Source organism: Haliotis rufescens, unplaced genomic scaffold (genome assembly GCF_023055435.1).
Source record: "Haliotis rufescens isolate VD_foot unplaced genomic scaffold, xgHalRufe1.0.p SCAF_17, whole genome shotgun sequence".
NCBI lineage: Eukaryota > Metazoa > Mollusca > Gastropoda > Lepetellida > Haliotidae > Haliotis > Haliotis rufescens.
Window position 1 is genome coordinate 28,309,488 of NW_025963857.1, and position 72,089 is coordinate 28,381,576.

Here is a 72,089-nt window from a genome sequence, read left to right on the forward strand (position 1 = left end):
CCCATCCCTAACCACTTTCCAAATTCTTTGTGGATGTCACTCAAAATACATGTCCACATGTCCACGAAATAGTAGCGACCTTTGGACGAACATCTGATTGCGTAAAACTTCCCATTACCAATCAAATTTAGTATATTTGTATCACTTACACGTTTTCGACCCGTGAAGATTCCGAGGCAGAATAGGTCTTCAGCAACCCATGCTTGCCGTAAAAGGTGACTATGCTTGTCGTAAAAGGCGACTAACAGGATCGGGTGGTCAGGCTCACTGGCTTGGTTGATTCATGTCACCGTATCCCAATTGCGTGGATCGTTGTTCATGATGTCAGTCACTGGATTGTCTAGTCCAGACTCTATTATTTACAGACCACCGTCATAAAGCTGGAATATTGCTGAGTGCGGTGTTAAACAACAAACAAACCAATTGCGCTCACCTTCTTACTGATCTGTTTCTTTATGCATTTGAATTTCTGCTCAAAACAAAACAAGGTAATTTGGCCAAGAAGTTTAACTTAAGCTTCGGGTATATTGATGATTTGATGTCGTTTGAATAACAATCATGGAAAATACGCTTCCACTTATTTCCCCACCTAAATTAAAGAGAGGAGACCAGTGAGACCGCTTCATCTTTCATATTTTATTTTTCACTATTTGATAGTGATTCATAAACACATGCTCATGCACATGATAAACACATCGCTCGGAATAGGACAATCGACTGTGTTTTGGGCAGATACTTCTCATGAATATGGAAAGGGTTTTGACACTTTGTCAAGAAATGGTTCGACAAGGCTTATTATATCGAATCTCTATATGAATCTAACAAAGTCAAGATCTATGATTTTGGTCATAAAACTTTCACTATTCGAAGTTAAACATTACAGGAAAAACTGTAACACCAATACTTCCATTTCTCTCCGTGTTTGATAAGTTTGTCTCATCAGTGTGGGCGAACTTGGCAATGAGTGGGCATTAATATCCAAAAAAATCAACGTAATAACAAAGGCTGAATTATATTTGCAGTACAGTTTAAATATCAGTATGTTTATTCAGACGATGTAGGCGATCGACCCTGGAACATCAAGTATAAGATGGTCAGTGGACATCAATAGACTGAATGTAAGAAGCGTGGGGCATCAAAAATAGTTTGCAGTTACACAAACTTGTACAGAGAATAACAAGTTATTTTCAACCATAATATAAACATGCATGCCAATCTTATTCATACATATATGTAGTTCGAAACATAAATTCTGCAGGACAAGAATCAATACCAATACAATGGTTCTCGCAATCATGGACAAAACCTATTCAAGATGACCACACCTTTAATCTTGGAGGCCCAGTTAATATTACCATGGGGGCGGTCGGGTAGCTTAGTGGTTAAAGCGTTCGCTCGTCACGCCGAAGACTCGGGTTCGATTCCCGACTTGGGTACAATGTGTGAAGCCGATTTCTGGTGTCCCCCGCCGTGATATTGCTGGAATATTGCTAAAAGCGGCGTTAAACCATACTCACTCACTCACTCACTAATATTACCATGACTCATGCATGTATCTAAAATAACACGTGCCCACAGGTTTTAACGCCGTTAGGGAGTTCACGCCCATGTCATTATTACGAATATGCGACTTCAGAGCACCTTCACAGATAATTCGTATTGACAAGACGAAACATCCGACAGGCGATATACAGAGAAGACATCTGAGACAAACCTGCAACCTGTAAGCCGATAGAACCCCTGCCACACAATCACCTGTCGTCAGGCTTCCTCCTTCGAATTGACCAGTTCAAGAAGCAGAATGTTAGAGAAGAAACTACCTTCATTAACAGAATGTACGACCACCAGCTTATTGACAGAAGACACAATTCAGACATTGTCCGGTTAGATTTTGAGAAAATAACAAATCAATCGGAAATGTTCCCAGACTCAAAATGAAGATGTTTCTTTCACTTTACCAAGTTTATGTGGCGACGTGTCCAGAAGTTAGGTCTCCTGGGTGAATTCTAGGACAGTGAGGGCTTTCATCAACTTGTCAGGCGAGCAGCTGTACTGCTTTTGGTTCCATCTCCATAGGTGGAAGCTGTCTGGGTGAGCTGCACTCCAGATAGTCGTCCTGGGGATTCAGTTATCAGGTTTGTGGACTTTGTCCAAGACAACATTTCCGTAAAGTGCCCGCCTAACATCTTAAGTGAGTGAGTATGGTTTTACGCCGCTTTTAGCAATATTCCAGCGGGGGACACCAGAAATGGGCTTCGGACATTGTACCCATCTCGGGAATCGAACCCGGGACTTCGGCGTGACGAGCGAACGCTTTAACCACTAGGCTACCCGACCACCCCTAACATCTTCGAACATGTGTCAGTTATCAAGAGAGAGCAGTCCGCAGTTGAAGCCAGGGTGGCTGAGGTGTTTGGTCACTGTGGTGTTCCACCGTGGAGGAAGACGTACAGGGGCCTGCATCTCAGGCTCAACGACCTGAAACATCAGTTCAGACAGCAAAACCTGACGACTCTCGACTCTTTCTGATCAATTTAGACTAAAGTGCACTTGCATATGAACTGCGTAGTTAACTGATGATAAACTGTTTAATGTGCTTAAATCATTTGATCTGGTTGCCGGATGTCATCACATGTAAGTGATGTTATTTATTTATACATTTGTTACATTAATTCAATGATTAAATTGGGGCAATATATGTAATGTTCTTGTTTTCTTGGACAGCACCGGACTGTAGAACGTACTTGGTGCAATGATCCAAACTGACACCGAACTGTCAAACATACTTGTATGCGTGAACCCATGACCAGCAGTGAACTGTCTAATTGCAAAATTACCTCTATTATATTTCATGAATTTCGGCGGGCTAACGCCTTTATGTTACCGGTGATCCACGGGCTCGAGGATGGTGCTGACAACCAGAAACATGATGACGTATGTGGGATTCGAACCAACGATTTCTGGTTTCTGGCTAAGAGACGCAACTCTACACATCGAATTACGGCGCCTCAGACGACTGGGTCGACCGCGCCCCAAAAGTGCGTTCAAAGAAAAGAAGTGACTGCCTTGCTTCGAGGACAATGTTAGAAAGATGAAAGCCCAAGTTCGATTCCCCACTTGGAGACAATGTTTGAAGCCCATTTCTTATGTCCTCCGCCATGATATTGCTGGAATATTGTTAAAAGGGGTGTGAAACCATACTCATTCACTGTTCCGCTTGCCTGTGCTTTCTGCCGAACATGCAAATAAGAAATACCAAATACAACGGTGACCTTGTACAAACAGAAAACAATTAATTTTTCTAACAAATAAGTTTATTCAACAGGCATGATTCTTGGTCAATATTTTACAGTTTTGTCATAGTATTTCTTGTCGATTAACACTCTTAGCCACGCGATCGCTCCTCGCTGAGAGACCGTAGTATTACAGTGTAGGGAAGAGATACCATCCGTTCTCATGCGTCTTATCGAAGATCTGTATAAAACAGACCTGAAAATATTCATGAATATCAGTACATGTATTAATATTTGATAGTTGAATCGTAATATTGCTTGTCAATTGCTATGTTTAGCCACGTGACAATCCCATGATGAGATACTGTAGTGTTACAGTGTAGAGACGAAAGCCCTTCGGTTTTCATGCGACTACGAATTGACTTGAATAACAAAGATCTGAAAACAAAATAGTAGACTGAAATTATACATAAACGTTGCAGGTAAAGTTCTTGTATACGATTCAAAACAACAAACCCTAAAGAAATCAGTCTGGAATGTCTGCCGAAACAAACTTGAAACGTCGTAAAAGGCCCATTAGTGCTGAGGTTTATATGAATGAATGAATGAATCACTGCAAATAACTGATGACAGGAACAACGGGAAGCGTGTCCTGCTCTAACAGTATTTTTGGTTTCGTTTTATGCCGCACTCAGCAAAATTCAAGCTGTATGACGGCGGTCTGCAAATAATCGAGTCTGGACTAGACAATCCAGTGATTGATATCATGAGCATCGATCCACGCGTACGCAATTGGGATCGATGACATGCTTCAGCAAAGTCAGCGAGCCTGACCATACCCGTTAGTCGCCTCTTACGACAAGCATTGGTTGCTGAATTAGCCACACGTTGACAGTGAGTGAGAGACTATGGTTTTACGCCGCTTTTAGCAATATTCCAGCAATATCACGGCGGGGGACGCCAGACATAGGCTTCACACATTGTACACATTATTCGAGCGAACGCTTTAACCACTAGGCTACCACGATGCCCCTCCGTGTACAGGTCATAGCATGGGACAGCATCATATTGACAAGCGACGTCTTATTAAGTAAATTCCCCCATGACATTTCTGGAATGACCACCCGTTTGATAATGAAACCGTGATTTAAAAGCTTCTGTTCTTTAAATACTTCCTACACCTTCCAGGGAAGGGAATTTGTAGTAGCACGTTTCGATATATAGAACCTTACATTCAGAATTGTAGACAGCACTGTTACACAGAATGATATTTATGAAACGTTAAATAATCATGGGGCGGTGGGGTAGCAAATTAAGAGGTTAAAGCGTTCGCTCGTCACGTCAAAGACCCGGGTTCGAATCCCTGCATGGGTAACGTGACATATGTAAAATATTAATTTTTGATGGCGGTTTTCTCACTTGACATCATATTCCTCCCTGAATGTCATCTACGTTGTTCCCGAGAGAATTTTATACCAATTGCCGTAATGTGCACCATGTTCAAAAGATCAAACATGAATGATACATTTGTAACTGTAAAATCACCGTTCACGATGCTGGTTTGATCCATATACTTATCCATTAATGATGTCTACAAATTGTCATCCCTGTATCCATGGCGGTTTTGAGAAAAGTGTCCTATTTAGTGGGTACATTAAACAGCATCCAGAGACATGAGGCAAGAATCATGATCTATATTAAATTAACTGCAATGCTGGGTTTTGAATTTGATCTCCATGTAAATTCCTTAACGATGCGTGCACAATTACACACCAGCTTTCTTGTCCCCATTGAAGGTTAGCAGGCGGGCGCAGCACAAACTTGTATCACCCACCCAACTTTATAGTGGGGTATAATCAATGAACATGTAATTATATATAAAGCGGACAGATTAAAAGGAAAACAGATACAAATATTGGATACACACCAGGGTACCGTTGTACAAAGCGATCTTAGCACTAAGGTGATCGTAATTGCCATACCTTAACAAAGACTTACGACAGTCGTAGAGCTAAGGTTGTTTTGTACAACGCCACCCAGGACAAGACGTAAGAACAGTTAGAATTTCCCTACTATATATTTAACCAATGTTTCAAAACTCTTAGGAAGCATCCAATTGATTTCTATGACAATCATAGGTTTCTGAGCGCTGAAGGGACGCAACTCTGAACAGCGAATCGCGGCGCCCTAGACGACTGGGCCACCCATGCCTCCGACTAAGTCATGAATTCATCTACAGCCTACGCGTCTCAGTCAAAGTGCATTTTTGCACGCATATGAAACTAGAAGTCGGTGAAAAGGTACATAAATAATCAAATCCGTGATATTTTCTTGTTTTGTCGATTAAGGCATCATAAATCAAGGTGTAACTACCATCAACCCTTGACACAATTCTTCAAAGGCTAGTTCAAACACTCCACCGCAAACTACACAGAAAGTTAATCAATACTGGATAGTTGTTCTACACTGTTCATCACATAGGAGTAAATGTGAGAGAACATGTGGCCTCTGTCAACCTTATCCTCAAAGTGTTTATTTTTATCAGTGCACGTATGATTCGACACTCGGGCTGATATGGGACATGGTTTGAAAACTTCCATATAAAAACCTTTTCATCTTATACCATAACATCAGATTCCAACATGTATCTATTTACAATTATATGCAATACATTTTCACTTGCTCGGAAGACATTGTGAAGCTGGCCAGGCAGACGACGAACAAACTCCAATTTTTTACCACCCGGGCTGATATCGATTGCCCATTCAAAATGCATTGAAAGGCCATACAAGCCTGTCAAGTGGGTTTAACTCTATCAACGCCGTACACCGGCCAAGAATCCTCGAGTCCCCAGACACCGTTGGCCGGACCGGCCAAGCCGTAGTCACGTCAAAATAGTATATCATTTTATGAACCTACCTGTCATATTATTCATTTATTAAATCTACCACATTGTCAATGTCTGAAATACGTATTCCATTTCAATTTATATGGGGGCACGGGTGGCCCAGTCGTCTAAGGCGCCGCGATTCGCTGTGCAGAGTTGCGTCCCTTGGGCACGCCAGAAACCTATGATTGTGGGTTCGAATCCCGGTTCGCCCCGATTATGTTTCTAGGTTTGTCAGCACCATACCCGTGCTCGTGGGTTTCACCGAAGTGGTAAACGTCTGAGACCTGCATCACTTCGGGCTTTCCTCCCACATTAAGCTGACACGCCGCGATATAACTGGAATACTGTTAAAAGCGGCGTTAAACCCAACTCACTCACTCACTCACTCACTCATTTCAATTTATCATATTTTATCGATAGATTAAAAATGATATTCACTATTTCCCGCAATGTTACTGAAAATATAATTATCGGACACACACTTCGACAACGAGTCCACATCGAACATGTCAAAGAGCAAAATAAAGACATTTCAAGCAAATCTTTAAATATAGTATACAGAGTAATACATAAAATCAACAAAAATATATCTAAAAGTTGTCAAACTTACAGCAAAGTTATCATTTCTATCTTTTCGTGCGATCGTGTGTAATGTAAGTCAAATGACATCTCGGCTTTCGTGGTCTCGATTTCTCGGCTCGGACACGATGTTTTAGTGTATAAATATATGCATGAAAAATCTTTTTCACAGCTCGTAACCTAGCACGATACATCCACGAAGCTCCGTATTTTTTAACATAGATCGCAATTTCCTGCTTCAAACGTGGTGGTTTACTCGCTACTTAACCCTTTAACTACGGGTGTCATGTAAAGACTCAAAGTTACATTACTATCCAGAGATAGCCACCTATAATTGCTCCATGTTGAAAAGGGATATTGGTGTGGAGTTATTATTTTTTAATAAACATACCCTGTGGCTGCACTATGTAACGTAAACGAAATCTACCCTCAGTTGACAATGGTGGCCCTTCATCACAAACGGTTGTTCTTACAGATCACAATCGTTTATCGAGGCTCAATTTGTCAGTAATTACATTCCAGCACTTGTTGCATAAGTCATGGCAACATGTCTATGGGAGCTACACTTTTTCCAAGTGTATGTAACAGGATATACACATACCATAAACCTCTGAAGGCACAGGCACCAGCTGTCCACATTTCTACAACTGTCTTATCATGTACTTACTTTTTTGGGTTTTCAGGATTCAATTTATCCCTTTCATGTTTTATTGCGTAATATCGCCCTTGTCTTTTTGGATTTCTTTTGAGTCTCATGCCAACTGTTTTGACTCTGAAAAAAAATAATCTGTATAAACACACAACTATATCAATCATTGTCTCCGTTTATCTTAATACACAATAACGAGACCAGTGATGTTAACATGCCCGATTTACTATATGAATAACCTGAAAACCTTAAAGCTCTAGTTCAACGAGATGGGGATAATAGTACCTCTGAAACATCCAAAGTTCAAAGCAAGTCTACAATGCTTTGGCAAGTCTATATTACTTCAGTTTCAGTTTCTGAAAAGGAAGAGATTATCTAGACTGTTTTCTGTTGTATATTAACGGACGATTTAACCCAAAACAATATTTAAATGGTTTTTTTCTGAGATTATATTATATGTATGTTTGCAACTTTGCACAACAAACAAAATCTAATAAAGTTGCACATGCACGTCAGTTTTTAAACGATCCTCTGGATGCCTTCTCTAGTGACGATGGAGATGCGAAATGCACAAAATAGAGATGACCTCATGGTATTTACCTAATTTCAAAATCGTCATCCTCTCCACCCCATCCAAAGTACCAGTTAGAAAAGCCATTGATCCTCTTGAACTGGCTTGGGGAGATAGCAATATTACCCCCGGCATACGAAGCGTATGGAAGCCTGCAATGACAAGTACATATATGTTGTTCATAAATACAAATATACACAGAACGTATTAGTCCTGTGTTTCAGTATCATAAATATCATATATCCAAAAGGAACAAATAGCTACAATGCGTAGTCACAAGAGGGTAATGAGCTCATATAATGTCATTCATAACATAATCGATGTTTAAGACGTAATGTCACTCACTTTATCCATGGAATATTGCAGGGTAGGAATGTACTGCTCCAATTATCATAGAATGCCAAATGATTTTAGTCTATGTTCGTGTGAAGAAACACCGACAGAGAAACACCGACAGATTTTCGCCAACAGAGAAATGCCCATATAGTAATACCCTGCCACAGAGACAAACTCACTGAGAAACACCCACAGAGAATCACTCACAGAGTTTGTTTGTTTGTTTGTTTGTTTGTTTAACGCTGCACTCAGCAATATTCCAGCTATATGACGGCGGTCTGGAAATAATCGAGTCTGGACCAGACAATCCAGTGATTGATATCAGGAGCATCGATCCACGCAATTGGAATCGATGACATGCATCAACTAAGTCAGCGATAGGCCTCCGACCACGTTGGCTGAACATGGCGAGGCGCTGCAAGAGGAGTGGAACAGATTCCCTCAAATCGCCACTGGGAGACTCATACGCAGTGTGCTTCGTCGCTGGAATGAATGTTTGGCAAATCGTGACGATATTACGCACTTCTGATACAAAAACGTCACTTTCGAAATGTCCCATCCCTACCGTCCTTGACGATCGTTGGCGGTCATAACACCTGCTAAGTATATGAATACTGTGTAGAAATCCAACCACACCAAATATCACACAATCGATCATTGTGCAAGGCCCATGACAATATGTCTGGCTCAATTGTTGACTTGGACATGGTGTGGTTTGGTCGTTATTTGAGTCAGAACTTCACATGGTGGTAGATATCTCAATAATTACATATGTCATCTCATATGTCGGGATGTACATACTTATATCCGTATTTAGCACTGGCAGTGGACAGATGGAGTGGGTTTTCCTGGCAGCGGTAGTAGTTGTCGCTAGTCTCTGGAATAAGGTCTACATCGTGGATAACAATGCAGGTGAAGTTATCCGCCTTCAGCGCTGCAGCCACTCCTGCGTTGATCATTAGACCACGATTGAATATTCCTCCATGCATCTGAATTATGAATGGGGTAGATTAAATAACATTTTGACTATGTACTTTCATTTCATGTGCCCATATTACATAATCGTAATTCCTTTGGGTTTTTTTCCAACATTTTATCTATTGTTTTATGCCTATAACTCAATTTTCAAACTTAGTTACAGCGTCGAGTCTGGATCAGACAATCCAGTGATTGATGTCATAAGCATAGTTCCACAACGTTTGGGTACACCGACACACAATTTGCAAAGTGACCCAATCCGTTCAATAGGACCTATTAACCCTCATCGGGGAATGGGCCCAGCCGTAAGTACAGATGAAAAGAGGTCCCATAGGGACATTTCTAACCCGGAATCCCCGCTGGTAGACTTCTCGACCAGCAATAGAGTGGTACTTTCACCAAGTGGAACGCAAAAAGGAAAACGTCTTCGAAAGACATACACAAAAAAGTGATATATTTACATTTAGATCATAGCACAGTTGACTGGGCCTTCGCAAAGTGTCCCTTTGGAAATAACAAGGAGCATTATAATAAACAGATCTCTCAAATATACCACCGGGTGGAGACAAGTAGTAGCATTGGGCGCTAGCGACATGTTCTGCACTGGAATCTCCACATGGGAGACAAGCACTGGGTACAATCGCCATGTTCTACACTGGAATCTCCACATGGGAGACAAGCACTGGGTACAAGAGATATGTTCTACACTGGACTCTCCACATGGGAGACAAGCACTGGGTACAATCGCCATGTTCTACATTGGAATCTCCACATGGGAGACAAGCACTGGGTACAAGAGATATGTTCTACACTGGAATCTCCACATGGGAGACAAGCACTGGGTACAATCGCCATGTTCTACACTGGAATCTCCACATGGGAGACAAGCACTGGGTACAATCGACATGTTCTACACTGGAATCTCCATATGGGAGACAAGCACTGGGTACAATCGCCATGTTCTACACTGGAATCTCCACATGGGAGACAAGCACTGGGTACAATCGACATATTCTCAATGGAATCTCCACATAGGAGACAAGCACTGGGTACAATCGCCATGTTCTACACTGGAATCTCCACATGAGAGACAAGCACTGGGTACAATCGCCATGTTCTACACTGGAATCTCCACATGGGAGACAAGCACTGGCTACAATCGCCATGTTCTACACTCAGTTTGGAATCTGCACATGGGAGACAAGCACTGGATACTAGCAACATGTTCTACCTTGGGATCTCAACGGAGGAGGAGATATCAGTACAAAATACTCCGCCATCGAATAACCCATGTTTTCTTTGTTTCATTTTAGCCACCACCAAAGATGGGTGTATATTTTCCTTTGCCCAGCAGTTTATTAAGACCTCGGGTACAAAGACACTCTCAGACATAATTTCCCCCGATTATTCCATGAACATGTTTTATGTTATAAATTATTATTATAAAATTGATTGTTTTGTCGCCGGTGATCACGGTTTTGTTTGGTTGGTTGGTTATTTTACGCCGAACTCAGCAATATTCCAGCAATATGACGGCGGTCTATATATAATCGAGTCTGGACCAGACAATACAGTGATTGATATCATGAGCATCGATCCACGCAATTGGGATCGATGACATGCGGGGCTGCGGGGCGGGGCTAAAAAGTGTTTATTACTTGGACACAGTTAAAATCCCCAAAATATGTTGGTTTGTTTGTTGTTGAACGCCGCACTCAGCAATATTCCAGCTACATGACGGCGGTCTGTAAATAACCGAGTCTGGACCAGACAATCATGTGATTGATATCATGAGTATCGATCCACGCAATTGGGATCGATGACATGCATCAATCAAGTCAGCGAGCCTGACCACCCGATCCCGTTAGTCGCCTTTTGCGACAAGCATAGTCGCCTTTTACGGCAAGCGTGGGTTGCTGAAGACCTATTCTACCCCGGATCTTCACGGGTCTGACGTTTGTGCAGCTGATGGGTAGTTCCGTCTTATTTTACGAGGCTATTACACGCTATTATCTTTATCTCTGCCTTCATATAACCTGACAGGAAAACAATCGAAATCGTAAATTATTCTGTCTTGTATTTTTTATAGCAAAATTCACATTTCATTCAGTCCTTCGACAATGAGAGATTATTTTGAAGAGTGGCCGAGAGGGGACAACGCACTATCGACTTCAATTACGGCCGCGATAACTCGAGACAACAAAGCGATAACACCAGACGAGAAAGAGATAACACGAGACGAGAAAGCTATCTCGCAGCCGTAGTTGAAGTTGATAGAGCGATGTCCCCCCTAGGCCACCATAGTTTTCCAGGATGAATATTGAGAAAGCATTCCAGGGTACTACTGGTCTCAGTCAGGTAAATCTCAACACTATTATGACCATCACGAAAGTTTCCAACCCTTAAAAAGCCATGTAAAAATGGGCTACCAGTTGCAAGGTTACCGTCATGTCATCAAATGTTTCTTAATTTACAAAGTTCGGGTAACCAGAAATTATTTCAGTCTTGCTAGTGGTTTTACCTTATTGACTTGTTCCGGGGCTACTGGATGTCCCCCAAAATAATTAACCCATGAATTCGTCCTCGGAATCGCCTTGGGAATGCTAAGTATTCAGTACAACAGCAGACTCAGGGAATATGAAACATCACTGATGTGATGTGAAATTGGGTTTAACGTCACTTCCAAGATTATTGCACTTATATAGCGACGTGCATGCACTAGATTTATAGTGCTAGCTCACTGAGATACCATGCCGCAGTTTAACATGAATACCCCACTCGGACACAGTAAACTGACTCCGAGCCAACCAGTCCTTGTTTTAACCCCTTAATGCCGAGCGCCAGACAGGGTAACAACAAGTACCATCTTTTAACGTCTTTTGGTATGACGCGGCCGGGGATCGAACTCCGGACCTTCCGCTCTCCTGGGGGACGCTCTGCCACAAGACCACGGAATGATGATGTGGTACATTCACTGAACATACCGCATATACGTATACCTGTTCTGCAACGTAGATCGTAAAGTCTGCCTGTTGTTTGTTGAGGAAGGGGATGATGTTGTTGAGGAGGATCACCAGATGTTGCTCCCGGTCTCTGTATGGTATAACGACAGCCAACCTCACCCTGGACCGACACCCCTCGGGCCTGTATCTTTCCCCGGAATGGGAGGGGTATTTTCTCTGCAACTCATCTAGCGTGATGTTGGTGAGATTCAGCTTCACAGGTTCATCTTGAAAAACGCAAAGTACCATTTAGGAGCTGACGTGAAATCGGGTTTAACGTTGCGTTCATTATAATACAAGAGGCATATAGGCCCTGTATCGCTCACCTGGACATTTACGCATTCATGACAAAATATACATTTGCATTGAAAATGTATAATTATAATACTGCAAATATTTCGTAATTTGGACTCTGTCAGCATTTCAAATGGGTGGATGGCAAATCTGACAGCATGAACGTGTATTTCTCTACATACAAATGTAAAATAAAGATCTGAACCGTTTCCATGTTATGATCCAGGATAAATCATATCAAAGGTATTACTCTCTTCATAACAAACAAATGTATACAATGTATCTGTTTGTTATAGGGTGGGGATATTACCGGTTTGCATGTTATGGCCAAGGTTCTAACTCCTTTGGGAGTGCCGGACAGATGAACAGAAGGGCATATGTGCATTCCTCTCATCATACTCTCAATTGTACATATGGTTATAGACCCATGAAGATCCGGGATAGAATAGGTCTTCAGCAGCCTATGCTTGCCGTAAAAGGGGACTATGCTTGTCAGGCTCGCTGACTTGGTTGATGCTTCTCATCGATCCTGAATTCTCTCCACCGGAGATTGCTTCAAACCAAAGGTTGATATCTATCTCTTAGTTCCAGAGAAGAAGTCGTTAAAAGCAATATAGCCAAATTACCCCTATTTGGCCCCGGCCCCGCCCATCGGCCCCTTGGAGGATCAGACCCTTCATTTTATTATTGAGAAGTAGAAATCGTTTGAATAAATTGTTGACGTACAGACGACGGACGGACGGACGACGGACGCCACGGTATCCCATCAGCTCACCTTGGTCCTTCGGCCGCCAATTTCAAGGTGGCCGACAAGTTTCCTAAATATGTGTTTACACTGTTGAATCTTTTAACTCTAAAACAGTGTGCTGGGACTTATATGCATATAACTTGGCACACTAACTCACTGAAGTATAGTTAACACTTTAAGACAGAAACTGAGTCACCAGAGCCCCCTGGAGGCCCAAATATCAAGATGGCCGCCAAGAGATTGACGGCTAGACATAGAATATCAATACACTGTTGGTCTCTGATGAAATATTTGAGTGATTTGAACTTCTACAATGGGTTAAACAGACCCAAGGCTGCATGTAGAATACTCAATCATTTGCATAATCCAATATGACCACCAAATATCAATATGTGTCTCTTAAATGACATGTTGTGACGAGTTTAGATATCAATGTTGATTGTTATTGTCTGCATCTACTTATTAACATGGCAATAAACGCTATGACAAGTTTCGTTTTCATTCATGTAAATACTTGTTGGAAACAAATATGACCTATATAAGGTCCTCTCAGAATTAACCCAAACCAGTTGTTTCACAAGAAGTCGATGAGTTATCTCCCTTGTAGTTCATTTGCGGAAATTCAATATAACCACCAAATACTAATATTTGAATCTGAAACTGTTTATCCACTGCTCATTCCGTTATACGATTGTGTGATTCATGAACATTATTACGTGATGAACAGTTGAAAAAATGTCACGGTGAACGCTGTAGCTTGATGTCGCAGGGGCGTTATATATACTCACACGCAAAAGAAACGCAAGTGGTTTTAAGCAAATAGGTAACAAACACGGAACCATAAATTTGATACGAGTTTTAACATGTAGTGAAGCCTGATGGTGTTATCCATATTTTTGGTTGCATTTTGGAAGCCCCGAGTAAAAACGCAAAATAAAAAACGAATCGCCAAAACGCACCATTTCAATGAATATGTTGGTATCATGCACCCATTTCTCGCGAAATCGAAAATGCACGAACTGTAGTTGGTATAAAACTGTTGCCGATTCTTGGACCTACAACTCCTTGGTCAACAATGCCAAGCCAAACTAGAATTCAGAGAAACCAGGTTATCGGACGTTTGGAAGCTGGAGAGTCTGTCCAAGATGTTGCCCGTCATTTCAACGTTAACATAACCACAAATTACCGTCTTCTGCATCGATACAATGCTACACAGACCACAGATGACCTTCCTCGGAGCGGTCCTCCTAGGGTCACCACACCTCGACAAGAACGGCAGATAACCCGTCAACACCAGCGACATCCGTTCCTAACTGCAAGTGAAAGTGCTCGACAGACCATAGGAACATATAATCGACAAATTAGCCGGGACACTGTGATCTGATGTCTCCGTTCCAACAACCTCAGATGTCGCCGACAAGCACGTCGACCTGTTCTCCAACCACGGCATCGACAATCACGACTTCAGTGGGCACAGGGTCATCGCAATTGTCGTCATCGTGAGTGGAGGCGTGTCATCTTCTCTGATGAAAGTCGCTTTTATGTCTCCCATGTCAGAATTTGGCGGCGTCGAGGTGATCGTTTCGCTGACAGAAACGTTGTGGAAAGGGATCCTTGGGGTGGACCTAGCGTCATGATATGGGCAGGGATTGGACTTAATGCGAGACTTGGACCCATGTGCTTTCTGAATGTTGGTCAAGGTCGGGGACACGGCGTGACTGCTCAACCGTATATCGACCAAGTGATCAGACCCCACGTTGTTCGATTTTTACAGCAGGACAACGTTCGTCCCCATGTTGCCAGAGCTACCATGGCCTCTCTGCAACAACACAACATCCATGTTCTATCGTGGCCAACCCTCAGCCCTGATCTTGAGCCCCATCGATGAGGTTCAAAGGCGTCTGCACAATGTGCACCCAGTCCCTACAACTGCCGATGAACTACGCACAGCTGCTCTGGATGTGTGCAGGAGGACCCCTAGGGCCTTCACAAATCATCTGATCCACTCAATGTACAGGAGATGTGCGGCAGTGGTCAATGCTTATGGTGGTCACGCCAGGTATTGACTGACATTTTGGGTATTGACCCGAAACTGTGTAAGCCCTTAACATTTGAAAAAACAACAATTATGTCATCTGCCTTTTAATCCATTAAACTGTCTTCAGTCAAGTTTTTGTCAATCTTGCCCTATTAGTATTTCTTGTCTTTACTGTTGAAAATAAATAACATGTATACTGCATACTCAACTTGCGTTTCTTTTGCGTGTGAGTATACATGTACCTTGAAAGTGTCAACAGGTTTGTCATCCCTTGAGAAGTCTGTTAACTGTTTATTGGTCCAGCCTGTACCATGGCATTTCCCGGACGCAGCACTGCAAGCGAAACCATATTTCCGGCAAATGCATCTTTGTGTGTTACAGTCTTTTTTTTTAATTACAGCAGATGATATCAAGGAGTGCTGAGGGTGCTGCAGGCTGATCTGGCTGTATTGGTAAGCAACGTCCATCTATCATGTGCCATCCCCACACTAATGCTCTAATGCATTCACATTGAACCCTTTCAAATCCATTATCTGGTAGCTGACATGGTGGCTGTGGTATCTTGGCTTACCTTATTGTGCCTGGACTAAGAGGTGAAACTTTAACTTTTGTGTTTTGTGTTTTTTAACGTCGCTCTCACCAGAATTCCAGTTAAATGACGGCAAATAATTGAGTCAGGACCAGGGAATGATACGGCAAGCAACGATCCCTGCCGCTGGGGTGATGTTTTACACGATTGTTTGTTACCATAACAATCATCTCACACAAGAACGACTATAAACAGCTACACACACCTTAGCCTTGATACCATGATAAGCACAAACCCTTGGTATATGGGCCCCAGCAACCCATGCTTGTTTGAGGCGACGGTCAGGTTCGGTGACTTTGTTGATTGCATGCCATTGTATCCCATTTGCGTAGATCTCAGCTCACGATGTCAACCATCGTATTGTCTGGTCACGACTCAAGTATTTATTGACCTCCGTCATTCATGGGACACATGGAACAAAATGCTTTTAATTACAGTGTGATGACATTGCTAAAGTCAAGCTAAACTCAACTTAAAACATCACTCACTCATTCATTGAGGGTCGTACTTATCGATACACATAATTACAAAGATGCTGCAAATAAAATCTAAACAGAATCGAACCAGGTATATATCGAGTTTGCCCTAAAAACAGCAAATGTCAGTAAAATTCACGAATTGAAATGTCCACATTCTTGTCATTATAGATAACTAATGCGAATGCTTTGCAAACAAGGTGACTTGTTTATCATATTTTGACAGGTTTAATGATGACGAAGGGGCTACGATGTAACTTTCAATGTTAAAATAATTCAGAATTTAAGTACCTTTTTCAACAACAATTTGCCAGCCAAGAACAGTTAGTTGGGAATAATAGACAAATCCCCAAATACAACCTAAATGCATATCTTCTTGACATGCACCTGGATTTCGGGGAAAGATTACGTGTGATTCACGCCTTGAAACATGAATCTCGGCTGGTGACCTGACCTATGTCACCTGACGACGAAGCGTATTGTTAACTTGTAGTGTCTCGAGGTTTTTAACAGACAATCGTGACAAAACAGAAGCAGCTGAAAATAGAACTGTTTACAAGGGAATTACTATACGTAACGCAAATTATTTCTTCCAAAGTATATTGAATTATTCCCGGTACAGACATTAACACGAGACCGTTATCCAGCAACTGAATTTGCCATTTCATATAATATTCAGCGATACCCTCTGTGCAGATCTACATTACGGTGACAACCTATATGGTTTATATTATTAATAGCGTTTTATATTCAGTCAAGTACAGAGTTAGAAATAACGTTCCTGCATAAACATGCGAGTCTGCAGCTTGTATAACAGAACGTCAAAGGGATTCCGGGGCAGTAGAGGTCAAGGTTGGCCCATGCTCGTCGAAATGTTTGTTGGTTTGCCGCAACCAGGGATATTTCAGCTTCATCACGTTGGTTTGTTGCGCGGTGAGTCAATATTCAAACCAAACAATCCAGCTGTGGATGTAATGATCACTATCCTATGCCGTCGAGGTACGAGATCAGGCACCGATGCGAACAACAGGGTCCATCTTTGTTGTCCCTTACCACAATTAATAGGGTGCTACTGATATGTGTCATAAACTGTGTTTGTTTGTTTGTTGAACGCCGCACTCAGCAACAGTCCTGGTATATGACGACGGTCTGTAAATAATCGAGTCAGTGATTGACATCATGAGCATCGATCTACGCAATAATGATACGATTACATGTATCAACAAAGTCAGTGAGCCTGACCACTCAATCCCGTTACTCGCCTCTTAGGACAAGCATGGGTTACAGAAGACAATTCTTATCCGGATCTTCACTAGGTACTAGTACTAACAAACAAACTAATATAGTAAATACAGTAACTGTCGCTTTATATTAATCCCCGGGGCCTTGCCAAATGAAAAAAGATGCTTGTTCCGGATTCCGGATCGACCTTTATCTGGAGCCCCTGACCCTCAACCTTTAATCTCGTCTCTCTGCAACTGCATCAAGGCCTTTTTTACCATCACCGTATTGTCGGTATTTTCTGGTACACTGTTTTCAAACAAATTGCGCTTGGCTATATATGTGAACCAGTCATTATCCTCATTTGAAAACAGATATCCTGCAAACTGTCGTGATTTTTTTTCAAAGAAAAGTTTTAGAAAAGCGACCTACCACTGCAAATAAGAAAACGTCGTTTTTTTCCGTATATGGTCATTGGACGAAAAAACGACTAAAGATTCATCAAAGTTGATTAATTGGTGAGCGTCCAGAAAGTGTCGAGTTTTTCAAATGAAAACTGGGAGGAAAAACGATGCTTTTTGCTCCGCCTTGTAACTGTTAACAGCCAGTTAGATGGCGCTGGTCCACTGACGCATGTGATGCCCAAGGCTTCCTTTAGGGGGCGTTAGGTTTCGTATCTCTGGCATTACTTGCTATAGTATCTGTCGCGCGGTGTGCAGCGAGATTTGCTGATAAGTCAGTTTGGGGATATGAAACCTGTTAATGGAATTCAGACACGCGCCAAGACGTCAAACCAAACCATGTTACCAAGTTTATTGAGATAGCATATTCCCCGCTATGCACAGCTATCTCTATCGGACAATGGGTTGTCTTTTATTTGGTTATAACAGTAAATATCATTTTAATGTGAAGTTTACACGATATACGGCTTTTCCTTTGGGCGAGAGGTCGGTCACATGACCGCGAAACTGAAGTTCTTAAGTGTATGAACGACACATTTTGACGTTCACACGTTTTTCACGAGACTGCATTCTTGAAATGACTACTTGCACATTCCCTGGGGAAATCCCTGGTAACTCCCTGGCACGAAATACATACTGAAGCGTCGTTTCTCATTATTTAGACCCTTTAATTTTGAACTTGAATACATTGGGATACGTCGGAGTGTTTTGATTGCATGCCCGTTCAAAGATATCCTCGGTACAACCCATCTCAGACAACAAAACGAAGGAAAGCACATCCAAACTTTCGCTGTGACAGTCTACACGCCCTAGCTATATATATAGGTTCATTAACAACTTCGGAAATCTCTCCCGTCACGTGTATCGTGTCTGCCGTTTAGACTGGCACTTGTATTACGACGCTCTGTCGTTGTGACTGACCTACATACCTTTCTCATCTAATGGGGATAGTAATGGAATACATTTCTTGATAAACAATTAAAACCGATGTTCCTGTAACGCAAGTTGAGCATACATATGCTCATGTAACCTCTCTTTTGGAGAAAAATATTATATTTCGCGATAAAGCTTATTGTTGCATGGCTGTCGGTGTAAAGAAGACGTCACAGGTATAGATATAAAAGAGTGACATAAAATTTATAAGCCCGCTGACTGTCATACAGTTTGGCACTCACTCAATGAAGCTTCATACTCCAATGAACTCACACAAAGTGGAAGTGAATTCTCTGCACCCCCCTTGACCACATCCCAACCACTCTCTCACTGTCCATGTGTGAGGTGGGGCTAATTCAGCAACCCATTCTTGTCGTAAAGGCGACTATGCTTGTCGTAAGAGGCAAATTACGGGAAGGGGGATGGGGGGTGGGGTGGGGATGGGGGGTGGGGGCAGGCTCCCTGACTTGGTTGATGCATGTAATCGATCCCAATTGCGTGGATCGATGTTCATGATATCAACCATTGGATTATTTACAGACCGCCGTCGTATAGCGGGAATATTGCTGAGTGCGGCGTTAAACCAACCACTCTATGCACCCCACTGACCACTCTCCGTTGTTTTCTTTCAAATGTATCAACAGAGACTTTAAAAGCAACGTTTGAAGTCTGAACTTTCGAACGAACACTCTTACAACGAACTGATGGATATAACGAACTTACTTTTTTGGTCCCGACTATTTGCTGTAGTTATCCTGTACATATGCTTATAACGAACTACGGTTATAACGAACTAAAATTAGTAGTCCATTTGAGTTCGTTATAACCGTACTTTACTGTACAACTGATTTAATGTTTTGTCTAACAGCATATATTTTAAACTCCATGTTTGGACCAAATAAGTTTCGTCGAATACTTAGATATTTTAATAGGCAAATTTTGGTTGGGTGTTCAGGGTCCGGCTGAATTCTTTACTAATTGCTGCTTAAATGAATAAATAACGTACGATATATAAACTATAACAACTGTCGAACCTGGCATGTTCACTTAATACCCGCGTACTTACCCGAAAAGATTTTTATTTCAGGGTTACGCATTGTAAAGCACAGAAATTGCTGCTGGTAGATATGTATAATGCCCGGTCAGTATGACATATGGGACATTAAAAGGTAACGCCACAAGTCTGTTTATATTCAATACGGGCCAGTTTGTAATTAAAACATTACAGACAACCCTTGCGCCTCTCCGTGAATCGGTAATTTGTGTGAGCACGTGTTACTTGTCATAACACAAAAAGGTCCTTTTGTCACCAAGGGCGCTGATTGGAGGAGATGCTGGGATTGCCTGTAAGTCGGGCCGGGTCGGGCCGGGTCGGGCCAATACTAAAAATAGATTGCAGAAAACGTGTATATCTGGACAAATATATCTCAAGTGTCTGCAAATGTACAGTTTTGCTTGAGGAATCGGGTTATATATATAACTATAAGTGATGACTATGACCACATACCGAGAGTCCACAGAACAGCCAGTGTCTTGATTCTATGTGTTTTGTTTCAGATGTGCATGTGAGAAGGTTTCTCACTGACCTTAGTATATGAAGTGTGATGTCCTGGGCAGGAAGTGTCAGGGTTTCTTTTTGATGACCTTTCTTTAATTAATTAACGTGTTGGGCCTCCCTTATTAACATTTTATGTTTTTATTCTGGAAGTGCATACTTGCGAATGTCAAGGGGACTGACACGACACGTGCTAATAACTGCTAAAGCACTTCTAGGGGATTGCCTAAAAGTCGGGCCAAGAAAAGTCGGGCCGGGCCGGGCCAGCGGGTAATACTAAAAATGGATTGCAGAATAATAAAACGAAACGTGCATAGCTAGGCAGATCTCAAATAACCAGAAATGGATAGTTTTGCTCATTTAATTGAGTTTGAATAAAAATGTATCTTCAGCAATGTAATACACTTATAATTATAGCTACATACCGTGAGTTCATACCGAAAAGTCAGTGGCTTGACTGTGTCTTTACTTTGATGAGAAGGTTTCTCACCGACCTTAGCGCGCAGGGGTGTGATGTCCTGGGCAGGAATTCGAAATGACAGTATTTTGACTACTCTTCTTTCATTAATTAACGTGTTTCGCATACCTAATTAACCTTTACTAATTCATGTTAAACCAACACAGGATGTTTTCTGCAAGTGGATATTCGCGAATGTCATAGGACTGACACGACACGTGTTAATAACTGTCAAAGCGCTTCTAAAATTACAACACATACTTTACATCTATAGACTAATTATAATATCATATCTACCTATATAACACTTTAGTGTCTCATATTGTAGTAGCAAACACGGTGCTCAAAAGTGAAGCCCTTTTCCCTCTACATTTTCTCTATCAGAAGTGTTTTGCTTGTGTTGGGTCCGACTTGGCCCGGGCGGTCAAAATCAACTTTAAACACACATATGTATCTTCATCTATAGATTAGTGTTATATCTACCTATATACCACTTTATAATGTCACGGTACATCGTATTTAAAGAAAACAAGGGGCTCAAAGTGAAGCAATTCTACTGTATTTTCTTAAGAAAATCTATGTCAGAAGTGTTCGGTCCGACTTGGCCCGGGCTGTCAAAAGGGGAAGGACTTGATTTTGACAGCCCGGGCCGAGTCGGGCCTAACAGTTCTGACAAAGATTTTCTTAAGAAAATACAGTAAAAATGCTTGACTTTGAGCACCTTGTTTTCTTTAAATACGATGTACCGTCACATTATAAAGTGGTATGTAGGTAGATAAAACACTATTCTATAGATGTAAACACATTTGAAGATACATCTGTGTGTTAAAGTGTGATTTTGACCGCCCGGGCCAAGTCGGACCCAACACAAGACAAACACTTCTGATAGAGACTATTTTGAGAATGTAGATGGAAAATGACTTCACTTTGAGCACCTTGTTTTCTTTAAATACGATGTACCGTGACATAATAAAGTGATATTTAGGTAGATATAATACTAATCTAAAGATGTGAATCCATTTGATGATACATCTGTGAGGTTTAAGTTGATTTTGACTGTCCGGGCCAAGTCGGACTGAACACAAGCCAAACACTTCTGATAGAGACTATGTTGAGAATGTAGAGGGAAAAGGGCTCACTTTGAGCACCTTGTTTTCTTTAAGTACAGCGATCTGAGACACTATAAAGTGGTATTTAGGTAGATATAATACTAATCTAAAGATGTGAATCCATTTGATGATACGTCTGTGAGGTTTAAGTTGATTTTGACCGCCCGGGCCAAGTCGGACCGAACACTTCTGACATAGAATTTCTTAAGAAAATAGAGTAAAAATGCTTGACTTTGAGCACCTTGTTTTCTTTAAATACGATGTACCGTGACATAATAAAGTGGTATTTAGGTAGATATAATACTAATCTATAGATGTAAACACATTTAAAGATACGTCTGTGTGTTTAAAGTTGATTTTTATCGCCCGGGCCAAGTCGGACCCAACATAAGCAAAACACTTCTAATAGAGGCTATGTTGAGAATATAGAGTGAAAAGGGCTTCACTTTGAGCACCTTTTTTTCTTTAAGTACAGCGATCTGAGACACTAAAAAAGTGGTATTTCGGTAGATATAATACTAATCTAAAGATGTGAATCCATTTGATGATACATCTGTGAGGTTTAAGCTGATTTTGACAGCCCGGGCCAAGTCGGACCCAACACAAGCAAAACACTTCTGATAGAGACTATGTTGAGAATGTAGATGGAAAATGACTTCACTTTGAGCACCTTGTTTTCTTTAAATACGATGTACCGTGACATAATAAAGTGATATTTAGGTAGATATAATACTAATCTAAAGATGTGAATCCATTTGATGATACATCTGTGAGGTTTAAGTTGATTTTGACTGTCCGGGCCAAGTCGGACTGAACACAAGCCAAACACTTCTGATAGAGACTATGTTGAGAATGTAGAGGGAAAAGGGCTCACTTTGAGCACCTTGTTTTCTTTAAGTACAGCGATCTGAGACACTATAAAGTGGTATTTAGGTAGATATAATACTAATCTAAAGATGTGAATCCATTTGATGATACGTCTGTGAGGTTTAAGTTGATTTTGACCGCCCGGGCCAAGTCGGACCGAACACTTCTGACATAGAATTTCTTAAGAAAATAGAGTAAAAATGCTTGACTTTGAGCACCTTGTTTTCTTTAAATACGATGTACCGTGACATAATAAAGTGGTATTTAGGTAGATATAATACTAATCTATAGATGTAAACACATTTAAAGATACGTCTGTGTGTTTAAAGTTGATTTTTATCGCCCGGGCCAAGTCGGACCCAACATAAGCAAAACACTTCTAATAGAGGCTATGTTGAGAATATAGAGTGAAAAGGGCTTCACTTTGAGCACCTTTTTTTCTTTAAGTACAGCGATCTGAGACACTAAAAAAGTGGTATTTCGGTAGATATAATACTAATCTAAAGATGTGAATCCATTTGATGATACATCTGTGAGGTTTAAGCTGATTTTGACAGCCCGGGCCAAGTCGGACCCAACACAAGCAAAACACTTCTGATAGAGACTATGTTGAGAATGTAGAGTGAAAAAGGCTCACTTTGAGCCCCTTGTTTTCTTTAAGTACAGCGATCTGAGACACTATAAAGTGGTATTTGGGTAGATATAATACTAATCTAAAGATGTGAATCCATTTGATGATACATCAGTGAAGTTTAAGTTGATTTTGACAGCCCGGGTCAAGTCGGACCGAACACTTCTGACAGATTTTCTTAAGAAAATAGAGTAAAAATGCTTGACTTTGAGCACCTTGTTTTCTTTAAATACGATGTACCGTGAAATTTTAGAGTGGTATATAGGTAGATATAACACTAATCTATAGATGTAAACACATTTGAAGATACGTCTGTGTGTTTAAAGTTGATTTTGATCGCCCGGGCCAAGTCGGACCCAACACAAGACAAACACTTCTGATAGAGACTATGTTGAGAATGTAGAGGGAAAAGGGCTTCACTTTGAGCACCTTGTTTTCTTTAAATACGATGTACCGTGACATAATAAAGTGGTATTGAGGTAGATATAATACTAATCTAAAGATGTGAATCCATTTGAAGATACATCTGTGAAGTTTAAGTTGATTTAGACAGCCCGGGCCAAGTCGGACCGAACGCTTCTGACATAGATTTTCTTAAGAAAATACAGTAAAAATGCTTGACTTTGAGCACCTTGTTTTCTTTAAAAACGATGTACTGTCACATAATAAAGTGGTATTTAGGTAGATATAATACTAATCTAAAGATGTGAATCCATTTGATGATACATCTGTGAGTTTAAAGTTGATTTTGACAGCCCAGGCCAAGTCGGACCGAACACTTGTGTGACTGTTGAGAGTTTAGGGAGAAGAGGTCTACTTTAACCAACGTGTCTGCTTTAAATACGACGATCAGTGACATTATAAAGTGGTATTTACTTATATATAGAACATTCCTATAAATATAAACACTATGCGCACAGATGGAACGTTGTATCACGATAGCGAGAAGTATTTGATACGTTTCAAATCTTATTTCGTTTAACGATTGCTCTTTTACATGTTACCAAGATCAGCGACGCTTACACACTGCTCAACTTTCTGGTTTTCAAGCGATTTACTCCGAATTACTTATTTATGGTGCACTTTTTTGTTTGGTGATTGTTCATTAATGTCATGTGTGTATGTTGCATCAAGTATATGTAGGTACGATCGCCGATAATGAAGTAATTAGCCAGTAACACTTTGGCCCGTCTTGGCCTGGCCCGGCCCGACTTTTAGGCAATGCCCACTTCTAGCACTGTTAAAGTTACTAAGAATACAAATAAAAGGAAATATGCATTCATAAAAGTGTCTTTATACAGAACATTAACTTAACATAAACTAAAGTGTCTACATACTCTCACTTCAAGCAGGGGCGGTCGGGTAGCCTAGTGGTTAAAGCGTTCGCTCGTCACGCGCAAGACCCGGGTTGGATTCCCGACATGGGTACAATGTGTGAAGCCCATTTCTGGTGTCCCCCGCCGTGATATTGCTGGAATACTGCTAAAAGCGGCGTAAAACCATACTCACTCACTTAAAGCATGTATTTATAGACAACCCACTAAAGACATACACATGCTTCATCTAATATGTTGCTTGACATAGATGACTGGTATGCCTTATAGTTTATAACGTTACAATAAATACTCTTGACAATACGCTCATTGGCGTGAAGCATTTTATATTTTCAAAACACTCATCACCCTATAATCAGAAATACGTTTGTACAGGATTGACTCAGCCAAACAAAAAACACTAAAACATCACAGGTGTATGTGGAAATGCGTTTTGATTGATCAAATATATGCACCAACCTACCACATTATAGTGTGACACCACATGGTACAATAAAAGTCCTTTACAGTAGAGCCACTTTTCCTCACCATCAGAAGCGTTTGGTTGGGCTTTGTCAAAACCAACTAAAACATCACATACGTATCATTGAAAGCGTAAAGATATTTAGAAACATATTTCATCGACCTAAATGCCACTTTATAGTGTCACAGATCGTTGTGTTTAAATCAAACACGTTGCGTAAAGTGAAGCAATGGCAAACATGAGTGAAATTGATGATTCTTCCCATTTTAAGATAAACTGCAGCCATTAGGAAGTCCGTGAGCCAAAATGAATATTAAATAAAAGTGTTTTTTTCTCGTTTCCTAAATGTCCTAAGAAAAGTAGCTTTGTTCATGTTCAATTATTAGAATTACTGCTCCTGTAAACCTCTAAAATAAAACCTATTGCTGTCCAAAGCGGTGTTTACATTACTTATAATTACTCAGTAGTTTTACATGGGCACGCGTACTACTTTGACTGAGGTACACTTACTTACTTACTTACTTTGGAGATTTAACGTGCGCTTTCCGACTGATGCGTATTTCGCACACGGGCCCGGCCAGGCCATTTAATGTGTTTCCGAAAGGGGCGAAAAAAAGTGGTCTGTGCAACATAAGAGGGGGGTTTTAGGGGATGCTTATATAGAATTTGGGAATTTTGAGATTTGGAATAGATGCCGATGGGATTGGGGAGGAGAACTAAGGGAGCTGGGTATGGTGGATGTTTGTTTGTTTATGTGATTTTGATTTGGTAGGTTATTGTGTTTTTAGATGCGTTTTATTAGTTCCGTTTTTATTAAGAATACGCCTAAGGCCTTGAAGTTTTCTAGGTTATTTTGTGGGTTTAGTATTGCTTCTAGAGTTAGAGCCTTGTTTAGATTGAGGGTGGTTTGTAATGCGGTTCGATGTGTTAGGTAGTGTGTGCAGAGGATGAGTGCGTGTTCTAGGGTTTCTGGTTGTTTGCAGTGTGGGCAGTTACCTGTAGTGTGTTTTTTTAAATTTTTATAGGTGGTTATTTAGGTTGGTGTGTCCTGTTTGGAGTTTAGTGATTACTCTGTCGATTGTTTTGGATGGATGGAGAATTTTTGGTTTGGTTAGTGGTTTGCTGAGCACTTTTTTGATTTGGCTATTTGAGTTTAGATATAGGTTATGCCATTTTTTGTGATTTTTTGTTTGTTTACACTTTTAATTTCTGATTTTGAGATGGGTAAGTTTAAGCTTATTTCTGGGAATTTGAGGGATAGTTTAGCTGCTTTATCGGCGTTTTCATTACCGTATATTCCTACGTGGGCGGGTATCCACAAGAAGGTTATTTGTGTGCCTGCCTTAGTTAGGTCGTTGGAGCTTTTAAGTATTTGATTTATTAATTTAGGTCGGTTTTTGGTATTTTTGTTTTGGAGGGCTTGCAGTCCACTTAGGGAGTCGGTTAGTATTAGGATTTTTTTGTGTTTTTTGGATTCTTGATTATGGAGGGCTGAGGCCATGCCCATTAGTTCTGCCGTGAATATTGATTGGTTGTTTGGGAGTCGGAAGGATTGTGTGGTTTTAGTTGGTTGTGTGGTATGGACTCCGAAACCTGTGTGTTTGGAGGTCGGATCTGAGGATCCGTCCGTGTAAATGTGACACCAATTTGGCCAATTTTCGTGTATGTATGCTAGTGTGGTAGTTTTAGCTATGTTTGGGTCGGTTTGTTTATTTATTTGGCTAGCTAGTGTTGTGTCTATTTTGGGTATTTTAAGTTTAGGGGTGAAGATATTTGATTGTTTGCAGTTTTGTTTAAGATTTTTAATTTGGTATTCATTTAGGTAGTTTGTTATTCTTTGGGATATTGGGGTAAGTAAGGGGTGTTTACGAGCTAGAGCTTGGTTTTTGGGGCTGATGTTTTGGTTTATTAAGTTTTGGATGAGAGGGTTTGATTGGGACGCTGCGCAGAAATTTAAGCTTAGCTGTTCCCTGCGTAGACTTAGTGGCATTTCTCCTGTTAAGGCCTGAAGTGAGATGAGGTGACTGAGGTACATGTACAGGCCCACTGTAATATGATGTGGACTGGGAAATGGGTCCTAACTGGGTAACCCTTTGTGGATTCTTTCGTGTTTGTCCATAGGCCCTAAGTGGGTCCTGAGTGGGCATATGTGTATAGCTATGGGACATAGATGGGTTGTGTCTGTGAATGTGTTTTTTCCATGTATGCTTATCACTTACAACCATTTTGTGGCATCACTACATATTCACATATATTCACATGTATGTAATTTTTTTCAATATTTCATATTTATACGTGTAACATTTTCTATAACCCATTCTATTAATACTGCGCAGGTCTCATTTAAATTATATATAATATGTAACTCTTTTTCGAGCAAATGTTGTGATTCAAATTTAACAATACTGAGTAATATTTTCTCTTTTCTAATTTAAACGGTCGACTTATAACAGCCATCTAATTTATACCATCTCTTTGATGAACAATATAGTTGTGTATGAACAAAATGAATAAACTTCAACATAGTTTACAAATGAGATCAATGGTCATGAATTCACCCGTCAAAATAGTTTGTTTTACATAAATAAAACACCCCGTTCTTCACTCTGATAACACAAACATACATCATAACATTTGTTTCAGTCAGTACAAAGAACAGATACTGTAATGGTTTACTCTCACTTTGCCAGCAGGCTGGGGAGATTAACTTGTACGGTCAAGTGACTTGCCAGCTATAGCCTGTTCTGATTATCTGAGCTACTTGATGACTTAGCTGTGACCCACTGTGAGCCAAACTGAACCAATGAAGTGAACTGTGTTCAGCTTAACAGATATGGCTAAATTATTTGATGTGGACATAAATCACTGATTACTATACCTTTCCAAACAGACAAATTGAGTGAGTTTAAAATAACGGGTATATACACTGTATATATATGGAGGGATATTTTGGTCGTAATTTAAAAATCTTAAACAAAACTGCAAATAATCAAATATCTTCACCCCTAAACTTAAAATACCCAAACTAGACACAACACTAGCTAGCCAAATAAATAAACAAACCGACCCAAACATAGCTAAAACTACCACACTAGCATACATACACGAAAATTGGCCAAATTGGTGTCACATTTACACGGACGGATCCTCAGATCCGACCTCCAAACACACAGGTTTCGGAGTCCATACCACACAACCAACTAAAACCACACAATCCTTCCGACTCCCAAACAACCAATCAATATTCACGGCAGAACTAATGGGCATGGCCTCAGCCCTCCATAATCAAGAATCCAAAAAACCAAAAAAAAACCTAATACTTACCGACTCCCTAAGTGGACTGCAAGCCCTCCAAAACAAAAATACCAAAAACCGACCTAAATTAATAAATCAAATACCTAAAAGCTCCAACGACCTAACTAAGGCAGGCAAACAAATAACCTTCTTGCGGATACCCGCCCACGTAGGAATATACGGTAATGAAAACGCCGATAAAGCAGCTAAACTATCCCTCAAAATCCCAGAAATAAGCTTAAACTTACCCATCTCAAAATCAGAAATTAAAAGTGTAAACAAGCAAAAAATCCCAAAAATGGCATAACCTATATCTAAACTCAAATAGCCAAATCAAAAAAGTGCTCAGCAAACCACTAACCAAACCAAAAATTCTCCATCCATCCAAAAAAATCGACAGAGTAATCACTAAACTCCAAACAGGTCAATCCAACCTAAATAACCACCTAAAAAAATATAAAAAACACACTACAGGTAACTGCCCACACTGCAAACAACCAGAAACCCCAGAACACGCACTCATCCACTGCACACACTACCTAACACATCGAACCGCATTACAAACCACCCTCAATCTAAACAAGGCTCTAACTCTAGAAGCAATACTAAACCCACAAAATAAACTAGAAAACTTCAAGGCCTTAGGCGTATTCTTAATAAAAACGGAACTAATAAAACGCATCTAAAAACACAATAACCTACCAAATCAAAATCACATAAATAAAACAAACATCCACCATACCCAGCTCCCTTAGTTCTCCTCCCCAATCCCATCGGCATCTATTCCAAATCTCAAAATTCCCAAATTCTATATAAGCAACCCCTAAAACCCCCCTCTTGGGTTGCACATACCACTTTCGCCCCTTTCGGAAACACATTAAATGGCCTGGCCGGGCCCGTGTGCGAAATACGCATCAGTCGGAAAGCGCACGTTAAATCTCCAAAGTAAGTAAGTAAGTAAGTGCATATTGTGGTCTTTTTGTTACTTTTTGATACTTTAAGGTAATCAATGAAACCCAGGATATGATTTGGAAATCACCTCGTAACAGTAGATATTAACCGTTTGAATAAAGGTTTCTCGGAAATAGTAACTGTCATTTTATACAAACTCAATTCAAAAGGTGATGTTACTATACAGTCTCAGTTCTATTGACTTTCTGTTAAAAATATGTTACTTGTTTAATGGTTTGGGTGTGTGCCGTATACATAAGCTGTGTGCCGATAAAACTAACCTTTCTAGATCTACTTGATCCATGATCACCGTCACTACATATGTCCCGCGTGTAACAGCTGTATATGACTTATTTGTTGCGAACACCTGGTGTCATCACTGCTTATCAGTCACCCATTGATATACAACCTCTACTCTTGGAACAAAACCGCCGTGATATTGCTGGAAAACTGCTAAAAGCGGCGTAAAACCAAACTCACTCACTTGGAACAAAGAATGTAACAATTAAAGACAAACACAAGATGTACACAGCAAGTCGTTCTGTATTATCAACGACAGAAAGCTAAAATACTACAAATACCATTCTGTATTGTCCAGCATACTACAATACCATTCAATATTCTCCAACTTACTACAACACCATTCTAAATTCTCCAACATACTATAATGCCATTCTAAATTCTCCAACATACCACATTACCATTCCATATTCTCCAACATACTACAATACCATCCTATATTCTCCAACATACTACAAAACCATTCTATATTCTCCAACATACCACAATACCATTCCATATACTCCAACATATAACAGTACCATTCTATATTCTCCAACATACTGCAATATCATTCCATATACTCCAACATCAAAAGCCTTGATTAAACTACTGTCAATATAATACCATCTACTAACTGTTCCACTTTGAAATAGGCCTCTCTGAAATATCAATATTAATTTGCAAACATACAGATCCTAGATCCATACATTTTACGTTTCTAGATTGTCCTTTGTATTTTATTTGTACAAGCTCGTCCTCCTTTACCAGCTGTGCACGTGTAATCTAACAATTCGTTCTCTAACAATAAGTTCTGGATTTGATATTGACTATGTGTTACCACTGTGGACTAGGTACATGTATGCGTGCAACAATCCATCGTAAAAGATCAGTAGAAGCCAACGGTCGTATAAATAATATGGAACAGATTGATCACTCATATTTTCCAACAAAATCACATCTGAAAATGAGACATCAGCAAGTACATATCACAAATCGTCAAAATATAAAAAAAATGCTCTCCTTGTTAGTACTTCAAATCTCAGCTTAACATGGGTCCTCCTTTGATCAAAAGTTTGTTCCCTCTCTTACGAGTGTGTCACGCGTTGCACACGAATAGCGAACGGGGTGCACACCCGTGTTCAACGCGTGACGGACGGGTTGCACACGGGTTGCGTCACGCGTTGCCCATGCGTGTAAGGGTAATAAACTTCTAGGCAGTAGTGTATATACTTCTTATTGCGTAGAAACACATAACACGTGCGAGGAAGCGATGTCCCCTCTCGGCCACCATACATAGCCATAATCCATGTCTCATATACCCGTGTCACATACACGTGTATCGCCAGCTCACGGAGAACACAGTTCATGTGTTATACCTCTGTCACACACACGTGTATCGCCATCTCAAGGACAACACAATTCATGTGTCACACCTGTTTCACACACACAGTTCAAGTGTCACACCTGTGTCACACACACGTGTATCGCCAGCTCAAGGACAACACAATTCATGTGTCACACCTGTGTCACACACACAGTTCAAGTGTCAAACCTGTGTCACACACACATGTATCGCCAGCTCACGGAGAACACAGTCCATGTGTTATACCTGTGTCACACACACGGGTATAGCTTGCTCAATGAGAACACAGAATGGTGACACGGTAACTAATCAAAGCGAATATGAAATCCCATATCCCTTCAAACGACACCGGCATGTTTGTCATGCAATACGACCTGACACTGTTAATCGTGCAGGTCTCGTCCTCACAGCAACCTCCCAACACTACACGAGCTGTCACCAGCTATCTACTTCCATACAGCAAACAGGAATGTAAATCTATCATTAAAACAACTAATATCACAAGAAAGGCTCAACCAACTACACAAATCCCCTCCCCCATGGACATACAAAACAATAAATAAACCAGGGGGCTGGGATTTTGTATGGAGACGAGATATTTATTTAATTTCAGCTGCAGCTGCAAAACAAGTAAATGTAATGTGATTGTTCCAGCTCCTCATAAGGCAGATCGGGCTGTATATCGAGTTGAGAATGAAATTCGAGTGCACATTAATTTATTTACCGGGGCAACAACGTTGCACTTTAATCTTCTTTAGGGTGTGGATTTGTGATATTCTCATTATTATACATTGTACACTGATCTTTGGCCTTTATGCATTATTCAATAAATAAATACCAAATAATACTCGACGCACAGATTAACCTACAGTTAAACTAGTGGTTGTGTCCCATTTGCCACACGCCACATTTGTTATTCGGTGTAGAAGTGACTAGCTCAGACAATCCCTACCTGATTAATGGAACAGTGCCGTTATGTCAAAGCTAAGATAATCTCTGTAACCCGGAAGTCAAGTTTCATACAAAGAAATTGTAAAAACTGATCATTCTACTTCGATCTTAACACTAACACGGTGTAGGTTCGAATCCCAGATGGGACTCCACCAAAGAAAGTACCAAAATGTGTACTCTATCAAGAAAAGTCAAATCCCCAAAATATCTATATTGTAACGCTCTTTGTTTGTTTCTGTAGGCGACAACGCGAAAATGTCTATTCTAGGATTCAATTCATATGTTAACTAAGACATAGTGAGAATAAACAGCAAATCAAGTTTTAAGATAACACTGACGCGACAATCGCTATCAATAATACACGCTGAGAATAAATGGGACGATGTCCAGTTGGTTTAAGGTGAGGTGAGATATCATGGAGGTAAACGTCGCATTTAAGATTACAGCGACCCAATTAGGATAGGCCTTAAGGAAACAATTGTTACAATACCTGTACTTACTTATACCTGGGGGCGTCTCTTGACATTCCGGAAGTGACTTCTTATTCACTGGGGTCTGTGTTGTTGTCAAATAGTACTGTGTCGTATTAACTGTCTGTGCAGTAATGTTTCGTAAAGACAGCAACTGGTCCAGCTTTCCTGTGAATAGTATACCTCCAGTGAAAACAAGGCCTATTATCAACGTCCCGAGAAATGATCTTTTAACGAAACCCGAGAACGCAGTCATGCTCTTGCGAGATAGCAGGACCGCGTCTAGCCGACAACGCTGGACACATTCAAGTTGGCCTCATTCAACAACTGTTCATGCGGTAGTCCGTGGCCATCGTCACACGGATGCGCAATACGGTTGGGGCTGCTTGTTAGAGAAGATACGGTCATATGACTGGAAGAGGAAGAATTAGACTTAGTGTACATTCAGAGCGTTGTTAATCTGGTAATTTAAACAAATTATACAAGATGATATAGTTGTATAAAAGGCATATGGCCCATAGTAGAAATATATTACCTAACAGTACATAAGTGTTACAAAACATATTCAGATTTGTTATTGATGATACAGAAATAAAATATAAAGCAAAGTTTAATATTATATCGGAGTTACTTGAGTGACAGGGTCTTTCTAAGTCAAAGCATTGGCTCTTGACACTTGGAATAAACATATTCCTCCCTGTCATAAGGCGGACTATTATAAATCACATGAACCCGTGAACATCCTTGTTAGAATAGGTCTTCGGGAACCCATGCTTGTCGATTATTAACAGACCGCCGTCATATAGCTGGAAGATTGCAAAGTCCGACGTTGAAAAACAAACAAACAAACAATACATGTTGTTCATCATCGCGAACATTACATTCTTAAATAAACTATCTGGATCGTTATTCAGAACAATATTTTTTTCTAATTAAAAAATTGTACGCCTATGTTATTATGCCCAGTCGCTGACAGATCGTTTGCAAACACGACTTTGGTTTTACTGCCAATGATTTTGAGGTTGTTTATTTTACAATAATCTTGAAACATTACCAATGCCTTTTAAGATCAACTGGGTTTTTTTTCGCAATCATAACTATCATCAGTATGATGCAGTACTACGAGCTTACTAAATAGTCTTTGTTCATTTCAAACACCGTTATTTACAGTGTCAAATCATTACTCAAAAGGAAATCACGTAAATACTCAGATACATGCCGTCATATACACTCTTCAAAAAAAATAAATCACAGGTAGTATGTAGTTCATTGAACCTGACTCCACAAAAAAAATCCGGTATATAAATTGGATATATGTTATTGGAAAATGTTGATGGTCTTATATTCGACAAACGGTGCGTCCAAACGCAGCCATTGTCGATTTGCAATGTCTGAAACGGCATTGTTTTCACAATTGTTCAAAAACTTCTCTCTCTCTCTCTCTCTTGTTTGTTAATAAGTAAAAACACACTTTCATGAATAATACCGAGAGTTTATCCTTCATTAGTGGCAGTGATAACATCAGTAGACTTGTTTTCTACCCAGGAATTAGCCACAATAATAAAAGTGAGTGAGTGGGTGAGTGGTTTTACGCCGCTTTTAGCAATATCCCACTGAAGAGACTTCGAGTCAAACGAGATCAAACCAATTATATTATCAACAGATTTAATACCACTTATTTATTCTGGGTAGATTTGGTTAAAATGTGTTTGGGTCCTTACGGCAATAGAATATGTATTACCTTGGAAACAAAATCCAGTGAAACACCTCTTCGTCCCTTTTGTTTAACCTTCCAGCACGCGTGTGTGATAACGTATTATATATGTCAGCTAATCTCATTTATTTGTAACTACAAAGTGGTCTTACTACGTACTATTTATTGTCTGTGGTTTTGTTTCAAATATTGCATAACTTTACCTTTATAAGCACTAGGATCTGTTGCAGAGGTTTTATGCGCGGTAACTGGTTACAAAACAACCCCTGAGCTTCTTAAAGTTATTGGCTAGTCATGTAGGTTTAACCCCCCAAATGTTGTTATAGGGGATTAAGAGACACAGATCACTTAATCGCTTAGTATAGTCTGCATCATTAAAGTGAACCCTCTTCTGAGGGTGAACTCTGTTCAGTGTCTAACTGTTATTTGACGATAATAGGGGAACAGTTTTCTCACGTACATGATTAAATGCATAGGGAGGATTAAAATTATATATTAGTGATTGATGGCAATCTTGGAAGTGTATAAAATGGCATTTGCAAGTCATACTTAGTTTTCAACGGACACAGATTCCGAATTAAGAACATAAGAAACGCCACCATACATTGGCGTTTCTGCAGGAAGGAGTGTCCGGCGACAATCAACGCTGCACACATTTTATGAATCTGACAGATAGGGATTAGGGCTTGTAATTTTCTCTATATAGACATGCAACAGGCTGTAGGTAATCCCTCCTATTGTTACCCACTATTGTGCGTGTGTGGTACGGGGACACCTCGGTTTGCCGGTGTCCCGGTATAAACTCTCCCCCGTACAAATTCTCCCCCCGGAGAGTTTATACCGGTACAGATTCTCCCCCGGAGAATCTGTTCTGAAATAAAATCTCCCCCGGGCGGATATGTTTCGCGCCCCCCTCAGTATAAAGTCTCCCCCCTGATTATTCGGTTTGTTGCAATGTCTTTCAGTACTATATTCTTTAAATAGTTATCTTTAATGTAAGGAGGGTTACTTTAAAAAATAGATTATGAAATATGGTCATAATGAATTGATATTTCAGCATATTTTATTTGGTAACTGTACCTTCCATCCTAAAATAATTATAAGACATAATCACACCAAACAAATTTGAATGAAATGACTTAATGTAACAAATACATGTACGGTTACTGTTGTAACAGAACTCAGGAATCTTAGTAATCCTCGCAAACATTCGGTTTTACCACTAACTACGTAAAAACTGTCAACATACCCACGCGCGCCTCAAGCTCAGGCTGTCCGATATACTCTGATTTCAGATCTAAAATATATTCCTTAATACAGGCTACGATTTGAAAATGGTATCAGTGTAATATCAGTGGCTAGAATATCATGGTGCAAGCAGGTTTCTGTTAAACATACAACATCATAACTATCTAATTCAGCACTGATAAAATCTACTTTGTCTTTAAGACTGCGTACGTTTAGATATATAATCTTTAAATCTGGACTATGCAAAGGTCCTGGATTCGGATGGATATCACCGCAGCCGAAGAGAAAAAGTAAAACTAAGAATGATAATCGGAAATTAGATAAACATATTTAAACTAGAAATTATGTCCAATGAACATGTTGTATTGAAGCAATTGACCTTGAATTTGTTTTCCAAAATATGCTATCATGCTTATGAAAGTGCTATCCATAAATACAGAGTTTGTTGTTTCTAATACAGTTTTTGTTGTCTATATACATTTTTTTAATATACCAGTTTGAGTCTACATGTGAACACAATCGAATGTAAGTCTAAGAACAAAATATGAACTAATTCTCAAGAACTCCTTCATCTTTGACTGACTGATGTATTTTCAATCTTTATTCAGCACTGAAGAGACACCATGCTATAGTACGAAGCATTAAGTTTATGAAAAATCAGCATTGATTTTGACTCCATAAACTGTCATAAAGTATTCATAAAGTATCAGGGGTCATTTCAACTTGCAAAATGATTGACATAGTCCTTTATAGAGCGAGGATTGGGCTGTTTTCCCACCCGATTGACAGATATTACATGGTTTAGAACGGTACAATGAATGGTTAAGCATGCATATTACACTAATACGCGATATTTCATAAGAACATAAAACCAATATTTATGAGTCTACATATTGATATAAGACTTTATCACTGTATCCAATTCCAAAATTTTAGATATAAACTTAGGACAGTTCAGTTTAAAATTCTTCAACCTTTAATTCATCACAGGATGTGTAGCTAGACGACGGGAATCTATAGTCTTGACTGTGTTTTCTTTGATGAGAATGTTTCTCACCGACCTTAGTGTGTAGGGGTGTGATATCCTGGGCAGGAAATGACAGTGTTTTGACTACTCCTCTTTCATTAATTAACGTGTTGGGCATCCCTAGTGAACCTTTACTAATTCATGTTAAACCAACACAGGATGTTTTCTGGAAGTGGACAATCGCGAATGGCATAGGGCTGACACGACACGTGTTAATAACTTCTTAAGTTACTAAACAATCTTTGTACCTAACGACTAGCACATAAACATCGTCTCTGATTTGACCGTGTGCGAAATACGCATCAGTCGGAAAGCTCACGTTAAATCTCCAAAGTAAGTAAGTAAGTAAGTAAGAAGTGATTTGCTTGTCTAAAGATGTAAACACATTTGATGATACATCTGTGTGTTTAAAGTTGATTTTGACAGCCCGGGCCAAGTCGGACCGAACACTTGTGAGACAGTTGAGAGTATGGGGAGTATGGGGAGAAGAGGTCTACTTTAACCAACGTGTCTGCTTTAAATACGATGAACAGTGACATTATAAAGTGGGATTTGACAGACAGACAGAATTTTATTCAGTAAAGAAGGCCATAGTTACAATATATTTTGGATGCGCTCTATTAGCTAATAAACCTCAATATAAATATAGAAACAGATAGCATACTGACAGTGATGGGATTATATAAAGTGTTATAAAAATCTGACAAACTAAGATGTTCCAGACGCTTCAGTTAGTTGTTTTCTTTTCTTAGTACAGTGAACCCTGAAACATTTCATATAGTGATAACTGTAAAAATACTAGACATCCCCTCTGATACTGAAAATGGTATACAGAAATCTGGAGAAATAATATAATATCTCAATTTGATCTGATGTACACAACATATTTATAGTAACAAATGATTTATTCTTTTTTTTCAACTCCTCTAGAAAAACCTTTCGGCTATCTTCATACCTAGGACATTGAAATATAATATGATTTTCATTCTCAAGAACATTACAAAAAAAACAAATTGCTTCTTTATCCTCTTTAACACATTTACCTTTTCTAACATTCTGGATTCCAAATGAATTAAAACCACTTCTGAATTTTAACAACGCTCTACTAAATTTAGTTACATTCATACAAACCACATATTTTTCACATTCTAACAAAGATTTAAATGAGGAATAAAAAACAAGCACTTTCTTTTGTTCCACATCTGAATGCCAATCCTGTGTTGCACAATCCAACACTCTTTGCTTAAATATGGTTAGAAATAACTGCTCATCTCCCACTTCATGCGATACCCATACTACTCCAAAACCATAAAAACATAATAAATTTCTAACATGAGTGGCCCAAATAGGTTGTTTCCTATCACAACAACTTCTTAGCATTTTATAACACTGATATGGGTACCTACTTCTGGACATGGCGATAAGCCGTAACCAATATTTATACATTTGACATAATATACAACTTTAAGTGGACGTCTGCCACATTCTCCATAGGCTACTGCATTTGGTAACTTATAAGAAATATTCAAAATAAATTTACAAAACTTTCTATGAACAATTTCTATACTCTCCCTCTCCATAAAACCCCATATTTCACTACCATATGTAAGAATTGGCATAATTTTCTTGTAAAAAATTTGAAATGAATTTTCCACTGGAATATCAAATTTCCTTATCAAAGACCTTACTGGGATTAATGCTTTACTAGCTTGCTCTGTTAATACTTTACATGCTTTAGTCCAAACAAGCTTTGGTGTTACCATCAACCCCAAATATTTATAAAAACTTACAGTTTCCATTTTAACACCATTATATGTCCAATTCTCATATCTAGAAAGTTTACCTCCATTCTTAAAAACTATTATTTTTGACTTATCCATATTTAACTCAATTCCCCACTTAAAACAATAAACAGCAAGCTGATCTAATCGCTTTTGCAATCTAAGAGGGGTGTCTGCTACAAGAATGAGATCATCAGCAAAAAGGAGAGCAAGAATATTATACATTTCTTCGGATATAAATATACCATCATCAAAAGACTTGCTAATATAATCAACAAGCTCTTTAATGAATATGGAGAACAGCAGGGGACTTAATGTACATCCCTGGCGAACACCAACAGTACAAGAAAAATATTCTGATAATTTTCTACCACCATTAACTACAACAGCAGATTTCACATTATCATACATACTCTTGATAACATTATAAAATTGTCAATGTATACCATTTTGTAACAATAAAAATAATAACTTATCATGACTAACTCTATCAAAGGCTTTCTGAAAAAATATGAATGCGCAATAAAATTTTCCCTTTTTGCGCGTTATGAATTTCTGAGCCATAGACTAAAATAAAAATGTTATCACAGGTGGAATGTTCACGTCTGAAACCACCCTGGTATTCACCGATAATTCGATGAGATTCAACAAAATACTCCAACCTAGAATTAAGTATTGATACAAAAATTTTACTCATGGAATTCAAAAGAGAGATGCCACGAAAATTATTAGTGGTATTTACTTAGCAATAGTACGTTCCTATAAATATAAACGCCACGCCGACAGATGGAAATTTGTATCAGGATAGCTGGAAGTATTTGATACGTTTCAAATCTTATTTCGTTTAACGATTGATCTTTTACATGTTACCTAGATCAGCGACGCTTACATCTCATTTTTGGTTGGTGCTTGTTCATAAATCTCATGTGTCTATGTTGCATCAATGATATGTAGGTATGATCACCGATAATGAAGAAATTAGCCAATAACACTTTGGTCCGTCTTGGCCCGGCTGGCCCGACTTTTAGGCAATACCCTCAACTATTGACTTACTTACTTACTTACTTTTGAGATTCAACGTGCGCATTCCGACTGATGCGTATTTCGCCAGGCCATTTAATGTGTTTTCGTCCTATGGAAACTCAAACAGCTAAACCTAATCTAACCGATGATGAAGATTTCTCCACTACTGAGGAAACAATAGACACTACTCCAACTAGAACAAACCAAAATTCCCTCTCAGCCCCAAAAAGGAAGAAATAACTAAACCGCAAAACTCCCCAGCTAACACCCAAAACCTAAATAACCTCCTAAATACTCCTAGTATACATGCATAGTCAAAACTCACAAAAAGCTAGCATGAAATCCTTCCACAAAGTAGCCTTCAATATAAAATTAACCGATCTTCCCTTCTTCCTCTTTAACCTCCACCTAAAAGAAGTCACCGAATAAAATAAAAACTAAAAATTAAATCACCATTCACCCGAACCCAATAATGGAAGGACTAAATATTTTTCAGTGGAACGCCAACGGACTCACCTCCCGCGGCCATGAACTAAAAACTCAATTTAAACTAAATAAAGGCCCTCACATTGCTTGTATCCAGGAAACCAAATTCTCAAAAAAATCCAAATCCACACTACCTAACTACAACTAAGTTAGAACTGACAGAGCTAAAACAAAAACAATAAGAGCCGCAGGAGGACTAATCATATTTATCAGGGAAGATATAAATTACGAAGAAATAAAAATAGACACGCCAAACCTAGAAGCCAACTGCATTAAAATCACATTAAATAACCGAAAAATAAACATCATCAATATATACCACTGGGCGGAACAAAAAGTCCAACCTGAGGATCTAAACAAACTACTTCAAATAAGCGATAAATCTACTATATTCCTAGGAAACTTAACGCTCACCATCCTACATGGAGCATAGATGATAAAATAGATAATCATGGCAAATTAATCTCCGAATGGATAGAATCAAACGACCTAGTACTCCTAAATAACAACCAACCCACGAGTTACGATAAGATAAACCAAAGAATGTCGGCTATCGACCTAACCATATGCACCGCAGATCTATCTCAAAGTACTCAATGGGAAGTGCACGACGTCCCGCTAGGTAGTGACCACTTCCCGATAAACATAACCATAGTAAATACAAACGTACCAATCCAAACAGAAAACCAAGAACCAAAATTCTATTACAATAAAGCTAACTGGGACCAATTCCAAGATATCTGCAACGAAGCTAACTTAAACGAAATAGAAAATAATGACCCAGAAACCTATTGTAAAAACCTAACAGACTAATATATAATAAAGGCAGCCAAAACCTCCATCCCCTTCAAAACATCAGGCAAACCCACGGTACCATGGTGGAATGAGGAAATAGAAACATCTAAACATAGCCCACGAACTAAACCACCAGGTTCAAAAACTAGTCCAACTAGCCAAAAGTAGAGACTGGAAAAAATTCTGCGAAGGTATAAATAACCGTACAGATGCCAGAACGGTCTGGCGCAAAATCCACGTCATTAGAGGCTTAAAACGACATAAAAAAAACCTAACATTAACAACTCAACCAACCCCGCCCAAAAAGCAAATAATCTCGCCAACCACTTTTCGGCCGTTAGCAGTAACACCAACTTCAGCCAAAAATTCCAAGATAAACTTAAAACAAAAAACAAACCTACAAAAGAACCAAACAATAACAATCTAGAAATAAACCAACCCTACAAAATGGAGGAGCTCCTCTACGTAATCCAAAACAGGAAAAAGGGCACAGCCCCAGGATTAGACCTAACTTCTTAACAAATAAATAAAAAAAAACCCCTAAAACTATATCCTACTCCCTGGAAACAGGCCCTAGTCATACCAATCCCTAAACCTAATAAACCAGCTAATCAAGCTAACTCATATCGACCAATATCTCAACTTCAAACTTATGCAAAGTAATGGAATCAATGGCTAAAAATAGATTACAACATTACCTAACCCAAAATAACATCAACTATTGAACTGCATGGCAAGTATTTATAAAACGACCGGGGGCGGAAATATTCTGGGGGGAGATTTTATTTCGTAGGGTGGGGGAGAGTTTATTTCGAGAGGGGCGGAACTGTACCGGTATAAATTCGCCGGGGGGAGACTTTATTCTGGGGGCGAATATATTTCGTGACACCGGCACCTATTGTTCTGGGTTAAAAGTCTACAATAGGGGGATTATGAGGATTAAAATGGGATTTAAAAGAGGGCAACATGACTTTCGTTATTTTATTTCTCATGTAAGTTATCCAAACTTGTCTCCATTGACAAACAGCGATGGAAAGACAGCGTCCAGTCAACACCAAAGTTAACTTTCAAACTTTTTAAGACTGAGTTGTTCACTGAGAGTTACACTCGACTCCCAAGATACCAGCGATGGATACTTGCTTCCCTGAGATGTGGTTCCCTAAAACTGGAGATTGAAACGGGCCGATACTGCTCCCCTCCTATCCCGGCTACACAATGCTTTTGTAAATATTGCACAGACCAAGTTGAAGACGAAACCCACTTTCTTTTACACTGTCCCTTTTATGACGATATTCGTACACCTTATCTTAAGAATATGTTCTATCATACACCTGTAGATATCACCATTTTAAATAACCATTGTAACCTACCACTTTTAGGAAGCATGTGCTTCAAAATGTTTATGCGTAGAAAATTCATCGTATCGCGGCATTTGTGATTTCCGGTAGTTCACGCGGGACACGCCTCTTAGCAGCTGTCTATTGATGCTAATGAGTAACCAGGAAGTGCTCACTTCGTAAACAATTTCAATTTCCTCGGAATGTTCCGTCTGCTGTAAGTAAGGAGTTATTAATGCGTTGATACATATTTCTGGCATATGTTGTAATATTGCCTTACCCCCATCTATCAATGGCCAACGATATAACCCGCAGTTCCCCAAGTAAACTTTCTCTATCGACCTGAACTAGCTAGATCATCTGCATATTCATGGCGACTAATAAGGTAACGGAAGTTACGTAGTCCGCACATTTTTTCCCGCTCTGTGCCCAGAATCTATTGGGAGATCATAAGGGCCATAATGCCCAACTTAGAAATACGTTCTTCACTAGTAACCAAAAGATAAATACATACTTTGGGCATACTAGGAGTGCTTTTTATATATTTATTGTTGACTTTTAACATTTTTCCATTTTGTGACAAATTATTGTCATCCAATTTTTTTTTTAAATTTTAAAATATCATTTCTGATATTTTGATGTTGACTTATAAAAATATTTTTCTCTTACTTTTCGGTAAATAATTATGCATTGAATACCTATTGCTGAAAACACATTTCGAATTTTACTGGTGCTGTCTTTGCACTTGTCTGGACAAATCACTGATATCTGGGATGATCATACTAAGAGGTTGGTAGAATTATGTCCTCTTTTTGTCCAATTCGGACCTACATACACAACTTTTCTCTCTACCGCGATACGATGGAGTTCTCACCCTTGTCAAACTGAGCGCGAGGCCCGGCTTTTACTCGGAGCTACTAATGTAAATAATGAACTTTTATCAGTAAAATATGCATTGTTAGATAAAATAAATGATATCTGATATAGAGAACACGAATAATCATAACGGTAAGTGAGTGCATTTTGTTCCGTTCAGCGTACATGACAAGTACCGCGATACCCCGAGGTTGCAGGCTACATGCTTAATATTTATATTCCTAAACTGTGACTATGATTATAATATTACCGTATTCGATGTAATAAGCGCCCAGGGCGCTCTCAAAATTAGAAATAGGTGGCTCTTATTAGAATATTACTTTGGTTGAAAAAACAGAGTTGAAAGATAAATTTCGTAGTTTATGCTGACAGCCTGAACTGTTTATATACGACAGATGCATTTTTCCAGAATTTAATTGCCCATAATAAAGGGTGCATATAACACACGCGTGCGTATTATACACGAATAAATAAGTCTTGTGTACATTGATAAATCGGAAGGGGGGCTAATTGGGATTGTTGTTCACAAGCCAATGTATCAGCAAATATCGCCTTGGGCGCTTATTAGAGCGGGGCGCTTATTACGTCGAATACGGTATGTATAATTTTATCTCATTTTACATTATTTTATAAAGCACTTACATTTGTGTAAGATATAGTCTCTCGTAACCCCCTAGGGTGGCATTTGTACTTTTAACAATTGTACAATTCGTGTCAGCCACGTGTCACCGTTAATGAAGCAGGGTTCACTAGTCCCTATACTCCAGATAAACATCTAAATTGCTGGCACATTTAATCTCTTATCATAACATTCAGGGTGCCGGCAAACCGAGGTTAAACCGTGTGGTACATTGGTTTCCAACAAGTTAAGCTGCGCCACATATATGGGTCATTCTCAAAAAATGTCAGAATTTCAACTAAGCAAAAACATCAAAATTGTCTTTTGTAAAATTCCTTTTTTAATGACTCAGTACACAAAGTAACTTCTGAATAATAATGTTAAGCAAAATGACACCTTAATAATCAATGATGTCCTAATTATGATAATTAATTAACACTGAATAGGAAAAATATGTCTGTCCTGTTACAATGTTAACAGTTATATTTTCTGTAACAATATTTTTCAAAGTTCAACACAAATCATGTCAGTTCTTGTTTTTAAATGTATTGTTTAATATTTCAATGAGTACAATTAAAAAGAGATTGGATACATTATTTTATGGACAGATTTGTCCAGCATTTGAGTCAAATGAAAACATTTGAATTCATTCAAATCCAATATGACAAACATACCCTGATTATTGCATCATATATTTGACACATATGCTTCATTAGATGATATATGTTTGAATTCAAATATGTTCTTCTGAAAAATAAAAATAAATAATCAGTATATTTCTATTTTAAGTGCTGGTAACAGGACAGACAACGTAGTAACAGGACGGACAATTGAATGTAATAGGACGGACAATCGGCTTTGATTGCAGATAACTATAACATTCAGGAGTTTCAAGATTTTGAAATATCTGACAAATACGAAAAAAGTATGTGCAATTGATTACACCTGAACATACAAGGTGTAATTAACTGAATATTCTTGTATGTAATCTGAACTATAGAAACCGGTCGGTAACAGGACGGACAATTGAAAGTAACAGGACGGACAAACTTATGTTTGCAGTCAACTATCCTGTTCAGAAGTTCAAAGTTTTGAACTCTGACAAATAAGAAAATGTTTTGCTTAATTAACAGTATCTGATCATATGGATGTTATTAACTGAATTTTCTACTATGTAATCTGAATGTAGGATACTGTTAGGTAACAACACAGACGGAAGTAACGCCAAAGACAATAACTTTTGCATTTGGGGTTAATCCCTAGAATTACAAAGAATTTAAATTGATTTAAACTTACACTAAATAGTCATGTGACAGTTTTTGTCATGAAGCAACTACACAATAACCAACTTTATCCATGTCAAACATCAACATAATCTGGAGAAAAAAAACTTGTCAGAAGATTTCCTGTTGAAGCTGTATTCTTTTGCAATTGTATTCGCAAATACTCAAATAAACGGTCTGAAAAGGTGAATTATAGTTTTCTTAAAAGTACAATTCACTTGTATCTATGATTATTTGATTAGTGCCAGAATTAAATGGTGCCTTTCATTCACCCAGAAACCACAGGTTGTTTATTGTTTCTGTTTTATCATATCTGTAATAGCTTCCCAGTAAATGTTTTCAACACTGAAGTGGGAAGCAGTGCCTTCAATCTTCTTTCGTTCAGGAATGATGGTAATAATGTCCTCGTGCTTGTACCAGCATTTGTCCAGCAGGAGTCTTGGCCAAAAGAATCATTTGTGATCCCATTTTTTGCCAGGCTTGTGCATGCATTCCACATATATATCATAGGTAGAAACATCTATGTATCCAGGATATGGAAAACCATCATATAACACAACCACACATTTTCCAAGACACTCTTCTGTATCATCTGGAACGGATAGTAAAATGTCACTCTCACTTTTCTCAACCTCACCCTTCTCCACCACACCACCTGTCCTCTCCACCTTTTTCTCAACCTCACCCTTCTCCACCACACCACCTGTCTTCTCCACCTTTTTCTCAACCTCACCCTTCTCCACCACACCACCTGTCTTCTCCACACTTTTCTCAACCTCACCCTTCTCCACCACACCACCTGTCCTCTCCACCTTTTTCTCAACCTCACCCTTCTCCACCACACCACCTGTCCTCTCCACCTTTTTCTCAACCTCACCCTTCTCAACCACACCATCTGTCCTCTCCACCTTTTTCTCAACCTCACCCTTCTCCACCACACCACCTGTCCTCTCCACACTTTTCTCAACCTCACCCTTCTCCACCACACCACCTGTCTTCTCCACACTTTTCTCAACCTCACCCTTCTTCACCACACCACCTGTCCTCTCCACCTTTTTCTCAACCTCACCCTTCTCCACCACACCACCTGTCCTCTCCACCTTTTTCTCAACCTCACCCTTCTCCACCACACCACCTGTCCTCTCCACACTTTTCTCAACCTCACCCTTCTCCACCACACCACCTGTCCTCTCCACACTTTTCTCAACCTCACCCTTCTCCACCACACCACCTGTCCTCTCCACCTTTTTCTCAACCTCACCCTTCTCCACCACACCATCTGTCCTCTCCACACTTTTCTCAACCTCACCCTTCTCCACCACACCATCTGTCCTCTCCACACTTTTCTCAACCTCACCCTTCTCCACCACACCATCTGTCCTCTCCACCTTTTTCTCAACCTCACCCTTCTCCACCACACCACCTGTCTTCTCCACCCTTCTGTTGTTTTTTCATCAGATAACTATCTTCAACAAAGTAGTCTATTTTTTTTATGTATATATGTTTTCTTCTAAACTGTGATAAATTTGAAAACATATCTCTTAATGTTTCATAAAATTAGAATATTTAGTGATTGGACAAGAATAGTTAGATAAAGCTGACCAAATGTCTGTGCTGTTACCAATATTTGTCTCTGCTGTTACTTTTAAGTCTTGAGCAACTTGTTTTTATTCAGCTTGGAAGATTTGTACAACTATAGCCTCTTGAATGTCTGTGTTCTTTCAAAAGGAATTATTTGAGTTATTATGGTAATTATATTATTGATTGGTTAAACAAGGAAAGACAGTTTAAGATGATGATAAGTCTGTGCTGTTACCATGGAATGTCTGTCCTGTTACATGTTTGAAGGTAACAGCACAGACAGTAACAGCATAGACAAATTGACATTAATTACAGGGTTTTTTAATGAGACCTCCCTTGAAATGTTGAGACCACATGGCATTGTGAACAGTTCATATTTTCTAATATTCTGAAAAAATGGTTTTAGAAAAAAATATTTGTTTTGGCAAAAATGAGCAGTAACAGCACAGACATAAGAAAAGGGTATTCATGATAGGAATAAACTTCCCTGTCAAGCAGAATTATCCAAGGTCTTCTCTCACTTGAAGGACACTGCTGCCATGATAGTACAGGAAGTAAGCTGTATTTCTGTTATTTTGAATTATGGGAATCTTGAAGGATTATTTATTTTTCAGTTTTGATCCATCCTGGTAACAGGACAGACACTTTTTTATGTACAAGTGTTTCTTACCAAAAACCAATATAAATAAAAGAGTGTATCTTCAAAAGATAAGTTTATATCACGAGTTAGAAAGGTAATGTACAATATATAAACATTATTTACATAATATTTTTTATTTTTAGCAACATTAAACAATGTTGATGTGCAAACATAGGGTTACGGACACACCCTTCAGCTCAATTTAACCGCAATTAAGCAGTTTTAATTAAAATAAAATACCTAATAAGAAATACTGAAACTTAACTTTCAGACACCATGGTATGTTCTACGAAAAACACTTGTGTTTAAACATATCTAAAATAAATATTTTAATTGTTATTCAACTCGGACTAAAAAACTCACTTTTTTTGAGAATGACCCATATACTCAGTGAACATGCAATGTACTCATGTTTATGAAACGAGGTGCTTTCAGCTAGCCTGAAGAAATATCCACCATGAGATTCATTCATAAAACTATAGTCATATATTTCGTGACTGAATACATGTAGATAGATTATTGTACATATATTGTAACATGGCATGCGGTTTTACACTTACCTTGCTCTTAAACATTCCCCTTCCCTTTCATGCACATAACACCCCTTTCGAACAACGCGGTTCTGTAGGTCAAGGTGAATACAAAGGGAAGTCACTCTCACGATGAAAATGACTGATCCCTTTATCTGATTATACAAATAGTGACAAATTTGTACACGTTCGAATCTGATCCAGCGCCATAGTTGGTAGCTAACACTTTATTATTTAGTTAGCTTGAAATATGTTACATGTAACAAAATCAGCCATGGAACTAAAGTACATGAAGCTGTTCTGAACAACAACGCTCGGGGTCATAATATCATGTATGTAAGAGGCTACATTAAAAGATAAAATATTCGTTTTTTCGCCAGCTCCCGTCCCTAAAATTAAGCTCTATACGAAAGGATTTTATGTAGTTTCCGCTGTCGCATTTTCAGAGTTGTGCTTGAAAATATGCATGAGCAAGATATTGTTGCTGTTAATATCATGTGTGTCTGAAGCCGATATAGTTTTACAATATATATTGTTCTTTCATTTTAGGGCGGTCGGGTAGCCGATAGTTAAGCGTTTGCTCGTCACGTCGAAGGCCCGGGTTCAATTCCCCACATGGGTGCAATGTGTGAATCCATTTCTGGTTTCCCCCGCCGTGATATTGCTTGAATATCGAAACGTAAAACCATACTCACTCATTCTTTCATTTAAGGTTGTTTTGGGCGTGATTGTTTTTTTTAAATAGTTTTTTATTCCATTTTCCATACATTTCAATATCATACATAGAGTGTGCATGGATTTATTGTGACATTATTGGCATGTTTGTAGCATGGACAGATCAGATATCATAGTTCTACAGAGATTCTAAATAACACATGTAGAGAAGACCAGAAGGCATGGAAACTTGCATAATTACAATTTGAATATGCAACACATTTTGTAATTTCATAATATCGAAGTATTTCTTTTTGAATTGTAAAAAGATTGGTTTGACTTTTTTTCTATTAAATGTGTACAGCATAGATTTTGTTACCATAATTACTGCATTGCGTGAATTGTTATTCTTCTCTTTAAATCCAAACAGTATGTGTTCATTACTAAAATTAATTCAGCCTTCTGTATAGTTTCCAACCCAATCTGAAAGTTTCGTCCATACATCAGCAGCATAGTGACATTTACATAATACATGAGTAATTGTTTCAGATGGTTCATTACATAATGAACAAACTGGCGATTCAACATACCCAATTTTAAATAAATAACAGTTGGTACCTAAAGTATTATGTATAACTTTAAACTGAAACCATCTTAATTCAAAACTTTGTGTACATCTTTTTGCCGTAAGGTTAAAGTTTGCCCACTCTGTATCGGTATACTGTTTGTCAAGAAAATCTTCCCATTTACTGTGGCACTTATGTTTTATAAATTTAGGGTTTAATAGGGATTCATTAAATACCTTGCTTCCCTTTTTATTTTTTATTTTTGATACATTATATGGCAGTACAGGTCTTTGGCAAACTTGAGCACAATGTATTATATTGTTATTCTGTAAATACCTTCTGCGTATTGTGTTAACTCATGTAGTACCATATTTTTAAGCGTTAACCGATATAGTTATTTTAGGTCTTTGCCTCGTCTATAAGGTTGGTTGGTTTGTTGTGTAACGCCGCACTCAGCAATATTCCAGCTATATGACGGCGGTCTGTAAATAATCGAGTCTGGACCAGACAATCCAGTGATTGATATCATGACAAGGTTGGTTGGTTTGTTGTTTAACGCCGCACTCGGGAATATTCCAGCTATATGACGGCGGTCTGTAAATAATCGAGTCTGGACCAGACAATCCAGTGATTAATATCATGAGCATCGATCCACGCAATTGGGATCGATGACATGCGTCAACAAAGTCAGCGAGCCTGACCTCCCGATCCCGTTAGTCGCCTTTTACGACAAGCATAGTCGCCTTTTACAGCAAGCATGGGTTGCTGAAGACCTATTCTAACCCGGATCTTCACGGGTCCATGACAAGGACTGTGATGTATCATTGTGTGATTAACCGTGTTGTTTGCTTTGTAAACCTTTGTATTGACTGGCTTCGTCATAATCATGACACAGTTCAAGTGGTAACAAGGAGTGAGACCAAATCTGAAGGTTAGTTAAAAGTTATAAATGTTGTAAAAAGTATTGTTATTAATGTTACTTAAATAGTCGACCGTGTCATTAAATATGCTCGATTGTGTATTTGTGTATTTGTTTGTATTTATATTATGCGCATTTATAATGTTCTGATTGTGGTTGCTCTATTCTTTATCACATCGTTATAAGCATCATACAAAAAAACAAAGCGATAGCAAGGGGATCCGACCGTTGACATTTTCCACCAAGGTCCGACGTAATGCTTAGTGTAGTCTCACATTCCATGATCCATATCATTTTCCCTTCCGCAAAGCCCTTACTGGTATGCTGTAGCTCTAATTCAAGCAAGTCTAGACTTTCCACATGTTCAGAATCGGGGCTCCTTTTGTAGTTTGTTTCTATCAAAATTATATATTTTAAGAGGCAACGTGTCTAAGCAGTGCACTGCTTTCTCCGATATCAATGATAAAAGGACACGTCTACGCGATTTCCTAAACATAAGAGCAGGAGATTATCCATCGCGAGGAGAGTATTCAAGTAAGGAACGTGAAAAATCGAAATCTATCGATATGTTATTAATATCAAATTCCACTGTAGGCGGGCAACGATACCTAGGTGCGTGCATGCCTGTTCAGCAAAAATGATTTGTATTGAATCACGGTTTAGTAGTCAGAGGTTTGGAGGTGTCGAAAGGGACATGAAGAGGGAGCGTGTGTGTCCAGGGATATACATGTATTTAGACCGATAGTGTTATACGTGTATGAAGTTCGAGTTTGAAAATTCACTGATTTACCCTTGTCATGCTGTGACTGCCTATTTTTCTTGACGCTTTCATAACAATTCAAGGTTGAATATTGGTACAGATAAATATTTTAAATAACAACCCCAATGTCACGTTTGTTTGTTTGTTGTTTAACGGCGCGCTCAGCAGTATTCCAGCTATTTGGCGTCGGTCTATAAATAATCAAGTGTGGACCAGACAATCAAGTGATTAACTTCATAAGCATCGATCCACACAGTTGGGACACGATGACATGCATCATTCAACGAAATCAGCGAGTCTGACCACCTGTCCTCGTTGGCCGCCTCTTACGGCAGGCTGAATTCCTATTCCCTTTCCGGATCTTCACGGGTCTAACATGTCACGTACCTGAGATTATATAAAGTTGACCTCTGGTTGCCATTTTCCGATAATGAATAGTTTGGGTGAACAAATCCGATGAACTTGATATCATGATGAGATAAACATGAATATGGTAACACGAACTACTTTTAATAAGATCAATACATTGATGCGCTGCACGTTGATCAACTAACCACATCCGAACGTCTTTCTTTACTTTAGATTCCGGTTTCCCGGTATGTACATGTGTGTTATTATGTAAACAAGCAACTGCGGATCATTTGGCACACTATTTTAAATGTTGCGGATATCTCATGAATAAGCCGGGAAAAAGAATGTCCCCTTGACCCTTGCATAGTCCCGCATTGTGTTTATAAGCAGTTTCTAATGTTACCTCGCTGAGTAATAAAACAACCTAGATTTCTTTTAAAATGACATCATACGAAACAAATAGAGCATTACTCTTGCCGACTAATCTGTAAATATGTATTACATGTTCAGTGTAGGATTATACGTTATATGACATACCTGGACTACTGGTGGTTGCGTGCGGAATGAAATATTGCGCTCGTGTTAGGGGCTTATGACAGCGTGAGAGTTTATCGTAGTCCGATTAATGACGACTAACAACACTGACAATACTGAGTCCACGCCTATTCATAAGCTCAATGTTCTGACAAACGTAACCAGTAAACGTATCGCGGTTGAAATCTCATACAGAAGTAGGCGACATTGTCAAATAAAAAGGCTTTACGATCGATGCCTTAAAATGATACCCCAAATCGCTTATGACGCCTACAGTTGCTATCAAAACTGGAAAACCATTGTAAAATGAGTCAGTGATTGAGTTGGGTTTAACGCCGTTTTAAACAGTATTCCAGCTATATCACGGCGTGTCAGCTTAATGTGGGAGGATCGAAAACCCAAAGGGATGCTGGTTGCATCTGTCTATCACGTGAAACTCATCACGTGAAACACGAGTGCAGGAGGTCGAATACATCACTTACACATAGGGGAACAAATTATCTTTCTAAACATTAGTCAACACCCAAATAGTTGCATTTAGAATGTACCAATATTGATCACACAATGTGGGTCCCGACGAAAACACAGACGTACTCAATAAACAGAAAAAACTAAAGTGACAAAGAGAACTTATGGATGTCCATCGTCTGTTGTTTGGAGGGACACGTCTAGGAATGGAAGGCGTTCATTGGTTTCGGTCTCCATGGTGAACTGGATTCTCTGGTGCTGGGTGTGGAAGTGTTTCGGGAGCTCTGTGGGGTCGCTCTGATACAATGCATAAATATTAGTACACATCCCATATGTGCAAGCCATGGTAGTTGAACATTGTTAATGAGGCAACCACAGGGTGCAGGATAGATAGCCAAGCCACCTGATTCATGTATGTCTGTTTGCAGCATAAACATGTAATAATAAGCCCATTTGTAATACTGTAAATCTTGAAATTAGCGCGAGCATGAATTAAATGTGAAAAATGCGAGTGGTCTTTGCTCGCATTAAAAAAAAATTCGCATTTAGGTCTCCAAAATGGCTATCAACAATAAGACGGCCTCACTGCACACTTTGGATAGCGGAAATGCCAACTTGAATATAAATTCAAAGAATAGGAATTACACAATGGGCATCCGGTTGGTTATCAATGCTGGGGTCAAGAGTTCTACCTATTGTGTCAAGCTTGTTGACACCTCCTCCGCAGAGGGCAAAAATGGGAAATCCTACATCAGCGGCACCTCCTCCAATGTAAGTCAGCTGAAAGAAGTTTACCTCACAGGAACCATGGTCAGCTATGACGTAATCGACCTCTTCACCAACATCCCTCTGCAAGAAGCACTTGACATCCTCTGCAACAAGTTACAGAATAGAATCGACGACCTTGACACCAAACTCACAAACGTGTTGTGATTGGTTGTATTTAGTCGGAATCGTACATTCGACTCTGCTTTATGAGATTTCCATTGGATGTGGCAAGTGTATTGTCGCCATAATAACCAATCACAAGCTGTGATACTTAACCTTTTCAACACCCGTACACCGGTCAAGACGTCATGAGTCCTCAAACATGTTAAGTGGCAATAAAAGGCAAGATAACTTTCATCAAGCGTGTGAGTGAGTATGGTTTTATGCCGCTTTTAGCAAAATGTCAGCAATATCACGGCGGGGGACACGAGAAATGGGCTTCACATACTGTGCCCATGTCAGGAATAGAACCCAGATCTTCGGCGTGTCGAGCGAACGCTTTAACCTTTTGGCTACCCGACCGCAAACTTTGATCCAGAGGATCAACACTGCGCCAATAAAGTGTGTAGCATTCCTACCTAAAGCGCACATGTGTTACCCATTAGATAAAACAAATTTTAATTTGCGTATGGTACCTTCAGAATCAGGAGTGAGAATATGGCACATTTTAGTTCACACATTTATGTAATATAAAAGGAGAAAAAACAACCTATTATGACAACAAAACTTGTAAGATATTTTCACAACAATGACCTCCTGAAACATTTGTTATTGTTGTTAAGGAACATGGGGTATTAAGTTGACACAAGCATAGTGGTATGCATAATACTGTTGACATTGATAAACGGTTGTGATCGAAAACCGGACAGCTTCGCGAAAGATTCAAACACGTAATAAAAAAATTAAAACATAAATATTCATATCGTTATGTTACATTGTTGGCGGAATGTGTTTTCTAATCATGCAATCTCTAAAGTTTAACACAAAACGACTGTTACGGATTATATGACTTATTCAAAATACTTTAAAAAGCATAGTCTGGAATGGAAGTCGCAAGTTTGAAATTGGTACCGTAAAGCTTAAGAAAGCTGCCTTCTAAGTGGCTAACGTTGACTTCCTGTTAGTCATTTTATTGGCAGGTCATAGTTCGCGAAAGGTTGTTCTGACGTTCAGCTACCAGCCGATTCGTCTCACATCAAAACACAGGCTGTGTACTCGCTGGTCACTGTGTCGGATTAATTATATAACGAGACTGATTAATGAGTGATTTCTGTAATTCGTTTGCAAATTAGCTGTGTCGGAGTCGGAGTGCGAGACTGTCGGATTAACGGGTCTAAATAGCACTGATTTAATCGGTTCCCATCATTAGTGTCGGATAAAGCCGATTGTCGGATTAACGAGACTTGACTGTATATACAGTTGTAAAGTTATTAATATTTGTTCTTAATTAATCTTTTTAAAGTAATAGCTGTTGTAATATTATCTTATAATGAAGTAGATCTGCACATGGATACATGCAGGTATTGTTAAAATTGACCTCCACAACTTTGTGAGAGCACTTTTCAATTTTAACCATGAACCATATAAGGTAACTTTTCACCGCAGTGAAATGCTGTATTGGGAAATAGGTCGGATAGAGCTAGACTGGTACCCTGCCCGTCGCCTCCCAGCGGCTGCAGGCGAGGAGCGCAAACGCTCTAGGGCAGGTAAACCAGTCTAGGAGAGGACGTGGCTCCCTGATATGGTTTTTGCTGAATAACATAAACATGTTTAGCGTTATACTCTACAGTTAGGAATGTAATACAAATTATTTTCAGAATTATTTATGTATTTAGTATGTACACATATCATAATTCACTCGAAAGACAAAGATAAAGTTCCTCTTAAAAGTTTGGTTACGTCTTTCCAACGATCACTCATCCCCATGGCACAGTACAGGCCTCCATGTAATTTTCACCAATAAAGCACGGCGCCTGGCGCTGTGCAATAAAGACGTTTCAAGAAAATCGTTAAATATGTTATTGAATAAAGTAACAAATAAAATCCACAATAAATATTGGCGCCATCTCCATCTTTTCGAGCGATCGTGTAATGAAAGTCAAATGACATCTCGGCATTTTTCGCCTCGATTTCATACTACAGTAAACTACGGTTATAACGAACACGCTTATAACGAACTAACGGATATAACGAACTAACTTTTTAATCCCGACTATATGCTGTAGTTATGCTGTATATATGCTTATAACGAATTACAGTTATAACGAACTTAAATTAGTAGTCCCTTTGAGTTCGTTATAACCGTAGTTTACTGTAATACAATTGCTGTTTTTCTTTTGAATTTAGTGACATTTCGATGAAGATTCTGACACCGTTATCAAGCTGTTTTCTTGTTGAAATACAATAAACTACGTTTATAACGAACACGCTCATAAAGAATTGACGGAAATAACGAACTTACCTTTTTTTTGTCCCGACCATTTGCTGTACATGTGCTGTATACGCTTATAACAAACTAATGACGAACTAAAATTAATGATCCCTTTGAGTTTGTTATAGCCGTAGTTTACTGCACATCATACAAGAGGACGATAGCTATTGCTGTTATTGTGACTGCATTAGGTCGCGTGGTTAAATTTGACCAATCACTAATACTAGATAGCGTCATTAGAAAGCAATATCTACCCATTAAAATCTCCTGTTACAACTACATAAATACCCCTAGCGAGTATCAAAGGAATGTTCGCGCGTGTTAATCCTACACAGCTTCGAAAACGGACGTATTTCAGGTATTGTCTCATATTACTCAACGAAAAGCGATTATTATCGCGAAATATTTGATGATAGACAATTAAATTTCTTTTTATCGATTACTTAAAGGATAATTATTTTTTTCAAAATAGCTAAGTGGATATTATGAAATCAATGAAAATTGTTCCAGCAAGCATTGGTTGTCTTCACGGATTGTCTGGCTAGTAACTTTTAAGGCCAACAACCCCATACTGGCCAGCAATACTTTGATACTATTTCACACGCCGCTTCACTCTAATGGCAAAGTCAACTTCCTCACTCTATAGTTTGCATGTTTGTTGAATACAATCTATACACGCACAAACACGAAGCCACACGCAAGGCATATATATATACAGGAATGCTGAAGGAAATTCAGGCTACTCACAATAGACTCCAATATTTCGCATCCAGCAGTGCACATTACCAGGAAACATTATTCAGTGGGTAACACTTCCTTTTGATAATGTTCGACAAAGGGTCATGATGACACGAAATGAGAGAACATGTGACACTCACACCAGTCTTGCCGTCAGCCCTCGCACGGAGACTCATCAATTACATTGTATTTATATAGATTTTTCTCAATGCTATTGACTACTCGCTAATGGGACGCATGCTTAATAATAGAATAAATAATAATAATGCATTTGTTTGTTGTGTCAATTTGGTTTACTGGCCACCGCAGTGTTTCATTTATATCCCGGCGTGTCAGCTGTATGCGGATTGAAAGAAGCATGACGATCAGACAAGACTAACATTTACTCCCAGAATTAAAGTTGTCTTATTTATAAATACATATCTAAAAAATACAAAATAAAATACAAAATAGAGCCCAGAACAATGCTAGAGCTGAGGCAGTCTAGACTTGCCAAATCTTTCCAGAATTGAGTTCAATTCCTTTTTTAAAAAAAAAATTCTTTAAAGTCTGGGATGCAGACTAGAGACTTGGTACAAACCTAGAAATATAGTCAGGGCAAATCAGAACGTCCAAGGGACTCATATCAACTCTGCACAGTGGCGTTGAATACGACTAGACCAACTGTTGTTGTTTTTACTCATTATCGCTTTGAAAAAGCGTGTTTTCAGATGCGTCCGTATATGCTATATTTTATTGATGATTTACGGTAATTGTGTCTGTAGTAGATATGGTGACGTACATGTACGTTAAACATAATGCACAAGATACACAACAAATCGTACAGTAAATATTGACAAACTATTATTAGCGATGATTTTGTTAAAAAAACAGTTATGGAGCATCAAGAACACCCTCGCACCATACCGTTATTAACATTGTATCAATTACGGTACATATGCTGTTCATTTTCATTACAAACATGACAGGTGGTGTTATAAATTTACTGACATGTTGATTCTGTCAGATAGATATTTTCAGACCTTTTAATCCCCCAGCCCTCAACACACTATCCTTAACAACTACAAACAAACCGAAAGTTCAGGAACACGCCCCTTCCCGAGGCAAGCGTGTCCCCCAGTACATACCAAGGCCTAGTTTCTACGCTTTGATACATGGCTGTGGACACTCTTGCCTCGGGAGATATCGTATACGGGCGTATTTGAAAAGTACAATAATGTAAAATATGTAAAATAATGTTTTAAACTGCGTGGGTGAAATATGGTTGTACATAACGCTACATAAACACGACATGTTTTTGGTCGAGTCGCGTCACAGCTACCGTATATTCTCTCATTAACGTATGTAACGTTATCGCTTTCAGACATGCTCTTGACCAACCGTCAGGCCCAAAATTTGTTATTTTTCCAACTTTTATTGCTGTCAGTGTGTGTCGACTTATGAAAATAGCAAACTTCGACATGTTTTCTAAGGCCAATCGTAAGAGGCTTGCTTCACTGGGCTACAGTGTAGATCCGGGCTAGAATTGATCTTGAGCAACCCGTGCTTGTCGAAAGAGGCGACTAGCGGGATCAGGTGACTTGGGTGAAACATGTCCTTAAATTCTAATTGTGGAGATCCATGCTCATGATGAATTGCGAAGATCGATGCTCATGTTATCAATCACTAGCTAGTCTGGTCCAGACTATTTACAGATCGCAGTCATATAATTGGAATATTGTTGAGTTGTTGTTAAACAACAAACAAAAACAAACATAAGGCCGATCAGAGCGTTATCCTACATTTAATCGAGGATTTACGGTAATTCATTATGACATCCCAGGCAACATAGAGAGCACGTTACTCGGATCCAGTGGGTGGGTGTGTATATGTGGGTTCATCTTTTAAGCGTACAAGTCATAATGACGTATAAAAACATATTTTTTTAAAATTAAATCAATTTTAAACAAATATAACACTTAATTTATGAATGTTGGGCTTCTACATCTTGGAATTATATTATATTATATTATATTATATTATATTATATTATATTATATTATATTATATTATATTATATTATATTATATTATATTATATTATATTATATTATAAAATAATGAACTGTCGACATCAATATGCAGATACGCTTGCCCAAACATGCTCTTGTTTTGGATTCCTTCTGACAAAGAGGATAATTTTTAACCAGACATAAAGTTAACTCATAGCAATAAATAACAGTGATATCTTACCTTACATGAGAAACATTGACATAGGCCTGATATTCAAAACGTTCATAACGATGGATCACAGTTTATTCTGTCCGGGAATATCACAGCTTCCTGGTATATTCCCCTTCCTGGTATAGTTATAACTGAATAACGGACTGTTTCGCTTGTTAGCTCGCTACGTGTTGTTATGGAGAATTCGTTGAAAACGAGTATGTTACCATGGACAGAAAGGCGATATTCAGCATTGGACTAGTGTTTGCCTATCGTTCTACCGATCTTAATGGCTGAACACAATAGTGTAGTGTACGCACGTTACAACTGATTGCTGGTTGATATTACCTGGTTTATTTACTCACGCAATCGCCCAACGCATTTCTAGGGTTAAATGATTTCCGTACTGTATTCGTACAAATTACAAGTACATAAACAGTGATCTCTGTCTGCTTCATGTTAAGGCATGGAGCTCAACCACTTTATCAACCAACCCCAATGCCACCCCACACACCCACGCCACATCCTCAGCCCACCCAACATCTCCACCCACAGCCTCACAAGCCACTCCGGCCCCACACCCTGAACTCACTACACATCCCCACAGTATACTTGCTCCGAGCCTACCAGTCCTTGTTTTAGCCCTTTAATGCCGAGCGCCAGACAGGGTAACAACAAGTACCATCTTTAAACATCTTTTGGTATGTCGCAGGAATAAAGGCCTTATGGCCAATAATAAGTCATATACTGATTAATATTAACCTGAGCAATGTACTAGGATTAATACATGCAATTAAACAGATATGGATATAACCAATGTGAATAAGTTAGCAACTGTTTATGATGTTGCTGTACTTTTAAGGAGATATACACTGGTCTTATGCAATATTTCATAATTTGGAATTTGGATACACGTTGGTGTTATATTTTTTCGAATACACGAAGTATTATATGATTCAAATACTAGCAAAATATGAAATTCATTTTCAATGTAATTTCTTTGGAGGAGAATCTTTCTTCAAAGGTTATGTCATAGTGTCTTCGCGTATTTACAGCCAGTTTAAAGGTCGATTATCCCAGAGCTGACTTTCCCGACTCCACTGGCGCATCACGTGCAAAGTTATGTCATGTGACATGGAGGTCGTGCACGCACATGTGCAGACGATGTCGCACCATCTGGGTATGTACTCTCACACCATGGCCAGTCGCCTGTTGCAACCGGTCCCTTATCTGAGTGGCAGTTTGCAACCGATATCTTGATGCTATCGTTCTGACTAAACTGTCCTTGGCTGGAATGTTGCCCTTAAGCGTCCAGAGCAGCGTTATGTGCTTGTTGGTATCAGGCCCACAATCTGCTGATGTCAGATTTAGAAACGTGCAGCGGATGGACAATACTATTATGACGTGTGCCCACCTGGAACATGCCCATGGCACGTTAACGTTCAGCGCGTTGCAAACGTCGAATGATCAATTCTGTTTCCTTCGCAATGATTGATATGTTTAATAAAGTGTCCTTGACCGTTTGGCTCCAAGAAAACAATAAATCATGCTTCTGCACACAACCGAGTCTGAGTGACAATAGTAAATCTGGCATACCATTCCTTGCACGTGCTGTCCGAGGTCACGTGCTTCACGACTATTTTGTGTTTGGAGTTTGATTTCTTCTCGTTAAATATCAATCACTTACTTTTATTTTCCGACATTGGTTTATTTTCCTATTGTTTCAACTCAACACAACACACTAGAATACCGTATTTAGTTACCTGACCAAATTGTTCATAACTTTTAAATAGATATGGAGACACACGGGAACCCTTCCAAACTCATCATGTACCCTTGCGTTTTGTGTGCTGGACTTTCGCCAGACTATTTACATTTTACATATACCTTTTCAATATCATCAAAATGTTCCAGGACCCAAAAACCTGATCCATACAATAGAATCGGTCTTATTTTTGTATCAAATATTAATCATCATATTGTCCAAAACTATAAGACTTTTTAATATGCCTACTACCTTTGTTTTGGCAATACAAGTGTACGTGTATTATTTGACAAAGAGTATCTACTTATAAGATATACACCTACGTATTTATAAAATGAAACAACTTCATCGGGTTTTCTTTTATAATGCCATTTTGTTCTTTTATTTAAACGTTACCACCATTTAAAAAAAAGTACAACCTCTTTTGTCTATTTTTACCCTACGAGGGGGCACGGGTGGCCCAGTCGTCTAAGGCGCCGCGATTCGCTGTGCAGAGTTGCGTCCCTTGGCCAAGCCAGAAACCTATGATTGTGGGTTTCGAATCCCGGTTCGCCCCAATAATGTTTCTAGGTTTGTTAACACCATACCCGTCCTCGTGGGTTCACCGAAGTGGTAAACGTCTAAAACCTGCATCACTTTGGGCTTTCCTCCCATATTAAGCTGACACGCCGTGATAAGACTGGAATACTGTTAAAAGCGGCGTTAAACCCAACTCACTCACTCACTCATTTTACCCTACGAGTACAGCGTTGAGTACAGTGATTTATGCTGTACTAATAAATACAGACATGACGGTGGCAGCGTAATGATGTGGGGTATTTTTTTCAAAACAAACCTAGTGCTGTGTGCCGTGACAACCCAAAGTTATTCTGATGAAATCCTACGGCGAACAGAGTTCTCATTTTCTTGATATTGGCATTCTTCATATTGTCCAAGTGTGCAGGGAGTATATATACGAGGGGTGTTCATTAAAGATTTCCCCTAAACCACTTAGGGTTATCATATTTGGTTGAAATTTCACATGTGTAATGATACATGTATCTATGGGTTATGTCTGAATTTGCAGCACCGACCTATTAATCTTAACACTTTTACAGGTGTTATGATCGATTAGGGTGTGACAATGGAGCCAGTAGAATACCGAGCAGTGATTAGGTTTTTATATTTGAAAGGTCGCACACCAAAAGAAACTTTCGATGAAATGAAAGCAACTTATGGGGAAGATGCACCATCATATGACGTTGTTAAACACTTAGCACAAGATGTCAAGATCAGTGTAGGGTCTGTGGAAAAAATCATCAATGACAATTTGAACATGCATAAGGTGTCTGCACGATGGATTCCCAGGTTGCTCACACCTTTCCAAAAGCAGGAACGAGTCAATTGCTCAAAGGATCTTTTGGACATGTGCCAAAAAAAACAGGCAAACTTTTTTGACAGACTTATCACACAGGATGAAACATGGGTCCATCAGTATGATCCTGAGACTAAAGTTCAGTCGATACAATGGAAGTATGTGGAGTCACCACCCCCAAAGAAGGCACGTGTCCAACCCTCTGCAGGCAAGGTCATGCTCACGGTGTTTTGGGACCAGCACGGAGTAGTGATGATGGATTTCTTGGCAAAGGGTACCACAATTACAGGAGCTTATTATGCTTCACTGCTGCGGAAATTGCGGGACGCTATCAAGCTTAAGAGGCGTGGCATGCTGACCAAGGGTGTCCGTCTCCTGCAAGACAATGCTCCAGTACACAACTCCCATGTTGCCCAGACAGAAGCGCGGCCCTGTGGCTATGAAATCCTTCCACATCCTCCTTACTCTCCTGACCTTGAACCATCTGACTTCCACCTCTTTCCAACCATGAAGTCATTTTTGAAGGGAAAACGTTTCACAGATGATGAAACACTGATTTCTGAAGTCAAGTCCTGGTTTGAGACGCAAAATGAGGACTTTTACAAGCGAGGTCTCCATAGCTGCATAAAACGGTGGGAGAAGTGTGTAACTCTTGGTGGTTCCTATGTGGAGAAAGACTAATACCTATGCCAAGTTTCATTCCACTACGTCCATCGGAAGTGGGTCAGGGGAAATCTTTAATGAACACCCCTCGTACGTCTTATATATTCCTTGAGTTAAATATAAGTTACATATATATAGATAGATATTCACAGCGCTGCCCAATACAAACTATAACAGCAGCTGGGCTATTATTACTATGGCCAACAGCACGGAGTCATGTGCAGGTCAGTGACTCCTAATTAGCGCAAGACTATGGCCGGTGGACCAATGAAGCTTGACATTGTGGATGAGGTGCGGGATACTGCAGGCTGACGAGAGAGGTATCGTATTCGATACGTGGCAGCTGGTCAGTGAAATTAGTATACTTTCTGTAAGTCGGGACTTGACCTTCGGACAGCGGCTTGGCAGGTTGGCTCTCTGACGCCTCTGATAAGCTGCCTGGCCATGTCTGTCCCATTACCACAATCGTGATTATACAGATGCTGCAATTATTATATGACAAATAAAGTGTTGTGGACCCACGGATGGACCCCTGTATTTGAAGGACAGATATCCCAACCGTAACAGCACGGGATACTTATTATGAGAGATATCCAGTATGATCCTATGTATCCGCTGTCCTATATTTCACAAATGGCGTCTGAGCAATATCGCCAGGTCGCCATATCGTAGTATCGCAATGTCGCCCTATCGCCATTTTGCCGTATTGCGTTACAATATCGCAATGTCGTGTCGTGATGTCGCAATGTCGTGTCGTGTTTCGCCATGTCGGTTCGTATAATCGTGGAACTACAGGATCGACAGTCATACTGAAGTCTCACATGTAGGAACTATAGGGTCGACAGTCAAAATGTAGTCTCACATGTGGGATCTATAGGGTCGACAGTCATACTGTAGTCTCCCGTGTAGGATCTATAGGATCGACAGTCATACTATAGTCTCACATGTAGGAACTATAGGATCGACAGTCATACTGTAGTCTCACATGTAGGATCTTTAGGGTCGACAGTCATACTGTAGTCTTTTATGTAGGATCTATAGGGTCGGCAGTCATACTATAGTCTCACACGTAGGAACTATGGGTCGACCGTCATACTATAGTCTCACATGTAGGAACTACAGGGTCGGCAGTCATACTATAGTCTCACATATTGGAACAACAGGGTCGGCAGTCACAGTGTAGTCTCATATGTAGGAACTATAGGGTTGACAGTCATACTGTAGTCTCACATATTGGAACAACAGGGTCGACAGTCACAGTGTGGTCTCATATGTAGGAACTATAGGGTTGACAGTCATACTGTAGTCTCACATATTGGAAAAAAAGGGTCGACAGTCACAGTGTAGTCTCACATGTAGGAACTATAGGGTTGACAGTCACAGTGCAGTCTCACATGTAGGAACTATAGGGATGACAGTCATACTGCAGTCTCACATGTAGGAACTATAGGGTCGACAGTCACAGTGTGGTCTCATATGTAGGAACTATAGGGTTGACAGTCATTCTGTAGTCTCACATGTAGGAACTATAGGGTTGACAGTCATACTGTAGTCTCACATATTGGAACAACAGGGTCGACAGTCACAGTGTGGTCTCATATGTAGGAACTATAGGGTTGACAGTCACAGTGTAGTCTCACATGTAGGATCTATAGGGTTGACAGTCACAGTGTGGTCTCATATGTAGGAACTATAGGGTTGACAGCCATACTGTAGTCTCACATATTGGAACAACAGGGTCGACAGTCACAGTGTGGTCTCATATGTAGGAACTATAGGGTTGACAGTCATACTTTAGTCTCACAAATTGGAACAACAGGGTCGACAGTCACAGTGTGGTCTCACATGTAGGATCTATAGGATCGACAGTCATACTGTTGTCTCACATGTAGGATCTATAGGATCGACAGTCATACTGTTGTCTCACATGTAGGATCTATAGGATCGACAGTCATACTGTTGTCTCACATGTAAGATCTATAGGGTCGGCAGTCATACTATAGTCTCACATGTAAGACCTATAGGGTCGACAGTCATACTGTTGTCTCACATGTAAGATCTATAGGGTCGACAGTCATACTGTTGTCTCACATGTAGGATCTATAGGATCGACAGTCATACTGTTGTCTCACATGTAAGATCTATAGGGTCGACAGTCATACTGTTGTCTCACATGTAAGATCTATAGGGTCGACAGTCATACTATAGTCTCACATGTAAGATCTATAGGGTCGGCAGTCATACTGTTGTCTCACATGTAAGATCTATAGGGTCGACAGTCATACTGTTGTCTCACATGTAAGATCTATAGGGTCGACAGTCATACTGTTGTCTCACATGTAAGATCTATAGGGTCGACAGTCATACTGTTGTCTCACATGTAGGATCTATAGGGTCGACAGTCATACTGTTGTCTCACATGTAAGATCTATAGGGTCGACAGTCATACTGTTGTCTCACATGTAAGATCTATAGGGTCGACAGTCATACTATAGTCTCACATATAGGATCTATAGGGTCGGCAGTCATACTATAGTCTCACATGTAAGATCTATAGGGTCGACAGTCATACTATAGTCTCACATATAGGATCTATAGGGTCGACAGTCATACTGTTGTCTCACATGTAAGATCTATAGGGTCGACAGTCATACTATAGTCTCACATGTAGGAACTACAGGGTTGACAGTCATACTGTAGTCTCACATATTAAAACAACAGGGTCGACAGTCACAGTGTGGTCTCATATGTAGGAACTATAGGGTTGACAGTCATACTGTAGTCTCACATATTGGAAAAAAAGGGTCGACAGTAACAGTGTGGTCTCATATGTAGGAACTAAAGGGTTGACAGTCATACTGTAGTCTCACATGTAGGAACTAAAGGGTTGACAGTCACAGTGTGGTCTCACATGTAGGAACTATGGGGTCGACAGTCATACTGTAGTCTCACATGTAGGAACTACAGGATCGACAGTCATACTGTAGTCTCACATGTAGGATCTATAGGGTCGAAAGTCATACTGTAGTCTCATATGTAGGAACTATAGGGTTGACAGTCATTCTGTAGTCTCACATGTAGGATCTATAGGGTCGGCAGTCATACTGTTGTCTCACATGTAGGATCTATAGGGCCGACAGTCATACTGTAGTCTCACATCAGGGATCTATAGGGTCGGCAGTCATACTATAGTCTCACAAGTGGGATCTACAGGGTCGGCAGTCATACTATAGTCTCACATATAGGATCTATAGGGTCGGCAGTCATACTATAGTCTCACATATAGGATCTACAGGGTCGACAGTCATACTATAGTCTCACATATAGGAACTATAGGGTCGACAGTCATACTATAGTCTCACATATAGGAACTATAGGGCCGACAGTCATACTATAGTCTCACATGTAGGATCTATAGGGTCGGCAGTCATACTATAGTCTCACATATAGGAACTATAGGGTCGACAGTCATACTGCAGTCTCACATGTAGGAACAACAGGGTCGACAGTCATACTATAGTCTCACACGTAGGAACTATAGGGTCGGCAGTCATACTGTAATCTCATATGTAGGATCTATATGATCCACAGTCAAAATGTTGTTTTAAATGTAGGATCTATAGGGTTGACAGTCATACTGTAGGCTCAAATGTAGTAACTACATGTATATTGTATATACGGGCAATTTCGCTGAGAAAGGAATCATTCAAATTAACGTTAATGAAAGGCTTTACAACACGTGTGTGGCGTTAATCAATGTTCACTCATCCACTCACACATGTACAAACAGATGCTTTAGCCGTGATCGCTGTAATCTACTTTAACCCATTTAACAAACAGGATATCATGGTCTGTGCGGGGCTGTTTCCTGTTTCAAACTCATGATTGAAGGAGGATGTACACAAGCGGTAATGTGTGGCCATGGCATTACAACATTTATTGACTCTGCATTAGGAATCGGTCGGCAGAACCTTCGGCAAAAGTGGGGCGTTAATCTAGTGGTTAAAAATCCCATGTTCGATTCTCCATACTCAACTACTCACTCACAAACCCGGCCAAAAAAAAAATACTTCTAATTCTGAGTTTATCAATTTCTCATGTCAATGGAGAAATGAGTAAATATGATTGAATAAAACCAATATGCGGTACGTGTAAGTGCATATCTGGTTGGTTTGTTGTTAAACGCCATACACAGCAGTATTCAAACCTGGCAATCCATTGCTAAAGCTTGTAGTATGTATAACATCCTACCCTGTCCGGTAGGATCCGACACCAATCACCTGATCGAAATACTCCCCCTTTTCGACAAGCATCGATTGGGACAGTCTACAACTGTCATGGTTCGGTGTTCACCGTCCCTGTTTTCATAACCGACTTCTGAAAGTTTGACAAAGCGTCTACCGTTTCGTATTCAATAACTCCATACCTTCGAAATATATCTTTATGTTGTTTTTTTCTCATGTCATTCTGCTCAAAAACAGATTCCCACGTCGTGTCAGCTTGATATGTGGAGGTAAGGCAAACGTTACGGATGTCTTAGACGAGTATAGTTTTGACGTACAAAAGTAATCAGGGGTAATCTCGGATTCGAAGCGACGCTAAGCGGATCCTGGCACGACTAAGGGACATAAATGTGCATACCGAGTTGCAGCCCATCAGTGTTCATAGTCATAGATGTTTCTCTCTTTCTCTGTTATTTAACGCCACACTCACCAATATTCCAGCTGTATGACGGCGGTTTGTAAATAATCGAGTCTGGACCAGACAATCCAGTGATTGACATCATGAGCATCGATTCACGCAATTGGGATGCGATGACATGCATCAACCAAGTCAGTGAGCCTGACCACCCGATCCCGTTAGTCGCCTCTTACGACAAGCATAGTCGCCTTTTAATTCATAGATATATTCATAGATGGAGAAACCACACGAATACCAAAACTCACACAGCTGTCGATTTGCTGTTACTGGTGCTATTACCAATACGGTACACGTCTACGTTTTGTCAATCCCACATGGAATAACACTATACATAGTTTATTGCAATTGTTATCGATCACTGCCTGTGAAATACATTTCAATTTGTCATCCATGTTGTGCTCTTAACTTATATTGTATTCAATCGTATTGCTATGGGTCCATAATACTGTTACTTGATTTGTCTAGATGTCCATGCCTCGTATATTATCTCGAATATACTGATGTTGTACAAGCATGGAGTCCAAGAGCTGTATCAATTGAGCATCATCTCTCAGCATCCGTGACCTCTGGCTCCAGGGTATTTGTCATAATAAAGGATTACAAGCTATAGGTTCTGTTGCTCAGGAAGTAAATCTTTATGAATTCACTAAACGGACAAAAAGCTATGGTAGCTATCGCAGCACTGAGGTGGTCGCAACTTCAACACTTTAACATAGACTTACGTTGGTTGGTTGGTTTGTTGTTCAACGCCGCACTGAGCAATATTCCAGCTATATGACGGCGGTCTGTAAATAATCGAGTCTGGACCAGACAATCCAGTGATTAATATCATGAGCATCGATCCACGCAATTGGGATCGATGACATGCATTAACCACGTCAGCGAGCCTGACCACCCGATCCCGTTAGTCGCCTTTTACGACAAGCATAGTCACCTTTTACTGCAAGCATGGGTTGCTGAAGACCCCGGAATCTTCACGGGTCAACATAGACTTTGCGCTACGATCGCTTTGTGGAACGTGGCCCAGACATGTGAAACTTGTATGCCCAATCATTTAATGGTCTTCCAACTTTTGGTTTCTAAATGAAACAAATTTTGACAATGCGTATCTTGGATTCAGATGAATACGGTGCATTGTCACGTTGTTGTCGTAACGAAGGATCTAAGGGAGATAACTGTCAATTTATAAATTAGTTAGAGTTATGTCCCTTTCACCTGAGCGTAACTGATAAATTTGCGAAAGAAGTCAGCATTCGTTATATTACATTGTTGCAAGTGTTTTCATGTGTAAGTCTTTCAGATTTTAGGTATCATCATTGATAACTCCAATTGTATTGTGTGTCCAGGTCACATTTATCAGCAAGGTAATATGAACAAGAATTACTCATGCAGACGTATTTTTATTAAACGTCACCATTCGCTTCAATATCTCTTAACACGCAAATTAAAGGGAAGGGCGAGGGGGGGGGGGGGTTCAGATAAAAACATGTTTTTGGTCACTGGAAGCATAAAACCAAGGAAAGGACCTTCATCTTAGCGATTTAGCGTCAAGAGGCCCATTCTTTCTGTTTCACCAGCAAGAAGTAATTTAACACTTAATTGTTCAGGATTGTCCGGATTCAACGAAATGGTTATCTTTCCTTGCCTTGATTTTCGCCAACAGGTTTGAAGTATACGTTCGAATAGGGGACAATGACATATGTGACTCTGTGCAGTGATCTCATTCATTTGGTTACACGATGATAATATTGAAATATTGCTTTTAACGTTGCCCTTCTTCCTTCTTCGCCATGTCAGATGCAGTGATGTACGGAACTACCAAAACCGGGTTCGTCTGCACTTGATGCCCATGCAGGTGCAGGAGGTCGGAACGATGATTCTGTCGTTGACAATCCGCTGTCCCATAGGCCGATCCCCACAGAACGCCAAGACAGAGACAAACTTGAACACTCGGAGGCATCGGTTGGATAGCGCTGATCGACGATAGGTTAAACATCTGGTGGTCCTGAAAAATGAATTTTTAATTGTATGTTGATCGAGTTAATTCTAAAGTGTGTCAGCTGAGGGTAGACATTTACTATTTGATGAAACCCAGGGAGTGAGTGAGTGAGTGAGTATGGTTTTAAGCCGCTTTTAGCAATGTTCCAGCAATATCACGGCGGGGGACACCAGAAATGGGCTTCACACATTGTACCCATGTCGGGAATCGAACCCGGGTCTTCGGCGTGACGAGCGAACGCTTCAACCATTAGGCTACCCGACCGCCCCTGAAACCCAGGGACAAGGTGCTGACAGACCATTGATCATCATGTGTGAGAATCTAGGATTCAGACCAAAAATCCACCGACAATTTCACGGCTAGGGCGCGCAACTCTGCATAGGGCGGCCCGTGCTTCTTATAAAAAGTGGGGCGATCGGGTAGCCTAGTGGTTAAAGCGTTCGCTCGTCACGCCGAAGACCCGGGTTCGATTCCCGACATGGGTACAATGTGTGAGCCCATTTCTTGTGTCCCCCACCGTGATATTGCTGGAATATTGCTAAAAGCGGCTTAAAACCAAAGTCACTCACTCTTATAAAAAGTACATGACCCTGCCGAGGTGAGGTGAGGTGAAATTGGGTTTAACGTCGCGTCCACGATTACTGCACTTATATAGCGACGTGCATGCACGTGTGTGTGTGTGGCTGCTTGTACTAGTCCGGACTGATGCCGATTTATAGTGCTAGCTCACTGAGATACCATGCCGCAGTTTAACATGAATACCCCACTCAGACACAGTATACTGACTCCGAGCCGACCAGTCCTTGTTTTAGCCCCTTAATGCCGTGACCCTGCCGGAAATTTGGTACTTATCTTCCGACTAAGCCATACACCAGTCAATTATTCTTAGCGTGCAATCGTAAAAGATGGCCTTCGTTATGTTATTTCGACAGCAAGGGACCGACCATTATATAGTGGATATTGGTAGTGGTGGGTGAGGCAATGATTTTTATCGATTACAATGAATTGTCCAAGAAATTGCTTGGAACAATTATTTATGTTTCAAACTGTTGAAAAGAGATTATCAGCCACAAAATCTACACTGTTGCAAGATGATATTTTTTTATAAATATTTAGGCTCATAGTAATTAAAAAGATTATATCTAAACTAACTTTGATGCCTCTTATGTTGGGCGTTTTACTTTGTATTCAGGACCCACCATATACTTTGTTTGTTTGTTTGTTTGTTTGTTTGTTTGCTTAACGCCACAGCTATATGACGGCGGTCTGTAAATAATCGAGTCGAGACCAGACAATCCAGTGATTGACATCATGAGCCTCGATCTACGCAATTGGGATACGGACATGCATCAACCACGTCAGCGAGCCTGACCACCCGATCCCGTTAGTCACCTCTTACAACAAGCATAGTCGCCTTTTCCTGCAAGCACTGCGTGCGGCGTTAAACAACAAACCAACCAACAAACAAAACTATTATTACCCCGGTCAGTGCATTAGTGTGCATTCAATTTTATTCTCAGCTCCCACGGGAGTATACAATATTGCTTTTGAATTGCAACTAATTCTATCATCCAAAACTGGCTCCCACAGGAGATATCGCTTGGAAAGATCAAGCGATATCTACACTGTAGATATCATCAATTGCATCACAATGCTTTGCAGACCATTGTGACGTCATTGGTTACAATGACGTCATAATCAAATGACATAACTAATGGCCCTGCCACTGAAGCTGTAAGCAGTACTTTTTACACTTAAGACACTGCTTATTACTGTCTACAAACTGAAAAAGTTGTAAGAATGATGTTGGATGATAAATAAAATCTCACCCTCGTGTCTTTTGATATCAAACATATCAACACTCGTTGATAAAAGTGGAAAACATACTCGGCAAGCCTCGGAGTTTTCCCACTTTTATCAACTCGGGTTGTTATTTGATATCGAAATACACGAGGGTGAGATTCTCTATATCACCGCTAAAATTTACCTGCAGACAGCAAAGTGGATGAGCGGTTGGATGTTCCGTATGACCCAGCATGTGTCATTGTTATCGCCCGTGTAGCTCTGCAGCACCTTCAAGTCGGCTGGACAAAGGTCCTTGGTCACGTTGGCCAGTCTGAAACACCACACAGGGTTTAGTTAATGCGAACATCAGCTATCACCGACCTAGTTCTAACTGACTAGCATACTGGGTGGTGAGGTCGTCTAGTGGTTTAAGCGTCCGCTCGAAAACCCGAAGAACCGGGCTCGATTTTCCACATAGGTACAATATGTGAAGCCAATTTCTGGTGTCCCACGCCGTGATATTGCTACAAGCGGCGTAAAAACATACGCACTGGATAGGGATCTTCTCGCTTTTCTTAACACTGTGGGGTAGTCACTGAATGTGTGAGTTACTTGGGTGTAATGCCAGTTTGAACAGTATTCAAGTTATATCACGGCATGTCAGCTTGATGGTGGAGAAAAGGTTCAAGTGATGCAGGTGAACCCACGAGCATGATGCTGACGCCTATCGTAAGTTGTAGGTGCATAATAATACTTCTCTTATTATATTTGGTTAGATTTGTCATGGATGAGTGAGTGAGTGAGTATGGTTTTAAGCCGCTTTTAGCAATATTCCAGCAATATCACGGCGGGGGACACCAGAAATGGGCTTCACACATTGTACCCATGTCGGGAATCGAACCCGGGTCTTCGGCGTGACGAGCGAACGCTTTAACCATTAGGCTACCCGACCGCCCCTAAATTTGTCATGGATACGCCACTCAGACACAATATTAACACATAGCTGACCAGTACTTGTTTTATACCCTTAATGCCGAGCAACAGGGAAGGTAACAAGAGGTACCATCTTTTAACGCCATTTAGTATGAACCTCGGTTCTTCCGCTTTCCGGACAGGAGCTCTATCGACTCAGACTTGACGGCTGTCGTTGAACTAGTGGTACATATGGTAAGAGTGTGTCGGGACTGGACTGTGAGTTTGACACAACCGGATTCGACATATCCAAGTTCGAGACGACTGCGTTCGACTTAATTTGCAAAACGATACTTACACAGGATCCTCTGGAAATTTGGGGTCAGTTGACGAAGCGTTGAATAAACTGAGACATGGAGTTAGGTTCGCATCAGCAGTTTCGTTGTTGATAGCTTCCCTATCAAACAGACATCAAGATGACAATAAAAGAAATATATGTTTGAAACATGCAGGAATCAACTACTTAATTCAAATACAAAGAAGGTAATAAGTGAATGAATGCGTTTGTCAGTTGTAGTTATGACCTGTAACAGGACCTTCAGCTGATCTCGATTGAGGAAATCAACACGCATATATTGCAAAACGGAGATTACAAATACATCTCAGGATATCTCAGCTACCAGGGCCCATGCACTGTAATGGAGATTGCTGAATATCTCAGCTACCAGGGCCTATGCACTGTAATGGAGACCGCAGGATATATCAGCTACCTGGGTCTATGCACAGTACTGGAGACTGCAGGATATATCAGCTACCATGGCATATGCACTGTCATGGAGACTGCAGGATATCTCA

At 39.7% G+C, this 72,089-nt stretch overlaps 2 protein-coding genes across 7 annotated transcripts in view; both read right to left on the reverse strand.

The window, feature by feature from the left end:
- Positions 1-3,296: 3,296 nt before the first annotated feature.
- LOC124138556 (beta-1,4-galactosyltransferase 4-like) lies at positions 3,297-58,218 on the reverse strand. 6 transcript variants are annotated; one of them, XM_048397825.1, is made up of 7 exons: positions 58,086-58,218; positions 32,762-33,137; positions 12,236-12,465; positions 9,060-9,247; positions 7,952-8,074; positions 7,370-7,474; positions 3,297-3,671 (listed from the first exon to the last, which is right to left on the reverse strand). In XM_048397825.1, exons 2-7 carry the CDS (start codon positions 32,979-32,981, stop codon positions 3,521-3,523), a joined length of 1,017 nt encoding a protein of 338 aa, XP_048253782.1. In that variant the 5' UTR covers positions 32,982-33,137; positions 58,086-58,218; the 3' UTR covers positions 3,297-3,520. The 6 variants fall into 6 exon arrangements, with proteins under 6 accessions (XP_048253782.1, XP_048253781.1, XP_046361221.2 ...); XM_048397824.1 differs by having other exon boundaries at positions 3,297-3,489; positions 32,756-33,137; positions 58,086-58,214; XM_046505265.2 differs by having other exon boundaries at positions 32,756-33,137; positions 58,086-58,214.
- Positions 58,219-67,918: 9,700 nt separating this feature from the next.
- Positions 67,919-72,089, reverse strand: part of LOC124138615 — an 8,469-nt gene continuing 4,298 nt past the window's right edge. Inside the window, exons 3-5 of the mRNA XM_046505350.2 lie at positions 71,593-71,691; positions 70,525-70,653; positions 67,919-68,543 (exon numbers count right to left, since the gene is read on the reverse strand). Coding sequence (XP_046361306.2) covers positions 68,354-68,543; positions 70,525-70,653; positions 71,593-71,691 — 418 coding nt within the window. The 3' untranslated portion in view covers positions 67,919-68,353. The remainder of the gene's footprint in view (positions 68,544-70,524; positions 70,654-71,592; positions 71,692-72,089) is intronic.

Coding starts and splice junctions, on each gene's coding strand:
- LOC124138556 (XM_048397824.1), bottom strand. CDS start 32,981: ATGACTGCGTTCTCGGGTTTCGTTAAAAGATCATTTCTCGGGACGTTG. Junction 12,466..32,755: donor AGAGACGCCCCCAGGTATAA/GTAAGTACAGGT, acceptor GCGTTTTTCAAG/ATGAACCTGTGAAGCTGAAT. Junction 3,490..7,369: donor AATCCTGAAAACCCAAAAAA/GTAAGTACATGA, acceptor GAATATTTTCAG/GTCTGTTTTATACAGATCTT.